The 72,089-nt window shown below is 40.4% G+C and overlaps 1 non-coding gene across 1 annotated transcript; it reads left to right on the forward strand.

The window, feature by feature from the left end:
* The first annotated feature begins 27,070 nt into the window (after positions 1-27,070).
* Positions 27,071-27,143, forward strand: TRNAG-UCC (transfer RNA glycine (anticodon UCC)). The gene has a single exon. It is a non-coding gene; the product is annotated as a tRNA-Gly (tRNA).
* Positions 27,144-72,089: the final 44,946 nt, after the last annotated feature.

Raw genomic sequence — 72,089 nt, forward strand, 5'->3', positions numbered from 1 at the left:
TCATGTGGATCACATCCTATGACTTTTGCTGGCTTCTATTGATTCAACTCATTAGAAGCAGGACACTAGGTACAGCCCACACTCAAGGAGAGTGGATTACACAAGCATGTGAACATCAGGAGGCTGGGATTATTGGGAGTCATATCAGAAGCTGCTTCCACACTGTGTATTGATGAGTATGCAGGGAAACAAGTAATAATATAATTCTATTGGGAAAATAGACTGGTACTGTCACTCTGGAGAGTAACCTGGCAGTATTTAGAAAAAACTATTGCTTATAGACAATGTTTGTGTCCCTCCAAAATCCATATGCTGAAACCCTAGCCCTCTAGATGTGATGGTATTTGGAGGTGGGGCTTTCGGGAGAAAATTAAAGTTGGATTAGGTCATGAGGATGGGGGCCTTATGATGGGATTAATGCCCTTAGAAAAAGAGGAAGACACAGGAGATAGCTGTCTCTCTCTTTGTGTGTACACACTGAGCTAGGCCATGTGAGGACATGAGCAGGAAGAGGGCCCTCACCAGAACCCAACCATGCTGGTATCCTAATCTTGGCCTTTCAGCCACCAGAACTGTGAGAAGTAAATGTTTGTTGCTTAAGCCACCAGTCTATGGTATTCTGTTCTAGCAGCTCAAACGGACTAAGGATATCTATGACCTAGAAATTCTATTCCTGAGCGTATATTACAGAAAAATATATGCAGAAGTCCATAGGGAGACATGAATGAGAATGCTCCTCATAGCAATGTTTCTGGCAGTGGAGTGGAGAGCCAACATAGATGTTCCTCAAAAGAGGAAGGAATGGACAAGTTATACTTGGGATATTCGTTCTAATGGAATATGATGCAGCGTTAGAAGCAATTAGCTAGAGATACATATAGCTACATAAGTTGAACTTAAAAGCATAAGGTAAGAAACAGAACGAGGTCTACGGCACAATGCACCATATTCACACACACACACGTTTCATAAGGCTATATGTTTCGCAAGAGTACAAACATATACGAGGGCATGATTCAAACACATCCGAGTAGGTGCCTAATTGTGGGAAGGAAATGAGTGTTGGACTCTAGGATGAAAGAAAAATAGAAAAACTGTAGGAGAAAGAACCTTGTCAAACTCAATGATGACACTATGGCCAGAGTCCAAGAATAGAATAAAAGAAAAAATAAAAGCAACCTTCATGAGTGGGCAGTTAATTCTAATCCCTGCCTTTAAGTTGCAGAGCGGGCAGAAGATAATTTAATCAAAATCAGCAGGCTTTAATGCCAGATGCTCTAGGTAGGGAGATGTTTATTCATGGGAGCTGTCTTTTTGTTAGTTTGTAAGATGATTCATATCTCCACCAATATTTAAATTCAGCCATACAGCTTTTGGAGGGATTTTAAGTAAGATATCCAAAACACTAGCTGGTAACTAAGGGTGGGAGATCTCAGAATAAACCACTGAGTAGGGGTGGCCTTGGAGAATAGCTTGGAGGAAAGGTTTGTTCTCTACCATGTGCACCACCACAACTGAACATAGGGATATGAGGAGGGTGGCAGTTCGGCTTGGGAAGACTCTTCTCTCTAACCGAGCCATCCTGGCCTCATCATCATCCCCCCCCACCCCGCCTCATCATCATCCCCCCCCACCCCGCCCCAGGTGTCAGGAATGGTTCTTTGAAATGTCTGAGCTACATCAACAGACGTGTCACAAGGGCTGCTTTGTGATGGCTAAGTCCCTCCTTAGCCACCATTGGCTAAGGGTACGGACCCTTCATCGTCCTGGGGAGCTGTATATATAGCGTGGTCAGTAGGCTCGGAGTAGACCACTGGTAGGCTTCAATACAGCTGAGGTGTGCCAAAGACTCCTAGAGCCTGATACAGACATGGATCGAAAACCCTCGAGAGCCAAACAGAGGAGGGTGGATGAGGCTCCCTATAACCTCAGACCTAGACATGGTGGCCACGTAAGATGACCCTACCCAAGCTGTTTTCTTCATGGATTCCCTCTCCCCCAAGAATCCTACCCTCTCCCTGCCTGGCACACACCCCCTCCTCAGCCCTGACCCCTTCTCATGAAGTCTCCCTTTCCATCAATAGCCCATCTTCTTCTCCCTAATCCAATGTCCTTTTGACCTCACTCTGTTGTCCTTCCAGGTGCTGAAGACAGCCAGGACCGTGACGAAACCCCGTCAAAGGAGTCTGAATAAAAAAGCCTCTAAGAAAGCTGTCAACCCCACAAAACAGCAGAAGAAAGCTACAAGACAAAGACTCTCCAGCTGTTCTCACAGGCTGGATGAGACACTAAATCAAAATCAGAATAATGCAGAGCAGAACCAAGAGGCCGAGCAGAACCAAGAGGCCGTGCAGAACCAAGTGCCGTGCGGCAACACCCCTCCAAGCGAAGAGCTGGTGAGCCAGTAAAGCTCATGGGGAGGCCAGAGACCTCAGAAATATCTGCCAAGTCTGAGGTCTGAGAAATGGCCAACTGTGTAGACACGGAATTTTACAACATCAGGGTACACGGATGCTAATTAAATAAAAATCAACTTGTGAAAATTTCTGTGTGTTTCTGCGAGTTCTCTCATGGTGGGAGCAGGGAAGGAAGGGAAGAGGCAGGTGTGTGAGGAGGGAGGGACGTTGAGTCCTGCAAGGTTGCGGGGGACACTGGCAGAATCACAGTTAACCAGACAGTGGGGATAAGGAATGGGTCAGGACTGAGTGCTGAAGATAAATTTCCTACTTAACACTTGAACCCACAGGCAAGGTGGAAAGGGGCTTGGCGTTTCTGTCTTTGGGGTAGGGGGCTGGACGAGGGGCACGACAAAGTGTACATTGCCAGAACCTATGTGGTTTGAGGTGTGTAGGTGGCAGTATCATCCCAAGAAATAGACAAGTCACTTCCAGGCCACCTACGTCATAGAAGTGTTTGCTACATCTCACCCTACGATGCCAGCGACTAAAGGTCCTCCAGAGGGCCAAAAATCTCACCCTACTAAAAGTTATTGAAAGCACCCTGAGGACTCAAATAATGGTGGATGGAAGCCACAAACTCAACACTGATCAGTCCACTTTCTAAAGAAACTTAAGGTGGAGCAGTGGCTTCCCAAGGGCAGGGAAGTAAGAGCTGTCTGCTCTCAGTACAGGCAACTGTCTACAAAGAATTCTAAAACAACATCATCTCCCCTCCAAACATCTTTTATCTCTATTCCTTCCAAAGTTGTTGTTTTTTCTCTGAAGAGACGATCCTTTTAAGTGGTTTTATTGAAGTATAATTGACATATAATAAATTGCACATGCTTAAAGTGACCGCTGAATGAGTTTGGTCATATGTGTATACTTGTTAAACCATTACCACAATTATAAGTGTGAAAATACCCATCACCCCCATAAGTCTCCCCTTACCCCCTGACAATTGCTTCCTCTTGTCCCTCTCTGCACCCCCATCCTCAGATAACCACTGATTTGCTTGCTGTCTCCATAGATTACATGTTCTGGCATTTTATATAAATGGAATCAGTATGTACTCATTTTTATCCAGCTTCTGTTACTCAGCATAGAGAGTCAATGTTCTTGTGTACATCAATATTACATTTCTTTTTAATATTATGATTGTTATTTTGTTGAGAGTTTAGTAGCATTTAAATGATGCCACAAACTTGCTTTAATTTTATTTAAAAATTAAGATCATCGTCAAGCCATGTGCAGTCATAAGAGATAGAAAGATACCTTATACCCTTAAATGTTGCATATAATGCAACATTTAATAATCTCCCACTACATAATTTTCTCTTTACATCCCATTTTAACCCCCAGTATCTACCTCATGGGTTTCACTGAAGTATATCTGTCATATACAAAGAAAGAGAGAGAGAAAGACGGAGGAAAGGAGAAAGAGGGAGAGGGAGAGGAAGGTGGGGGTCGGCGGGGGAGGGAGAGAAATTCCACTATAATGCCCTGTATGGGGTGTTTATTTTATTTTCCGATAAACATTAGAACACACTATGCACATCATTATGCAGCTCATTTACTCTTCAGATCACTCCATGGACATCCATGCCAAGATGCATATATATCACTGGATAGATACATAGATTTATGGATATAGACAGCAGATTTTAAAATTTAGCCTCTGTAAACCACAATGTCTTGTGGGAAGAGCTAGTTTTTGTAAAATGGAATCGATTTTTCAATGGGAGATTCAAATTTCTCTAACAGCATTTTATGTGTTCATTTATTTTCCTACTGTACACTTCATTAAAACTCTAGCTATGAATATATATTAAAAAACTCTAGGTAATGCCATATTTTAAAAATGCACGTATGACAGAGCCTTCATATACTCTGGTTTCTGCTATTGCCAATCTTCTTAGCAGGCTCCTTTTTTATGGTAAATCTAGAAGATTTTTGTTAAGACTTCATGTGGCAACTAACTAAAAGTTGCGCAGGTTTGCAAATACCAGTTGTGTTGACTGGAGATTTGACTTATAAAAAGTGAAAATAAAATGAAATATCCAATATTTGGGGGGAAAAAGATAAAAGCTGTGACCACTGGTGAGAATAGGAGAGTAATAATATAATAATAGCCCAATAAGATAATGAGGAATTATGATATATACATTGTAAGCAGGGGTCCTAGAATCTGGGAGACTGGATCTAAGTCTCAGCTCTGTCAGTTACATATTAGTGTGAATTTGGGCAGGTTACTGGACTTCTCTGAGATTCACTGTTCTGATCTATGAAATACTGGGTCAGTAAACATTTTCTGTAAGGGGTCAGGTAGTAAATACTTTAGGCTTTGTAGGCTATATAGGTTTCTGTTGTGTTAGCACAAAAGCAACCACAGACACTATGTAAGTAAAAGTGTACAGCTATGTTCCAACAAAGTTTTATTTGTAAAAATAAGCAGCTGTGGTCTATATTTACCCCCACATGGACACTGGTTTTCTGGCCCCTAAATCACAGTGACTATATATATATATTTGTTTTTTTCAATAACTGCCATCGAGAAAGAACTCAAGCAAGAATGTAAAATATCCCAACATATTAAATACCCATAAAAGAGATTTTAAAGTGAAGGATTACTATAAGCCACGCTAAGATAATAGGTTTGAAAAATGCAGTCTGATCGATTTCCTTAAGATTATAAAAATACCAATTTTCACATATTAAATTTCAAAAAAAGGAAAGAAAAGCAGAATAACCGACCCAACTATAAAATTATTAAATGTATTCTATAAATCTCATTTGGTCCTTATTAAAAATATAATAAAGGAGATTTCATTCTAAAGGTTGTTTATAATGGAAAGGCAAAGCTCTGACAATCTGGCCCATCAATACAACCCCCAAATGATTTAACTGTGATGCAAATAAGATAAAATGTGGAAGTACAATATTACAGAAAACATTTGATTTTTTAAAAATATATTTTAAAAATTATTTGTCAGCCCTGGATTTATATTTAGAAAGATAGATTTCTCATATCCTTAAGTTGCTTTATCAGGGGGAGAGCATATATATATATATATTTTTTTACCAGTAATAAGAAATATTAATCAGGTCATTACTGACAGTCCAGTCCTATATTGACTATTTCTTGGTACTCCACGCAAAAAGGATAATTTACTCATTAATATTTTACTATTAGAAGTTCTTCTGGGCTTGAAAAGTTAGTTCAGGTTCCAGAAAGACCTAATTGTAAATATTGAGTTAGGTAAAGATCAACATTTAAACATTTAAAAATATTCCTCCTTTGTTTTAAGGTTTTTGCTGTTTTTAAGTGGATTCTGAGGCTGCAGCAGAAAATTACGGCACCATCAATTAGCTATGCTTTCATATATGCATTATGGTGGTTGTAGAAATGTCATTTCCCTACCTATTTTTAGCATGAAAGACAGACACTAACAAAAAACTATTAAAACTTGTGAAAAATGTCATAAAAGACATGTATATAAGACAAAAGGTACTTAAAGATATCAGAGGGGGGACCTTGAAGATGGCGGAAGAGTAAGACGCGGAGATCACCTTCCTCCCCACAGATACACCAGAAATACATCTACACGTGGAACAACTCCTACAGAACACCTACTGAAGGCTGGCAGAAGACCTCAGACCTCCCAAAAGGCAAGAAACTCCCCACGTACCTGGGTAGGGCAAAAGAAAAAACAGAGACAAAAGAATAGGGAAGGCACCTGCACCAGTGGGAGGGAGCTGTGAAGGAGGAAAAGTTTCCACACACTAGGAAGCCCCTTCGCGGGCGGAGACTGCGGGGGGCGGAGGGGGGAGCTTCGAAGCCGCGGAGGAGAGCACAGCCACAGGGGTGCGGAGGGCAAAGCGGGGAGATTCCCGCACAGAGGATCGGTGCCGACCGGCACTCACCAGCCCGAGAGGCTTGTCTGCTCACCCGCCGGGGCGGGTGGGGCTGGGAGCTGAGGCTCTGAGGCTCGGGTTTCGGTTTCGGACGGAGCGCAGGGAGAGGACTGGGGTTGGCGGCTTGAACATAGCATGAAGGGCTTAGTGCACCACGGGTAGCCGGGAGGGAGTCCGGGGAAAAGTCTGCACCTGCCGAAGAGGCAAGAGACTTTTTCTTCCCTCTTTGTTTCCTGGTGCGCGAGGAGACGGGTTTAAGAGCGCTGCTTAAAGGAGCTCCAGAGACGGGCGCGAGCCGCGGCTAAAAGCGCGGACCCCAGAGACGGGCGGGAGACGCTAAGGCTGCTGCTGCCGACACCAAGGGGCCTGTGTGCGAGCACAGGTCACTATCCACATCCCGCTTGCGGGGAGCCTGTGCAGCCCGCCACCGCCAGGGTCCCATGATCCAGGGACAACTCCCCCGGGAGAACGCACGGTGCGCCTCAGGCTGGTGCAACGTCACGCCAGCCTCTGCCACCGCAGGCTCGCCCCGCACTCCGTGTCCCTCCCTCTCCCCGGCCTGACTGAGCCAGAGCCCCAGAATCAGCGGCTCATTTAACCCAGTCCTGTCGGAGCAAAGAACAGACGCCCTCCAGCGACCTACACGCAGGGGGGGGGCCAAAACCAAAGCTGAGCCCCTGGGAGCTGTGAGAACAAAGAAGAGAAAGGGAAATCTCTCCCAGCAGCCTCAGAAGCAGTGCATTAAAGCTCCACAATCAACTTGATGTACCTGCATCTGTTGAATACATGAATAGACAACGAATCATCCCAAATTAAGGAGGTGGACTTTGAGGGCAAGATTTATGATTTTTTCCCCTTTTCCTCTTTTTGTGAGTGTGTATGTGTATGCTTCTGTGTGAAATTTTGTCTGTAGAGTTTGCTTCCACCATTTGTCGGAGGGTTCTATCCGTCAGTGTTTTTTTTCTTAACAATCATATTTTTTAATAACTTTATTGTATTTTATCTTACTTTATTTTATTTTACTTTATCTTCTCTCTTTCTTTTTTTCCTTCCTTCTCTCCTTGCTTCTTCCCTCCCTCCCACTCTCCCTCCCTCCCTTTCTTTCTTTCTTTCTACTTCTGCTGATTCTTTCTTTCTACTTTTTCTCCCTTTTCTTCTGAGCCGTGTGGATGAAAGACTCTTGGTGCTGCAGCCAGGAGTTAGTGCTGTGCCTCTGAGATGGGAGAGCCAACTTCAGGACACTGGTCCACAAGAGACCTCCCAGCTCCACATAATAGCAAATGGCGAAAATCTCCCAGAGATCTCCATCTAAACACCAGCACCCAGCTTCACTCAACGACCAGCAAGCTACAGTGCTGGACATCCTATGCCAAACAACTAGCAAGACAGGAACACAACCCCACCCATTAGCAGAAAGGCTGCCTAAAATCATAATAAGTCCACAGACACCCCAAAACACACCACCAGACGTGGGCCTGCCAACCAGAAAGACAAGATCCTGCCTCATCTACCAGAACACAGGCACTAGTCCACTCCAACAGGAAGCCTACACAACCCACTGAACCAACCTTAGCCACTGGGGACAGACAACAAAAACAATGGGAACTACGAACCTGCAGCCTGCAAAAAGGAGACCCCAAACACAGTAAGATAAGCAAAATGAGAAAACAGAAAAACACACAGCAGATGAAGGAGAAGATAAAAACCCACCAGACCTAACAAATGAAGAGGAAATAGGCAGTCTACCTGAAAAAGAATTCAGAATAATGATAGTAAAGATGATCCAAAATCCTGGAAATAGAATAGAGAAAATGCAAGAAACATTAACAAGGACCTAGAAGAATTAAAGATGAAACAAACAATGATGAACAACACAATAAGTGAAATGAAAAATACTCTAGATGGGATCAATAGCAGAATAACTGAGGCAGAAGAACGGATAAGTGACCTGGAAGATAAAATAGTGGAAATAACTACTGCAGAGCAGGATAAAGAAAAAAGAATGAAAAGAACTGAGGACGGTCTCAGAGATCTCTGGGACAACATTAAACGCACCAACATTCGAACTATAGGGGTTCCAGAAGAAGAAGAGAAAAAGAAAGGGACTGAGAAAATATTTGAAGATTATAGTTGAAAACTTCCCTAATATGGGGAAGTAAATAGTTAATCAAGTCCAGGAAGCACAGAGAGTCCCATACAGGATAAATTCAAGGAAAAATATGCCAAGACACATATTAATCAAACTGTCAAAAATTAAATACAAAGAAAACATTAAAAGCAGCAAGGGAAAAACAACAAATAACACACAAGGGAATCCCCATAAGGTTAACAGCTGATCTTTCAGCAGAAACTCTGCAAGCCAGAAGGGACTGGCAGGACATATTTAAAGTGATGAAGGAGAAAAACCTGCAACCAAGATTACTCTACCCAGCAAGGATCTCATTCAGGTTTGATGGAGAAATTAAAACCTTTACAGACAAGCAAAAGCTGAGAGAGTTCAGCACCACCAAACCAGTTCTACAACAACTGCTAAAGGAACTTCTCTAGGCAAGAAACACAAGAGAAGGAAAAGACCTACAATAACAAACCCAAAACAATTAAGAAAATGGGAATAGGAATATACATATCGATAATTACCTTAAATGTAAATGGATTAAGTGATCCCACCAAAAGACACAGACTAGCTAAATGGATACAAAAACAAGAGCCATATATATCCTGTCTACAAGAGACTCACTTCAGGCCTAGAGACACATACAGACTGAAAGTAAGGGGATGGAAAAAGATATTTCATGCAAAAGGAAACCAAAAGAAAGCTGGAGTAGCAATTCTCATATCAGACAAAATAGACTTTAAAATAAAGACTATTACAAGAGACAACGAAGGACACTACATAATGATCAAGGGATCGATCCAAGAAGAAGATATAACAATTGTAAATATTTATGCACCCAACATAGGAGCACCTCAATACATAAGGCAAATACTAACAGCCATAAAAGGGGAAATCGACAGTAACACATTCATAGTAGGGACTTTAACACCCCACTTTCACCACTGGACAGATCATCCAAAATGAAAATAAATAAGGAAACACAAGCTTTAAATGATACATTAAACAAGATGGACTTAATTGATATTTATAGGTCATTCCATCCAAAAACAACAAAATACACATTTTTCTCAAGTGCTCATGGAATAATCTCCAGGATAGATCATATCTTGAGTCACAAATCAAGCCTTGGTAAATTTAAGAAAATTGAAATTGTATCAAGTATCTTTTCCGACCACATGCTATGAGACTAGATATCATTTACAGGAAAAGATCTGTAAAAAATACAAACACATGGAGGCTAAACAATACACTACTTAATAACGAAGTGATCAATGATGAAATAAAGGAGGAAATAAAAAAATACCTAGAAACAAATAACAATGGAGACACGACGACCCAAAACCTATGGGATGCAGCAAAAGCAGTTCTAAAAGGGAAGTTTATAGCAATACAATTCTACCTTAAGAAACAGGAAACATCTCGAATAAACAACCTAACCTTGCACCTAAAGCAATTAGAGAAAGAAGAACAAAAAAACCCCAAAGTTAGCAGAAGGAAAGCAATCATAAAAATCAGATCAGAAATAAATGAAAAAGAAATGAAGGAAACGATAACAAAGATCAATAAAACTAAAAGGTGGTTCTTTGAGAAGATAAACAAAATTGATAAACCATTAGCCAGACTCATCAAGAAAAAAAGGGAGGAGACTCAAATCAATAGAATTAGAAATGAAAAAGGAGAAGTAACAACAGACACTGCAGAAATACAAGAGATCATGAGAGATTACTACAAGCAACTCTATGCCAATAAAATGGACAACTTGGAAGAAATGGACAAATTCTTAGATATGCACAACCTGCCAAGACTGAATCAGGAAGAAATAGAAAATATGAACAGACCAATCACAAGCACTGAAATTGAAACTGTGATTAAAAATCTTCCAACAAACAAAAGCCCAGGGCCAGATGGCTTCACAGGCGAATTCTATCAAACATTTAGAGAAGAGCTAACACCTATCCTTCTCAAACTCTTCCAAAATATAGCAGAGGGAGGAACACTCCCAAATTCCTTCTACAAGGCCACCATCACCCTGATACCAAAACCAGACAAGGATGTCACAAAGAAAGAAAACTACAGGCCAATATCACTGATGAACATAGATGCAAAAATCCTCAACAAAATACTAGCAAACAGAATCCAACAGCACATTAAACGGATCATACACCATGATCAAGTGGAGATTATTCCAGGAATGCAAGGATTCTTCAATACATGCAAATCAATCAATGTGATACACCATATTAATAAATTGAAGGAGAAAAACCATATGATCATCTCAATAGATGCAGAGAAAGCTTTTGACAAAATTCAACACCCATTTATGATAAAAACCCTGCAGAAAGTAGGCATAGAGGGAACTTTCCTCAACATAATAAAGGCCATATATGACAAACCCACAGCCAACATCATCCTCAATGGTGAAAAACTGAAAGCATTTCCAGTAAGATCAGGAACAAGACAAGGTTGCCCACTCTCACCACTCTTGTTCAACATAGTTTTGGAAGTTTTAGCCACAGCAATCAGAGCAAAAAAGGAAATAAAAGGAATCCAAATCGGAAAAGAAGAAGTAAAGCTGTCACTATTTGCAGATGACATGACACTATACATAGAGAATCCTAAAGATCTTACCAGAAAACTACTAGAGCTAATCAATGAATTTAATAAAGTATCAGGATACAAAATTAATGCACAGAAATCTCTGACATTCTTATACACTAATGATGAAAAATCTGAAAGTGAAATCAAGAAAACACTCCCATTTACCACTCCAAGAAAAAGAATAAAATATCTAGGAATAAACCTACCTAAGGAGACAAAAGACCTGTATGCAGAAAATTATAAGACACTGATGAAAGAAATGAAAGATGATACAGATAGATGGAGAGATAGACCATGTTCTTGGATTGGAAGAATCAACATTGTGAAAATGACTCTACTACCCAAAGCAATCTACAGATTCAATGCAATCCCTATCAAATTACCAATGGCATTTTTCACATAACTAGAACAAAAAATTTTGCAATTTGTATGGAAACACAAAAGACCCCAAATAGCCAAAGCAATCTTGAGAACGAAAAATGGAGCTGGAGGAATCAGGCTCCCTGACTTCAGGCTATACTACAAAGCTACAGTAATCAAGACAGTATGGTACTGGCACAAAAACAGAAATATAGATCAATGGAACAGGATAGAAAGCCCAGAGATAAACCCACTCACATATGGTCACCTTATCTTTGATAAAGGAGGCGGGAATGTACAGTGGAGAAAGGACAGCCTCTTCAATAAGTGGTGCTGGGAAAACTGGACAGGTACATGTAAAAGTATGAGATTAGATCACTCCCTAACACCATACACAAAAATAAGCTCAAAATGGATTAAAGACTTAAATGTAAGGCCAGAAACTATCAAACTCTTAGAGGAAACCATAGGCAGGACACTCTACGACATAAATCACAGCAAGGTCCTTTTTGACCCACCTCCTAGAGAAATGGAAATAAAAACAAAAATAAATGGGACCTAATGAAACTTCAAAGCTTTTGCACAGCAAAGGAAACCATAAACAAGACCAAAAGACAACCCTCAGAATGGGAGAAAATATTTTCAAATGAAGCAACTGACAAAGGATTAATCTCCAAAATTTATAAGCAGCTCATGCAGCTTAATAACAAAAGAACAAACAATCCAATCCAAAAATGGGCAGAAGACCTAAATAGACATTTCGCCAAAGATGATAAACAGATTGCCAACAAACACATGAAAGAATGCTCAACATCACTAATCATTAGAGAAATGCAAATCAAAACTACAATGAGATATCATCTCACACCAGTCAGAATGGCCATCATCAAAAAATCTAGAAACACTAAATGCTGGAGAGGGTGTGGAGCAAAGGGAACCCTCTTGCACTGTTGGTGGGAATGTAAATTGATACAGCCACTGTGGAGAACAGTATGGAGGTTCCTTAAAAAACTACAAATAGAACTACCATATGACCCAGCAATCCCACTACTGGGCATATACCCTGAGAAAACCATAATTCAGAAAGAGTCATGTACGAAAATGTTTATTGCAGCTCTATTTACATTAGCCCGGAGATGGAAACAACCTAAGTGTCCATCGTCGGATGAATGGATAAAGAAGATGTGGCACATATATACAATGGAATATTACTCAGCCATAAAAAGAAACAAAATTGAGCTATTTGTAATGAGGTGGATAGACCTAGAGTCTGTCATACAGAGTGAAGTAAGTCAGAAAGAAAAAGACAAATACCGTATGCTAACACATATATATGGATTTAAGGGGAAAAATGTCATGAAGAACCTAGGGGTAAGACAGGAATATGGACACAGACCTACTAGAGAACGGACTTGAGGATATGGGGAGGGGGAAGGGTAAGCTGTGGCAAAGCGAGAGAGAGGCATGGACATATATACACTACCAAACGTAAGGTAGGTAGCTAGTGGGAAGCAGCCGCATAGCACAGGGAGATCAGCTCTGTGCTTTGTGACCGCCTGGAGGGGTGGGATAGGGAGGGTGGGAGGCAGGGAGATTGAAGAGGGAAGAGATATGGGAACATATGTATATACATATAACTGATTCATTTTGTTGTAAAGCGGAAACTAACACACCATTGTAAAGCAATTATACTCCAATAAAGATGTAAAAAAAAAAAGACTATGAGATGTAGATGCCGCTGAGGCCACAAAAAAGTGTTATGCACAATATCCACTTCAACTGTGATTGGGACCTACAGGAGGTAGCCATGCATTGAATAACTTACTCAACATCTTGGGGAGAAATTCTAAATACAGCCCTAACTTTCTTTGAAAAAAGTAAAAGACATTTGAGACTCAGCTAAAAGAAGATGCCCTGTGACAGGTACCTTCCCTCTCTTTCTCCATGCCCCCAGGCACCATTTTCCATTTAACAGAGAGGAAGTGATGGTGAAAAATTTGGAGTCAAAAGACTTAGGGTGGGGACTTCCCTGGTGGCGCAGTGGTTAAGAATCCGTCTGCCAATGCAGGGGACATGGGTTCAATCCCTGGTCCGGGAAGATCCCACATGCCGCAGAGCAGCTAAGCCCGTGCACCACAACCACTGAGCCTGTGCTCTAGAGCCCACAAGCCACAACTACTGAGCCCACGTGCCACAACTACTGAGCCCATGTGCCACAACTACTGAAGTCCGCACACCCTAGAGCCCATGCTCTGCAACAAGAGAAGCCACCGCAATGAGAAGCCTGCGCACAGCAACGAAGATCCAAGGCAGCCAGAAATAAATAAATAAATAAACAACCAAAAAAGAAAACTGTTATTCAATTAAAAAAAAAAGTCTTAAGGTGAATTTCGAGCTATGCCACTTACTAGTCCTTAGTGGGACATAGTGCAACTCAACCTCTGAGCCTCAGGTTTCTTAGCTGTAGAATGGGGATTACAATCGCACTACCATCATCATGGATCTTTTATGGGGGAGGGAAGTACTAAATGAGAGAATACACATACAAATACCTAATCAGTGATAATATAGTGGGTTGGCATTAAATATTAATAAAAATAAGTTTCCATATATTGGGTGCTTACTCCTTGCCAAGCATGTTGCTGAGGCTTTAGGGGTATGATTTCTTTGGATCCTCACAACAATCCTATTATAACCATTCTATTATCTTCTCCATGTTACACATGAAGAAGCAGAGTAAGGTTAAATAGTAGCTTCCCCAAGTTTAAATAACTAGCACCCGGCTGCCCTAGGATTCAATACCAAGACTGCCTGACTGCTAAGACAAATGTGTGAGTACTATTATTATGCCCATTTTACAGATGAGAAAAACCAAAAGCTTAAAGAGGGTATGTAACCTGCGAAACTAGTAGATGTCAAAGCTGGGATATAAACCCAGCTGTGATTCTAATGCTGAGGCTCTTAATCACACATGGTCCCACTGCCTCCAGCAGATCCTTGGTGAAGGAATTAGCATAGCACGAAGTGAAGGGCGGGGCCACAGAGTCCCTTTGTGAACACCTGGGTTTCAAGTACTGCTAGATATCTGGTTTCCTTGCTCCTGTTCAGACAAACTTGGCACCTTTCTCAGCAACACCTGGGGTTTCTTTGTATCACAGTCTTGTTGAGATGTTTTGTTTGAAGACAAAAAAAAAGAGTGTGGTGGTGTCTATTTAAAGTACAAGATGCAAGTGGCTAAGGAAGCAGCAATCGCATTAGTTCTTGGAGTCTCTGATTCAGCCTAGCTAAAGAAAAAATCAGATTACTGAGTTTTTCAGATTGAAACATTCCTTTCAAGTACATAGATGCAATATATCTGCTGCCACGAAAGTTCCAGACTGTGGATGTTAGGAGTATCCTGCTTTCTTTTATATGTGTTATACTCGGGAACCGTCTCTTACACTAACCCAGTAAGCATTTGTTCCCATGTCGTGCATCTTGTAAGCCTTCCTGGCATTGAGATGTTTGAAGACATTTAATGAACATAAAACAATATTTGTCAGTACTGCTTCATTAGCTGGTGTACAGAGTTAGAAAATTCTCCTCCCTTCTGCTGCACTCTCAAATACTATTACCCTGGGTACGGGACCACAGATAGAGCCCTTTCTTCTTGCTCTTCTACCAAGCTCTCAATAGTCACTCTTTACAAGTCTCTCCCAGTTATTATCTTGTCTCCTCTTTTGCATGTTTTCCCCTCTGGCCTCCTAGGGAGGCCTTTTCTCCCTAGGGTAAGATGGCCTCCCCATGGCCCCTCCCACAGCACAGTGCCATCCCATGGGCTGGCTGATTCACACCTACGTCCAGGTGTGGTACCCGGGAAACTGAAACTGAAAACCTTTCCATTAGAGTACTGCCGTGCTGACTTTCCATTAGAGTACTGCCACTGATCATCAGTGGCAGAAGCTTGTTCAATTTTGGATCGGGTCACCCATGGTCCTGCAGCCAAACAGACCCATGGGGAACACTGGCACATTACCAGAATAGAGCAACAAACACAGAGATCCAAATCCGAGGAGAAGCAGAGACCACCAGAGAGAAAATGAAGACAGGAACACCTAAAGAGGGGGGCATACAGACAAACCAAAGCGAAGCACATAGTGGTCAGGGTCAGGATGCACGGGGACCAGGCTCCTGGGGGAGTGCTTAAAAATGCACGTTCCAGAACCAGACAGCACTGAATTCACAGTCCTATTTTTCTATTTACTCTGAGACTTTGGGCAAGTCACTTCCCTTAGTTTCTACATTCAGAGAGTAGAGATTAGTACTGCTTCCCAGAGTTAATGCTGGGGAATAAAGGCAATGAAAGGGATACAAAAGTCCTGGCACATAGTATGTGCTCAAAAATTGTTTGTTGAAACAATAGAACAAACAGCCCAATCCAAAAAATGGGCAGAAGACCTAAATAGACATTTCTCTAAAGAAGATATACAGGCGACCAAAAAGCACATGAAAAGATGCTCAACATCGCAAATTATTAGAGAAATGCAAATCAAAGCTACAATGAGGTAGGATCTCACACCAGTCAGAATGGCCAACATCAAAAAGTCTACAAACTATAAATGCTGGAGAGGATGTGGAGAAAAGAGAACCCTCCTACACTATTGGTGGGAATGTAATTGGTACAATCACTATGGAGGTTCCTTAAAAAGCTAAAAATAGAACTATCATATGATCCAGCAATCCCACTCCTGGGAATATATCTGGAGAAAACTATAATTCAAAAAGATGCATGCACCCCTATGTTCATAGCAGCACTAATTACAATAGCCAAGACATGGAAACAACATCTATTTGTCCATCGATAGATGAATGGATAAAGAAGATGTGGTATGGGAATTCCCTGGCAGTCCAGTGGTTAGAACTCCTTGCTTTCATTGCCAGGGCCCAAGTTTGATTCCTGGTCAGGGAACTAAGATCCCACAAGCCACATCGCACAGCCAAAAAAGATGGACACACACACACACACACACACACACACACACACACACACACAGTGGAATACTACTGAGCCATACAAAAGAATGAAATACTGCCATTTGCAACAATATAGATGGACCTAGAGATTATCATACTAAGCAAAGTAAGTCAGAAAGAGGAAGACAAATATCATATGATATTACTTATATGTGGAATCTGAAATACGACACAAATGAACCTATCTACGAAACAGAAACAGAATCACGGACATAGAGAAGAGACTTGTGGTTGCAAAGGGGGAGGGGGTTGGGGGAGGGGTGGAGTGGGAGGTTGGTTAGGAAACGCAAGCTGTTATACACAGAATGGATAAAAAACAAGGCCCTACAGTATATAGCACAGGGAACTATATTCAATATCCTATGATAAACCAAAATGGAAAAGCATATTAAAAAAAAGAATGTATGTATATATATATATATATTTGTATAACTGAATCACTTTGCTGTATAGCTGAAATTAACACAACATTGTAAATCAACTATACTTCAATTAAGAAAATGGTTGTTTACATTTCTTTCCTTTCTGCAAGAGGCAGAATTAGGGCAGGGCAAAAGAGAAAGAACAAACGCAGGCTCATGAGGGCCAGAGGATGTCAACAACCAGGCATGGCTTTGCAGGAAGTTGCCCTCTCTGGGCTCAGCTCACTCACCGACCTGGCAAACCCAGGACTTCCGCTTCACAGTAGTACTTTACAGAGTCAATTCATATCGATTTTTAAATTTTTAACACAGCAACTAATATTTACAAATTCTTATTTCTACTGCCCTTGAGGGTACTGGAAACAACTCTCTGAAGCAAGGAAAGCTTCACCATTGAGGTTTTTTCTATTGAAATTTATGTAATGAATATTTTAACTATTTTCCTCAAGAGAACCTTTATTAATTCACACGTGATGGAGACCAAGATGGGTGAGGAGTAGGAAAACAGAGATACCAGAGAGGGTTAAAAAGAATCGTGGGGGCTTCCCTTGTGGCGCAGTGGTTGAGAGTCCGCCTGCCGATGCGGGGGACACGGGTTCGTGCCCCGGTCCGGGAAGATCCCACATGCCGCGGAGCGGCTGGGCCCGTGAGCCATGGCTATTGAGCCTGCGCGTCCGGAGCCTGTGCTCTGCAACGGGAGAGGCCACAACAGTGAGAGGCCCGCGTACCGCAAAAAAAAAAAAGAAAAGAAAAAAAGAAATAGAATCGTGGATTTGAGCATTGATTTAGCTTGAGGAGATCACCAAAATAAACCAAATGAAATACAGAAACAAGAAGTGAAGACTTTTGGGATGGTCCTTGCATTTGCTGGAGGGTAAAGCATACTTAGACCCTTTTCAACATCTCTTTCAAATTTCCATATACTTTCATGTAATACCCAAATGATATGTAATGTTTTACAATAACTGTCTCATTAAGTCTAAATTAAGTGCTTAAGATACTTAAAATGTAATCAATTTCGTGCTGTATCATGTTTCTTTCATAGCTTAAAAATCATGCAAAATGTGTTTATGGTGCATTTCTGCCCCAGTAAATCTTACAAAAAATGGTTCTTATTTATGATATCCCATGCCTGAGCCTGACGACTACATTTGTGACAAGGGAAGTCTCAAGAGGCAAACTCATGACTCAGAAGACAGATGAGTCATCCAACATATTTAAAAGGGAATTTGAATTAGACCAACCCCCCCATTAACGTGGTTAGGATTAGTTGACAGGACATAATTCAATCTACAAATGAAACTTTCTTTTCTTTTTTCCTCTTTATTCACATTAAGGTGTCCGCCACCAATGTATTCAAATTGAGACATAAGAGATTTGGGTACTTGTGTGCCTATGAGGTCATATAAAACTCATTGTATTTGTGTCTCGGGAAATCATTTCTCTTTCAGCATTAATAAAATTAAAAAACGAATGGCTTTATGGTAAGTCATTGAATCAGGCTATAGTTCCAAAAACTGACTTTTTAATTACAATATTAAAGGCACCTTTAATTGATGTGCCTGCTTAAAATGAACAATGCTATTGATAGAGCTCTAGAAACAATTAAGATAATCCTGTCAAGAGGAATAGAAGTGGCATATTCTTATTAGCCCCAATGCCTGCTGGAATCCAGGATTCTGTTCTCTTGTTTTCACTTCCCTATTCTTCTCAAAGGTCATCCACTGAAAAGTAGTCCATTCCCTTGTTTGTCACTGACTCCAGGTAGAGCTGGGCAAAGGAAGAGATCTAAAGTATAGGTCAAACTCCGGGGGTGAGGATTTGCTGCTTGTTCCTTCCCTCTAGTGCCATAGTATAGTCTAGTAGACGTAAAAGGAGATCTGGCTCTTTAGGAAGAAAGATTGTCAAAATTAAGCTAGGGATATTTTCTTAAGGATGAAGTACCATAGATTTTCAACTCAAGCCATTGAAGGCCACCCAATTCCAGTGGAAAAGTGGCACCATTTGAGATGAGTAGTGTCTTGTTGCAAGCAGCACAACATTCATGGTTCTTTTATTCTGCTCAATGTTCCTAGAGGAAGGGTATCTTAGGCAGAACATGCATTCCATCTTCTTTATTAAGCACTCATTATCTGTCAGGAACTGAGCTAAGGGCTATGCTTATATTATCTCATGTAAACTTTAAAACAATCCTGTGTGAAGGTGTGGCTGAGCCTGCCAGCTGCTTATCAAATATCCATTCTTTCTTGCTTCATAAAGAGAATTATGATTTTATTTGGCATAGCAATGCCAATAACTAAACACATTTCCTGGCCTCCCCGGCAGCTATGTGTGGTCATGCTAAGTTCTGGTCAATTACATAAAACTGGAAGTATTATGATTATGACAGACTTCAAGACATACTTTTTATTTGTTTTTAAAAAATTTTTATTGGAGGATGTTGATTTACCATGTTGTGTTAGTTTCAGATATACAACAAAGTGTATCAGCTATACATATACGTATGTCCACTCTTAGATTCTTTTCCCATATATGCCATTACAGAGTACTGAGTAGAGTTCCCTGTGCTATCCAGTAGGTCCTTATTAGTGATCTATTTTATATATAGTAGTGTGTATATATCAATCCCAATCTTCCAATTTATCCCCCTCCTACCCCCTGGTAACCATAAGTTTGTTTTCTACATCTGTAACTCTATATCTGTTTTGTAGATAAGTTCATTTGTGCCCCTTTTTTAGATTCTACATATAAGTGATATCATATTTGTCTTTCTCTGTCAAGACAGACTTTTTAAAGGGAGCTGTCTCAACACAGAAATGGACCCTTTTTGCCTTCCAACCATTCTTTCTTCCTGCTGCACGGAATATAGTCCAAACAGCTGGAGCTTCAGCAGCCATATTAGACTATGAGGTCACTTGAAGATGGAAGCCCAAGTGCTAATGTGCTGGTGCAGAAAGACATAAAGGAACTGGGTCCCTATTGATCTTGGAAATATTGTGTTAGTCCTGGACTTCCTGCTTCTAGACTTCTTTCACACGAGAGATAAACTTCATTCTTTTTAAACTACTGTTATTTTGTTTTTCTTTTTTATGAAGTCAAGCCTAATCCATCCTCCTAATGCAGAAGGACACTATTATCACCCTATTTTACAGATGGGGAAATTGAAGTTTATAGAGGTTTATTAACTCATCTAAGGCCTTAGAGCTACTAATTGGTGAAGCACAGCTTTGAGTCCAAATACGATTTGTATGCATACGGTATGTGGGATGCACGCACACACAAGCATATGCATCCACATACTGCCTCTAGGGAATATTAGTTACATTTATATTTTGTACTTTTTTGGTATACCCTCCTCTGTAAAAGAAATCATATAGTTTACCTTTATTGAGTACCTAAAATGTATCAGGCACGTTGTCAGGCACTTTTCATCCACTAAGTCATTTAACCCTTACAACAACTACAAGAAAGTACTATTATAATTTTCCATTTTTCGAGATGAGGAAAATAAGAATCAGAGAGGCTAAGTAGCTTACCCAAGGCCTCACAGCTAGGAAACAGCAGAGTCAGTACTCAAATTCAAGTCTGTCCAATATACTGTACTCTCATAGGAACTGTATTGCTCAAGGTGTCTGCCTACCACCCACATAAGAGTAGGGAATGTCAGGAATTCCCTAGCGGTCCAGTGGTTAGGACTCCACGCTTTCACCACTGGAGGCCTGGGTCCCATCCCTGGTCGAGGAACTAAGATCCCAGAAGCCACGCTGCATGGTGAAAAAAAAAAAGAAAATTGAAAGAGTGAGAAATGTCCATTTCTCATGGTCCTGGGGTCTGGTAGCCAAGAGAAGTTGGCAGTCCCACCAGTGAGGGTAATACATATAGGCATTCCAACAGAGAAACTATTTCAGATGATGTCATCCTTGTGTTGATTACCTACTAAAGGCTTCTCATTGCCTTCAGAATAAAAGCCAGACTCTTCACCAGGGACTACAAACTCCTGGATCAACTAGTGTTATTCTGCCCCTTTCTCGGTATGTCACAGCCACCCTGTCTTGCTATTTTTCATTCTAGTCCAAGCCCATTCTGGCCTCAAGACCTTGAAGTTTCTTTTCGGTAAGCCTGTAGTTTTCTTTGTCCACTATTTCCACATGGCTTTTTCCTTTTCACCATTCAGGTCACTGCTAAATGCCACTTTCTCACTGATGTATTTCCCTGAAAATCTAGTCTAAAGTAGCTACTGGCAATTCTGCCACTCGTTTTCATTATCTGATATTATCTAATTTATTCGTGAACTTGCATGTTGGTTATCTCAATTCACTCAAATGTAAGCTCCATCAAACAATTACTAGAAGGGCTGATTCTTCTCTAGCTAATCTTTTATGCAACAATAATTCACTCAGCAAACACTTACTGAGTGTCTCTTCTGTGCTGGTTCACCTGATTCCTTTGCATTTTATGACTGTTTAACTTGGGAGAGTCAGAAAAGATGATCATTATAGATACCTGTTTAGAAGCAGGAGTCCTATTCTCTGATAACGGTGTTGCTGGTAGAAACCCTGTTCAAGGAACTCTTTAATATTAAAAGAGCACAAATAAAGGCAACACTCCTGATTCTGCAAGGTTTGAAAGTTCTATTCATTCCCCTACCCTTTCTCTCTCATAATAAAAGACACACATTGACCAGATAATCGCCAAAGAAGGAGGATTCTTTGGGGTTCTGGGGAAAGGAGTTAGTGTAAATGTAAAGAAACTAAGTAAGGAATAAATTCATGACCCATGCTCTAGAGTCTAAGCAAACGAGTCACATGGTATTCATGGTTTCATAGAAGATGCTTTTAAGAAATGTGTTTCCACTTGGAATCAAGCTATTCTTTCTTACAGGTAGAGTTCTTACATGATACGCCCTCATGATCAGGGCGTTCATACCCTAGCCAATGAAAAAGTCATCATCACTATTGTTCTTAGATGTTATCATCTATAAAAATAGGATAGAGCTTTGAGGGAACAAAGGATGAGATCATTCTCATCCAGTTATTAGCCTGTTTTTATTTTATTTTATTTATTTATTTTTCTTTTTTTTTGCCGAGCTGCGCACAGCACGCAGGATCTTAGTTCCTGGACCAGGGATCGAACCCGTGCCTCCTGCAGTGGAAGAGCAGAGTCCTAACCACTGGACCACCAGGGAAGTCCCTAGCCTGTTCTTTTTAATTAAACATTTTACTCTGATATAATAACACATTCACGTGCATTTATATGAATTAGTACAAAGAGGTCATTTATACCCTTTACCCAGCTTCCACCAATAGTAATATCTTCTGGGAATTGTAACAATAATATTGTATCATCATCCAATGGGATTGGTAAAAATCAAGCATATATTGTTTTTCTCCCGGTGTTTTAGAATTAAACTACTGTCCACATAGGTCAAGATGGAAGAGCCTTGCTTGTAAGATAAGACTTGCTTTAGCCCATAATGCCAATGCTGTTTGAATTCCTAACTAACAGAATCTACACTGGAGGTGTGAGGTTAAAAACAAGCATGTCAGGGCTTCCCTGGTGGCGCAGTGGTTGCGAGTCTGCCCGCCAATGCAGGGGACACAGGTTCGTGCCCTGGTCTGGAAAGATCCCACATGCCGCGGAGCGGCTGGGCCTGTGAGCCATGGCCGCTGAGCCTGCGCATCCGGAGCCTGTGCTCCGCAACGGGAGAGGCCACAACAGTGAGAGGCCCGCGTACCGCAAAAAAACCCACAAAAAAACAAGCATGTCAGCAGTAAATAAAGCACTAGCTATTTTATCAGAGCACCACACTGGGGCCAGGACTTACAAATAATCTCTGTAGAAGAAAAAACTTTATCTAATTATCATTTCATAATAAGTTTGTCCAATTATATATATATTTTAAGTTAAACTCCCTAAATTTTAAACACACACACACACAGCAGAGTCACAAAGCTACAGTTTTATTGGACGTATTTTATTGACTATGAGCTCCATGAGGAAAGATACTGTGTCTGTCATATTCACAGTTATAGCCCTAGCATGGTGCCTGGCCCATAATATGTGATCATTACATAAATGTTAAAGGATTTTTTGGTTGAATAAATACCTCATCAGCAAGTCACAATTTTAAATATATTAAGAGACTAATAATTGCTAGAGAGAAGATATAATAAGGTCTCCTTTTCATATTTAATTGCAATAGTTTTCTTAAAAATACTTAGCACAAATTCCTGTTACAATAAGGAGACTTAGGCAATCTGTTTTAATGTAATTTAGAGCATGATGGCTCTAATTTAAAGGAAAGAAGTGCTGTTAATCAGTCTGTACTAGACTTTTAATACAACTTGAGAAACACGCTTTACATTTTACTCAGTCCATCAGGTGGGTAAAATGCTGATATGTCAACTTAGGTACACAAAAGTATCTTGAACATTCTTAAGATTTTAGCTGCTGATTCAGCCTCTCCAACTAGCAAAACAAACATCTACACAGAGACACAAGACACTGTCCCGCCTCAAAAATGAACTTTATTCTCTTGTATGAATGGCCCAAAGTTTTAAGGCACCTCCTATGATGCCTATTTATAAGCAAAACCTATATATAAATAAAACCTGAGAACGTTGAAAATAAAAAATTATCATAGCTATTTATAAGATTGTTGACTACTTTTTTCTTTTACAAAGATTTCATCTTGGGACTTCCCTGATGTCTCAGTGGTTAGGAATCCGCCTGCCAATGCAGGGGACATGGGTTCGAGCCCTGGTCCAGGAAGATCCCACATGCCGTGGAGCAACTAAGCCTGTGTGCCACAACTACTGAGCCTGCACTCTAGAGCCCATGAGCTGCAACTACTGAGACCGCAGGCCACAGCTACTGAAGCCTGCAAGCCTAGAGCCCGTGCTCTGCAACAAGAGAAGCCTCTGCAATGAAAAGCCCGCACGCCACAACGAAGAGTAGCCCCCGCTCACCACAACTAGAGAAAGCCCGTGCACAGCAATGAAGACCCAACGCAGCCAAAAATAAAAAATAAATAAAATTAATAAATTTTAAAAAAGAGCTCTGCATAAAAAAAAGATACAGTTCAATTGTGACCTCACTCTTTTAATGGGCGTATATCCATTTTTTTATTCTCCACTATTTCCAGGTATACTGTTTCTTAAGTCAGAGGGGTGGAATTCACTGGAGGACTCAGAAATCTTTTAGTTTTTTATGAGCAGAGGCTATAGCAATGAGCTGTCTTAGAATTTGTAAAGTGTTTCAGGAAATCAGCCATCCCATATTATTTTTTTCTCATAGTTCAGGAATAAAACCTCTGGACAGACCAAAAGAAAAAATTCCAGAAAAAAAAGTAATGATTCATTTCTGCTATTGTTGCCCTGACATAAGTCACTGAGACACTGGTTATACTGCCAGATTCATCTTGATACATTTCCAAGAGTCCTTTTGGAATCTACTAAATAGGTTCCATCCCCATCCTCAAGTAACTTAGGCTCATGAAACCAAGACCCACTAAGAGACAGCTCCAGTGAAAAATCCGTCAATATTAAGGTCATCTTGTTATTAAAATAAACCAGATTTGACTCCAATAATTTTTCGCCTATCACATTTGCAAGTATTCAAAAGAAGACTAATACCCAATTTGGTGAGGCATGGTGAAACAAGCACTTATGTATATACTACTAATGAGACCATTCATTGGCATTATCTTTCTGGGGGGAAATTTTGTAAGATATATTCAAGCCTTAAAAATCGCCAAATTCTTTTACCCAGTTATTTCCTTTCTGGCAATTTATCTTAAGAAAATTACCATGAATTTCCACAAAGACTTACATATAATGACATGCATCACAGCATTGTTTATACTAGCAGAATAACAGAAACAGTTGAAATACATACAATAGTGAACTGTCAAATCATGGTATACCCGTATAATAATATTCTATGTACCTATGTAGTGAGGATAGGATAGGTTATTCTACCACAACAAATTAACCTAGAAATCCCAGTGGCTTACCAAAATAAAGACCAATTTCTCACTTGTGCTGCCTGTCCAACATGAAGTGGCAGGGGTCTCCACACAGCCATTGTGAGACAAAGGCTGATAGAAAATCCAGCACACAATGTCACCCATCACTTAGCAGAAAAAGAAATAAACTGGTGGATGGCACATACCAGCTCTTCCACACTTTGGCCCAGAAGTTTATTCCTCATTTTTGTCCTTTATGCTTATGCCCATTGGCCAGAATTAGTCACATAGTCCTATCTAACTACAGAGGGGATGAGAAATGCAGAGGACCAAATGGAATGCTTGGTAACTCCCAATAACTCTATGGGAGCAGTTCAAAAAAACATTCTGTAGAGATATAAAAGAATGAAATGCTCATGATATGTAAGTAGAAAACTAAGCATAAATACTCTGTCTTGAATATAATTGCAGATTTGTAAAAAATATTGTATTCTTTTTAACTTAGTGCATTTTGAAAATGTTCTTCAATTAAATTGGTGACTTCTATAATAAAATTATTTTTGAAAAGTATCATTTGGCTTTGGATAGTTAATTTAAACTTCTTTTTCTCTTTATTGGTACCTAACTCAGTCAGATACTGAGTACTAGGCACTGAGGATACAGAGATGGACCTGACAGTCCTTAGCCTCAAGAAGTTCACAGTCAAATAGGGGAGAAAAATACATAAACTCAATGGTGAGGCGGCATTGGTACTGTGATGTGATAGTAGAGGTGCATACAAAGTCTATGGGGGAGCAGAGACAGGAGGAAGGCAAAGAGAAGGAGGGTTAGAGAATGCTACCAATGAGAAGATATTTGTTTTAAACTTTAAAGGGGGTGCAAGAACTTGCAACATAGGTCCCCAAAAGGTCTTGTCCTTGTTTTTGAAACCTACATTCTTTTGCTTTATTGCCTTACCTCTACCCTGGTTAGATATTGACTCATTGCCCCAAGTAACTGGCAACAAGAGTAGTTATGTGCCCTAAAGTTAGGATCTAAGATGCCTAGGATAGAGACACAAATACCAATATAGTCTTTACCCTATGCCCCACATTACATGCCTAGTCTCTAATGATATCTGCTTAACTTCATCACAAGAAAAATTTGGAGCCATAGCTTACAAGGCTTCGGCTCTTAGAAGAAGGCGCCTTTCCCCTTCCCTTGGTCCTCACTAACCAATCACCAACTTAGTTGCTGCTCCACAACTTTCTACCCTTCCCCCGCCAGGTTAACCATGACACAGTAACCTGCCAGACTACCAGTATCTCCTTTGCCCAGGTGCCTGCTACCTTGTCACTTCCACCAGAATGTGTGTACCTCAGATATCAATATCAGCCCCAAATTAACACAAATTCACTGCATTCTCTTTGGAAACAGTGATTTGAACTGCCTTTGGAGGTGATGGGTAGATAATGTCAATTCCTTTGGAGGACCTCACCACTTGAAAACCCAGCATACTCCTGGGTCAAAGATATTTTGGTGATGCCAGAGTTCTCAACTGTTCCTTACTAGACTAGAGGCCTGACTTCTGACTGGTGTCCCATTAATATTTGTCATCTTCACCAAGCACATTTACAGCCATTTCAGTGTGATGGCTTATTAAACTGGCACAATAATGATTTTTGAACACAGATTGTGTTCATAAGAAATGTGAAATTGTTTGTATCTATAATATGTGATTATCTTTAGATTGCTCATTTAGAGAAAAACATTTTGTGCTTAGCACAATGAGAGATTACCCTCTAACTCCTTACTGTGTCTAATGGTTAATGATGCAAACTAACAGTGCCCCAGAATGTCATTCATCATTTAAAGATGGATGGCATAACTGAAAAAATGTTGCCAACTTAGTAAAACACATATAAAATATTAGTTTAGGCAGCTATTGTGAAAACCAACAAAAAAGAAATTCAGTTAGATTAACAGGGACTGACTACACAGAATTTTTTGTGTGTTGATAGAGTATACATACTAAGAAAAAGTAACACCATTGCCACAACTATTGAGTTGAGAGGTTAGTATTTCAAAAGTATTTAACAGCATACTAGCACACGGGACCTGCTTACATTGTCCAAATGGCAGTGCAGTAAAGATTTCAAGACCAAAAAACATACAAACAGTGTGTGTGCGTGTGTGTGTGTGCGTACGCACGTGTGCACACGTGTGCGCACATGTGTGTGTATAGAACAGCTATCCAGGGAATTCCCTGATGGTCCAGTGGTTAGGACTCTGCGCTTCCCCCGCAGGGGGCCCAGGTTCAATCCCTGGTCAGGGAACTAAGATCCGGCATGCTGTGCAGTGTAGCCAAAAAATAAATAAATAAACTTAAAATAAATAAATATAGAACAGTTATCCAATAGACAACTAACAGTAATAAGCATTCATGGGCAATAATTTTCTACAATAACATAGAACATTAGGTTTCAATTTTTAAAAGACAATTTGCTTATGGAATTTTTATGGATTAAAAGTAAAGCTAAGGTTTTATTCGGTTCAGGTTTAAATATAAAGAAAGGCATTATTGTAGTCTCAGGAATATGCTTCAGGTTCTTTTTTAAATCTTTCTTTTAACATCAGCAAATTATACTCTAAAGCAGAGGTCTGCAAACCACAGCCTACAGGCCAAATCTGTCCTACCACTTACTTTGACCAATAAGGTTTTAGGAGAATACAGCCATGCCCATTCTTTTATGTATTGTCTATGTGTTTTGTTTTGTTTTTCCACTTTACAATGGCAGAGTTGAGTGCTTGTGACAAAGTCCATATGGCCCACAAAGCCAAAAACATTTACTATTTGGCCCTTTACAGAAAAAGTTTGCTGGCTGGTCCCTACTTTAGAGCTGCATTGTCTAATACAGTAGCCACTAGCCACACATGACTATTTAAATTTAAATTAATGAAAATGGGGAATTCCCTGGTGGTCCAGTGGTTAGGACTCTGAGCTTCCACTGCAGGGGGTTCAATCCCTGGTTGGGGAACTAAGATCCTGCATGCCTGCCGCGTGGTGCAGCCAAAAAAGAAAATGAAATAAAATTAAAAATTCAGTTTCTTAGTCACACTAGCCACATTTCAAGTGCTCAGTAGCCACATGTGGCTAATGGCTACCATGGTGGGCAGTGCATCATTTCCATCTTGGCAGAAAGTTTCATTGGATAGCAAGGCTCAGTGATAGCCTCGCTACTCAAAGTGTGATCCATGTACCAGCAGCATCGTCATTACTGGGGAACTTGTTAGAAATGCAGAATGTGGGCCCCTACTAAATCAGAAACTACTGTTTAACAAGATCCCCAGGTGATTCTTATGAACATTAATGATTGAGAAGCCAGGTCTGGGGGGGATGAGGAAGAGGGTCAATAGATGGGGAACAGATGATTTAGTAATGAGAGGAAAATACCATCACCAGGGGGAATAAAATACAGAGAAGTCCCCCACAACAGAGACTCTGCTAGCTGTGAGACCACCCTTCCCTCAGCACCTCCCATGTGCAGACCCCAGAAACTCGCACTGTATTTAAGGGCAGCATTCAGGCCAATGATGTCCAGAAAGGCACAGTCCTTTCAATTTTGTATTGTTGCTGTTGTTACCATTACCATTAATATAAGGCTTCTGGTGATGTCATGATCTGAGGACGGAGACACAAAATGGAAGCCTGGGAAGCCCTGAGCCTCTCTCTAGAAGAGATGCCACTTGAGACATCCCTGTGCTGAGGACTGTCTGCATACATGTGAGTTGAAAGCGGACCTTCTGGTTCCAACCAGTCTGGGATCTAGTGCTTGTGGTCAGCATGTAGTTACCATCCTCCATCTGGGTGGGGGACTTAGTTTCTGTAGAATAATTCAAAGATATGAATCAGACTGTTATCTACATCCCTTCAGGAGGAACTAGGAATCCTGTGATTCTATCATCCAACTAACTGCTGGGTCTACTCTTTGGAACTCAGGGAAGGCCTAGGAGACTAAAGCCTTTTTTTCTACAAACAAGAAACAGGTGACACAGAGGGGCTTTCATACCCGGGAGGACCCTGCAGAGTCCTGTCTGGTTTCAATCCCCCCTTTTCTTTGTTACTCCTCAATCTTGAGGGGAACAGGGGTGGTACAAGACAGAGAATAGAGTTTTGGAGAGGTTAATCCTAAACTCGGCGGAGGAACTCGGTTTTAGGGGGATTCAGTTTCATTATGAGGAAGCAGACGTTGGTACCCATAAAGGTGGCCTGCCTGTCATAGTGGAAGGCCAGAGGAACTGTTGACCCTACAGGTGTGCTAGTGGAGGCCTCCTTTGGAGCAATGCTTTTCAACCAAGTGAACAAACCAGAATCATTGCGGGTGGGAGTGAGGATGGATAAGGGAGCAATTTGTGTGGTCTAGGAAAGCAAATTATGAAGTGATCTTCACCTATGTATTTAGAAATTTTAAATCACAATCAAGAAAATTGTTATATCTTTCTATTTATTAAAACATGGTATGGATTATAAAACGTTAAAAGTCTCTTTTAGGTAGAGGTGGAAATGGTTCCATGGGGTTGTCTTCATGACCTTGTGCATTTAGTCTGTTCCAAGGTCTAACACTTGGCATTGAAGACTCAGAAACCTGAATGAGTCACACATGGAGAGGAGAGGTGAATCCACTCACTGCTTCAGAGTGCACTCGTGTGAATCAAGATCACAGGAATAATGTATAAAACCCAAATGCTAACTTATTAATGTACAAAGTGTGTCACAAGAATCAAATAGTTGGCACAACTAGTTCATTTTCTCCCTTTTCTCCCTATCTCTACCTGTAATTCAAAGTGTTGAATATAATATAATATAATATAATATAATATAATATAATATGATATAATATGAATGTTGATTTGTTAACATGCCGGGAGACTTACCACTGTCACAGGAACTAGATCATTTTAAGGACAGCATATTCTTTCTCTCCTTTGCAAACATATATTTGAATCCAAACCTTAAATGATTACTTTGTGATGGTTTATGGACTCAACTAAAGATAACCTTTTGTATTATTTTTATGGTAGGAATTGCTTGCCAAAGAAATAGGAAAACTTGCTTCTGTCATTCCTTTCACTTATTCATTCATTTCCCCAGTCATCCATCTATTCATTCATTTACTCTTTCATTCAGTGGACAAAAATGTCTTCCACATGCTAGGCTCTCCCTAATAGGCATTAGGAATACAGACATGAACAAAACAGGCAAAAGCAAACAAACAAACTACATATTCACATGGGGTTAATATTTTAGGTGGACAAAAACATAAAGGGAGACAATTAAAGCGAGGAAGGGAGATAGAGATTGAGAGTGAGGAGTGAAAATTTTAAACCAGTGATCAGAAAGGGCTCAAATACAAGTTTTCCCCAGAGTTTCCTTAGCTAACCAGACCCTCTCCCCTTATGAATGACACATTCCTTTTTTTGGCCACATCTCGCAGCATGCGGGCATACGGGATCCTACTTCCCTGACCAGGGATCGAACCCACGCCCCCCCCCTGCATTGGGAGCATGGAGTCTTAACCACTGGACCACCCTGACACATTCTTTCTTTAGCAGCGTTCAGTGATGTGAGTGAAATCCTGAAACCTTAAAACCTACTCTGTCTCTTTAAGGCAATGATTTGAAACCATGACAGCAGATTAGAATCACTTGGTCCAATTAAGTAAGAATCTCTTGTGGCATCAATAGTTTTTAAAAGCTCCCCAGGTGACTCTAATATGCAGCCAACGCTGAGAATCACCGTTTCAAGGTGACATTGCTTTAATCTAATATACACTGAGCTTAAAGTTTAATTCTTCAAAGGCCACCTTATTTCCTATTTTGGGGGCAACATACCTTGCTCCTCCAAATTCCTCTGTAAGAAAATAAAATGTATTCTCTTTAAACTGTTACATGCAGAGCAAAGAATTTTGATGGATATGATTCAATACCCTTTAGCACTTCTAAAACAGGATCAGGAAATAAGTAACAAACAATCCTTTTTAAAAATGAATTTGAGGGCTTCCCTGGTGGCGCAGTGGTTGAGAGTCCGCCTGCCGATGCAGCGGAAACGGGTTTGTGCCCCGGTCCGGGAGGATCCCACATGCCGCGGAGCGGCTGGGCCCGTGAGCCATGGCCGCTGGGCCTGTGCGTCCGGAGCCTGTGCTCTGCAACGGAAGAGGCCACAACAGTGAGAGGCCCGTGTACCTCAGGAAAAAAAAAAAAAGTTGCACCTCTTTCCTTCTTGGAGAATAGAAGATTGAGTTAGTAATCTAGCTGCAGTCAGTTTAGCTATTAATTTGTTTCAGTTTCAAGACAGGTGCTGTGCTGAAAATTACAGAACTTTGTTGCTAAGTACTGAGGAGATTTCCACAGACCTCCTTTCCGGGAGACTGTTCACAGGAAATTCACAAACTTGGAATGCAAACCACTGGTGGCTAATGAGGTAATTAACATGTAATAGACCAGATCTGTATATTACAAGTGCAATACATAAGGTCAGTGTGACTCAGAACTTCAGAAAAGAGATGTTGTTGATTACACATACAAAGGCAGTGGGAAATGGGGTTGTGGAATTGGCTGAAAAGCTTGTCACATGCAACTTGGCTGGTCTGAAAATTGCCAGCAATGATATTGGCTAGGAGACCCCATATTTGATTCACTCCAAAGCTAACATCTGTCCAGATTTGCTCATGAGCAAGTTGAAATTTGATACCTGTCTCACTTTCTCTTGAGATATACATAGGTTTCATAGTAAAGGAAAAAGCTGTCCTTCAGGGGTACAACAGAAAGCCATGGCCCACAGGAATATCACAGACAATATTAATCCGTTCCCGAGGCAGGCACACCAGCAGCAGAGAGGAGAGAATGAGCTTTGAGTACAGCATTGTACTATGAGGCTTTCCTCGCCTATGGCTTATTTCTTTTCATTCATCTGTTCCTTCACTTGAAAGGAACTTTTGCTCCAAAATGTACAGAGGAAAAAAGAACTGGTTTAGCTCCAGGACACATGTCATGAAAGCATCATCTTCTGTGTGTCCTAGTCCAGGAGATGCTCCTCTTTCAAAATGGGCAAGATTCTCTTGGAGATTCCTGGAACAGTCTCCCACTCTATTCTGGGCCCTGAGTCGCTTGAGTTAAAGGGGAAAAGTGGGTAGAGGAAAAGTGTGTTAGGTGCTCACAATGTGTCAGACATTTTACCTAGATTGGTGCAACCTGTGGTGGACTGAATAGTGTCTGCCCCCCAACCCCAATTCATGTCCACCCAGAACCTCAGAATGTGACCTGAGTTGGAAATAAGGTCTTTGCAGATGTCATCAGTTAAGGATCTTGAGCTGATTTGATACTGGAATTAGGGTGATCTCTTGATTCAGTGACTATTGTCCTTGTAAGAAGAGAAGAGGACACACAGAGAGGAAGGCCATGTGAAGACAGAGGCAGAGGTTGCATGATGCAACTACAGCCAAGGAACACCTGGGACCACCAGAAGCTGGAAGAGGCGAGGGATGCTTCTCCCCTCGAGCCCTCAGAGGGGTCATGGCCTGGCGGACACGTTGATTTTGGACTTCTAGACTCCAGATCTGTGAGAGAGTACATTTCTGTTGTTTGAAGCCATCAAACTGGTGGTAATTTGTTAGGGCAGCACTAGGAACCTAATAGGCCATCCAGTTCAAAACAAATTTATGAGGAACACATGCTTATCCTCGCTTTCTAGATGAGGAAGCTGAAGGCACTCAGCAGTGAATGCAGAATTTTAAATTCATACCTGTCTGACCCTAAGGCTGCTCCCTTTCTAGTAACCCACACTGCTTGTCTGATAAGAGAAAGCCCTCATGGATTGCCTTCTGAGCCCAAGCCTGTCTAGGTTTAATGGGCATGTGAATCACCAAGGGCTCTTATTAAAATGCAGCTGCTGAGTCCATAGGTCTGGAAGGTGCCCGAGATTCTGCATTTCTAATATGGTCCGGGGATCAGCACTTGGGTAGAACTCTAGGTAGCAAGGACCTATATCAGTGGTCAGAAAAGTGTTTCTGCAAAGGGTCAGATAGTACATACTTCTGGCCTTATGGACCATATACTGTAATCTCTGTTGTAGCTACTCAGCCCTGCCATGTAGCATGAAAGCAGCCATGGACAATATAAAAATGAGCGGGCATGGCTGTGTCATTAAACCTATTTATAGACATGAAAATTCGAATTTCATATAATTTTCCTGTGCTATGAAATATTATTCTTTTGATTTTTTAACGAATAAAAAGTGTAAAAAAAATTCTTAGCTTGCTATTGATGCCAAAAAAGATGGCAGGCTGATTTTGGCCCACAGCCCACGGTTTGCAGACCCCTGGTCTAAATTACTAACATCTGGTTGGTGCGTGGTACAGAAGAGAGGATCTTATTTTTTAAGAAGGCAGCATATTTGAAAAACATCCTTGTGGTATGGAAAGAGCATTAAAGTGGGGATGAGAAAATCTAGGTTTCAAACCCGACCTGTGCTCTTTATTAGCAAATGACTTCTCTGAGCTGCATCCTTTTTCATGTCTTCACTGGAGCTGATGATAAAAACTGCCCTCCTTTTCTTCCTGGGTTGTTTGGAGGTTAAATGGTAAAAGATATTCTCCTAGTTCCCCTTTCTTCCGGTTCCTTCTACCCTCTTCTTTGTTCACTTTTGCAAATGAGTTTACTCCCCGCAGGTAAATTAGTTGAGATGAGAACATTAAGTGGACTGTGTCAGCATCAATCTTAAAAATAACGGTGCCAGTGTGTTCTGAAGGCCTGTATATCATCAAGCTAAAAACACTGGAAATAGATACGTGTACACCCGCAACAAACAAACCCCAATGCCAGATAGGCATCTGAGAGGATATGGCGAATGGTGGCTAGGTGGCAGGGGAAGAAGGGATAGTGAGGGCTGGGGGGCAGAAGCATGCAAAGGAAAGAGAGGGGCTAAGGAAAAGAAGCCAGGAACAAGCATTGAGGTTGAGGATGTCATCCCTTTGTTAATCAGCATTGGGACTCACATCATTGTGGAGATGATTATACCATTATGTATAAAACATACATATTTGCACCCAACATTCTCATTTCAAAGTCATTTTTAGGTGCTAGGGTAGGCTTAACTCTGAGTGACACTGGTTTCCTATGCTGTTCATCTTGGATTAAAATCCTCCCCACTGGTGAGCCACAGAAATGACCCAGGAAATATTGGACCCACATTAATTGCTTAAAGATAAACTTCTATTTGGAAATCTACCTTTTAATCTGCCAGTTGGAAGTAAACAAGGCAGGGCAGAGGGGTCAAAGAAAAGCAGCTAATAATGTAAGTCCCCTACATACGAACCTTCAAGTTGCGAACTTTCAAAGATGCAAACGTGTGTTCGCATGTCCAATCACATAAGTTCACATGTCTGGTGTACATTGTCACATGTGTGCATCCTCTACAAGTGGTTGTGCTTTTGTGTACTTTACTGTACAGTACTGTATAGAGTACAGTAGTACAGTATCTTTATTTCAAGCCCAGAATGTCCAGAAACAAGCATAAAAGCAGTGGTATATAGCCGATTGTGTCAGTGGGGTACTTAGGCTAAATTTGTTGGACTTACGAACAAATTGGACTTACGAACGTGCTCTCGGAACGGAACTCGTTCGTATTTAGAGGACTTACTGTACTCAAGTTTCTACTAGTAAGAGAAATTTGACCCTAAAAATAATGTTGAATTACCATTCCTGTAACATGCCTTCCATTCAGTTCAGCAAGCATTTCTGGAGCACTTACCAGGCCTTAGGCACTGCACAGCACCCCAGCTCCACCAGTGGGTTCAAAAGGAGAAGGACCTGGCCCATGCCCGTAAGAAGCTTGTGGTCTAGAATGAGAGACAGGCATGCCAATAAATAGCCAATAAATAGAACGTGGAACGCACGTTCCATTAAGACAGAAGTGTAGACAAGGTTCAGCAGCAAGGATGGGGAAGGAGTGCTTTATTCTAGCTGAGGCCAAGGGAGCAAGGGTAATGGCACGTAGACTGGGCAGAGAACACCCAAGTAAGGTTCTGAAGAAGAGCAATATCCCATACATATAGTGTGCTTATTACATGCCGGACATTAGGCCACATTAACCCATTTGATCTTCACAACAACCCATTCTTTCTCTTTCCCTAGAAGTTGGGATTGGGATTGAGGGACACTAGTCAGTCTGTGCCAGTGGCCTGGGCTGAAGACACATAAGTGCAAGAGGCATGAATTAGCCATGTCAACCTATGTGCACACTCAAGCCCTCCAAACTGGCCTATAGGGAACGGCAGAGACAAATGGCAAATGAGAATGAATGAGGTGGTGTGCAAATAGAAACAAAGATAAGAAATGGGGTGAGCAAGCAAGAGAAAAGAAGGACTGCCTGCTTAAGTGGGCGTTGACAAGTTTCAAACTAATTTATCACCATATCTTATAGATGCGTTTGAGAATAATGATTCAATAACAAGTTATGTATATTCCTCGATGAAATCAACTGGTGAGGAACCATGCTCCTCCCCTGTATCAAGCAACCCTTTCTGTGTTAGTCTAGTTGTGAGGGCTGACTCCAAAATATTCCATTTGGATGCAACAGGTCGTTCAGCTGAATTGGAAGGCAAGTTATAGCACAGGGCTCTTTGATTCTCAAAGAAGAGGATAAAGGAAGAGAATGCCACAGATGTGCCAACCTTCCCATCACACCTATTTGTACTCAACTGTGTTAGCACAAAAGGTACCCAGCAGAGTGGGTGAGTGGAAAAGGAAATCCAGCCATAGCTCTGTCCACCAAGCCTGGCACAATGGCCAGGACCTACTTCCTCCTGGAGGGAGAAATTTTCTGCCAGTTTGCTCAAGGGCATTGTACAGTCACCAAGCCCTGTGTTGCTGGAGCTGTATAAGCCCGGGAGGGGTAGCTTTTATTGATTTAAGGTACCCTTGAAAAGGCACCCTATTGATTAATGGCTCCCCTCTTCTTTCGAAAGCACATTTTTTTAAAGGCACATCTTAATCCCAGAATAAAAGCAACTCCTGCTCAAGGAGAAACAAACAAACACAAACACCTGTCTGTATAGTCCATACCTGTCTGGTGTCCCCAAAATAAAATTTATAATACAAGTGACTGATTTTTGGAGCCAGCAAAATCACAGAAACCTAATTGCAGAGACAAAGGCAGTCCTTTGCTTCTGATCACCCCGTAAGGAGCTACTCAACATGGGCCTGGATCGGAGGGGACAGATCCTCTGAGATTATGGCCTGCCCCAATTTGTGCAAGGCTCAGTGAGACAGCTCTTGATCCTACCCTTGTAGCATATCATGGAACTCTGGCCCTGGCCTTTGCTTAGGAATCTTGATTTTTGTGGGGCAGAGAAAGGCAGAAAGAAACCTTGAGGAAATAGAGGCAGCACTCCAGATCCAGATTTTCTAGAGGGGACAGCAAAGTATCAGTTTTCAGCATGGTGTTGGTCTTTCATGATCAGATCTTATCTCCCCTAGTAATAGCTTTAATAGATATTTGCTTGTGATTGACTATAAAACTATATAAATAAAGGTGATTCTCATCCATTATTACGTATTGCATATTTGGATCTCCCCAAATTTTATACGTTTAAATCCTAATGTCTGATGTGATGGTATTAGGAGGTGAGGCCTTTGGGAGATAATTAGGTCATGAGGGTGAAGCCCTCATGATAGGATCAGTGCCCTTATAAGAAGACAGCTTGCTTCCTCTCTCTGTTCTCCACCATGTGAGGATATAACAAGAAAATAGCCATCTGCAAACCGGGATGCACGACTTCGCTAGACACTGGATCCACCAGCACCGTGATCTTGGACTTCCCAGCCTCCAGAAACATGAAAAATAAAAGTTTGTTATTTAAGACACCCACTCTACTGTAATTTGTTATAGCAGCTGGAATTGAGACATCCATATGCTAATATACTTTATGTTAGAGAGAATGTATAACTGGGGTGTTGAGTATTACACATAACTGCAATAGGGCCATGGGAATGTGGCACTTAGGTGGTATGCAGGAAAGATTTAACATAGCAGGCTTGAGATTGCTATCCTTAGACAGGCTTGCTTGCAGACTTGGCCATTGGTTGGAGTCTGGAAACTTGGATTTGGGGAGGGTTCCCACCATTCTCTAACTGAAAACAGTGGCTCGCTCTGCTTAAACTGTTTGTACAAACAGTATATCAATAATTTATGCTGAATGCCTGCTTTCCTTTTGGGAGTCTGGAATTCTGGTACATGCTAGGCAAAGAGTGCCTACAATACTAGCCTATTGAAAATCTTGAACACTGAGACTCTAATGATCTTCCTTGGTAGACAACACTTTGCCTGTGTTGTCACAGTTTAATGCTGGAGGAATTAAGTTCATCCCTTGTGACTCCACTGGGAGAGAACTCTTGCAAAAGTGTGTCAGGTTTCCTCCAGACTTGATCCCCATGTTACTTTTCTCTTTGCTGGTTTTGCTTTGTATCTTTTTGCTGTAATAAGTCATAGCTGTGAGTGAGACCATATGCTGAGTTCTGTGAGTAATCCTACCAAATCATTGAACCTGGGGGTGGTCTTGGGAACCCTCAACATAGGTGAACACCAAGAGTCATGGGAGTAACAGAAGGAAACAGACAAATAAAAAGGTGAGATCTGCTGACAAACAGCCAGCCTCTCAGAAAAAATACCTTACTCTTAGTTGCGGCATGCATGTGGGATCTAGTTCCCTGACCAGGGATCAAACCTGGGCCCCCTGCATTGGGAGCGTGGAGTCTTAGCCACTGGACCTCCAGGGAAGTCCCTAAAACCCCACATCTTTATCACCTCACAGTTTCGGACGGTTCAGCAGTCTGAACCGGATCTTCTGCTCAGGGTCTCATAAGGCTGCAATCACATGTGTCTGCTAGGCCATGTGCTAATTTGGAGTTTGGGGTCCTCTTCCAAACCCATTTAGGTTGTTGGCAGAGTTCAGTTTCTTGCTGCAGTAGGACAGAGGACCTTGGCTCCTAGCGGTTTCCCCTTTCCATAGGTGGTTCGCAACCTATTGCTTGGTTTCTTCAAGGCCAGCAAGATAGCATCTCTGCTGCTTTGAGACTCTGACTCTAGGGAAGGCCTAGGTCCTGGTTATAAAATGCCTCACCTGATTAGGTCAGGCCCGCCCAGTATACTCTTTCTTCTGACTGTCTCAAAATCAACAGATTAGGGATTCTGCTTACATCAGAAAAGTTCTTTCACCTTTGCCATGTAATGTAACATAATTACAGGAGTGATATCACATCATATTCACAGGCCCTACCCACAGTCAAAGAGAAAGGGTTATACAGGGTGTGTATATCAGGGGCAGGAACTTGGGGACCATTTTGGAATTCAGTATATTAGAGACCCCTTGATTTTACTTTGGGGACTACACTTCTCCCCCACCGCAGTCCATGAGATTTGGATGAGGCTGACCCCAATCTCCACCATTCTCTAACTGATTTTTATAGAAAATCCATTAATGAGCTGTTCTTTGTCAAATACAAGGCAGATTATGTCTAGCTGCTCTATAGGGAACCCAGGAGACCACCTGGTACAGGCAAAAGTATACTGATCTTTGTGTCAGACAAACCTGGATTGGAGTGTCCTACTTTACCATTTATTCTCTGTGTGACCTTTGGCAAGTCTTTTTTTTTTTTTTTTTTTTTGCGGTACGCGGACCTCTCACTGTTGTGGCCTCTCCCTCTGCGGAGCACAGGCTCCGGACGCACAAGCTCAGCGGCCATGGCTCACGGGCCCAGCCGCTCCGCGGCATGTGGGATCTTCCTGGACCGGGGCGTGAACCCCCGTCCCCCGCATCGGCAGGCGGACTCTCAACCACTGCGCCACAAGGGAAGCCCCTGGCAAGTCTTATAATCTCTCTGAACCCCAGTTTCATATGTGCAAAAGTGTTGTTGTGAAGAATTAAAACAATGATGGAGAAAATAAATATTGAGCAGCATAATCCCAGCCCTTCATATGTTTGCAATAAAACTAAAATAAAAGAAATGTGATAAATGTACACATCTTACTAGAGCTTTGTTTTTATAAATTCTCTAGTGAAAATCTAGAACAGTGCCACAGTGCATTATTCTGGCCAACATGTTTATCAGTGACTTTCATAAGATAAAATCTCTGAACACATAAAGCTTTGAAGAAGGGAAACCCATTTGCTCTGGAATTCCAAAACATCCAGACCACCAGGCAATGCAAGATGGTCGTGTTTTCCCCTGAGGTCCTAAGTTAGCTGCTGCCTGGATTTATTAGCTCTGCTGGACCAAAGACTTGGGCACCCTCCATTGTTTGAGCTACAGATCTCGATGATCAGTGCTCTGGTACAGGAATCTCCTAACTTTCTAGAAGCAGCACTTACATACTCAGCTGGGCCAAAGCCATATCTAATGACTGTATACTGCATGTGCGTGCACACACACACACTCACACACAACAATACTCTTACTTCAACAAAATGGATGCTACTGTCATTCATTTTTATTAATAGTATAACTTATTTATATGACCACAGGAGATTCCTCCTCTCAAAGACAGAGAGGGGGGAGAGAGAGAGAGAAGTGACACAAAACCTCTTTTTCTTCTAATCTTCCTTATCTTAGTAAATAACATCACCTAGTTACCTAATTGCACAAGCCCAGGACTCGGGAATTACTGCATCCTCTCCTCCATATCCAATGCACTTCCAAGTCTTGTTGACTCTACCACTAAAATACATATACCAAATCATTTCTTTCCATCTCCACTGCTACCAGTCTAGCTCAAGCCACCATCATCTCTTGTCTAAATAATTACAATAGTCACCTAATTTGTCCTTTGACTTTCACTCTTGCTGCTTGCCCTATAGCCCAATTTCCATGCAGCAGCCAAAATTATCTTTCTGAAGTTTAATCATATCATGCCATTCCCCTGCTTAAAATCTTAAACTGTCTTATATCTTAGTCCAAAATACTTGATGTGACTAGAAAATCTCAACACGATCTGGCTCCTACTTCAGTCTCCAACCTCATCTTATCCTACTCTCTCCCACATTCACCAACCACTCTAGCTACATTGGCCTGTTTATTAACATGTTAAGCTTATTTCCTCCTCAGAGCCTGTGCCCTGGTTGTTCCCTCTATTTGGGGCATTCTTCTCCTTGAACTTTGCACCCACAACCAGCTCCTTCATGCCATTCAGGTCTTAGCTCAAATGCCACCTGCTCAGTAATAACTTTTTAAGTTGCCCAATCTAAATTACATCTAATTCCCAGTCCATCACTATCAAGTCGCCTTGTTTATAGTCTTCATAATAATTTGTGTTATTTTATTCCCTATAATATTTGTTTTTATGTTTATAACCTCAGTCCCTACTAGAATGTAAGCACCGTGAAATCAAGGACCTTATAGATCTTGTTCAATTTTATGTCTTCTGAACTTAGATAACTGTTTGGTATATATTAGGGGATATTTGTATCCAAATATATATGTATTTGATATATATTAGGGGACAAATGTTAAATGGGTTTTCTCCATCTTCAGATGAGGAGAGGAGCTTGAAGAACTTATAGAACTGTTTTTGGGTTATACAGCTGGTAAACATCTTTGAAGCCAAGAATATCTCTGCAAAACAAAGTATAATAATAGTAACCACTTCTGTAATAATTTGTGCCAGGCATGGTCCTTACTTAATCTTCAAAACCTCTCTAAAGTGTAGAGTATCTAGTGGGGTGTTGGGGGAGGGTTAACAAATAATGATTGATTTATTGCACATCTCACAGTTCAGTGCAGTCAGCCAGACACGTCTCTTCCATCACGTGGCTCTGCCAGCTCCTTGGGCCTCAGAATCTGGATTCTTTGTAAATGCATTGCAAATGAGGGAAGAGACAATGTCAAAGATCACCTGGTATTTTCTAAGAACAAGGTCGTTCTCTTTCAGCACAGCAATACAAGGGAACAAGTAGAATATGTTGCCTAATTTTGAAACAAAGTAAACCCTCAGCGCACAAACACGCCGGGCTGGGGGAAGACACGGGCAAACGGAAATGGTTCCTATTCCTCCACATTTCATTGGCCAGGACTCAACCACGTGACCCAATCAGAGCCCAGAATGGGGCGGGGATAGTTAGTGCTTCCTGTGAGCCCGGAGAAACAGGATGCGACGTAGGGGCGGTTAATCCTTCTGACGACACCGTTTTTTCTCTTCACGAGACCATTTGTCCTGGGAGCTCTAGCGGTGCCGGACATGAAGGGGAAGAAGTTTGTCTCAGGTAAGCCAAAAAGATGAGGAGGAGGGAAGCTGTTTTCTTCATAAGCCTATATACTTTACAAGTAAATGCTGTTCCTTTGTCTTTACCGTTTTTTTGTTTGTTCGTTTGTTTTTTGGGGTTTTTTTTGTTCCCTTACTCTACTTGTCCTTCAAAATAGGGCTCTGCCACCGTCTGGAACTCACTACCTGATTTCTCTAGCAACCCTGACGATTCTATTTTTCCCTATCTTTTTTTTTTTACATCTTTATTGGAGTATAATTGCTTTACAATGGTGTGTTAGTTTCTGCTTTATAACAAAGTGACTCAGTTATACATATACATATGCTCCCATATCTCTTCCCTCTTGCGTCTCCCTCCCTCCCACCCTCCCTATCCCATGCCTCTAGGTGCTCACAAAGCACCTAGCTGATCTCCCTGTGCTATGCGGCTGCTTCCCACTAGCTATCTATTTTACGTTTGGTAGTGTATATGTGTCCATGCCACTCTCTCAGTTTGTCACAGCTTACCCTTCCCCCTCCCCATATCCTCAAGTCCATTTTCTGTGAGTAGGCCTGTGTCTTTATTCCTGTCTTACCCCTAGGTTCTACATGATCTTTTTCTTTTCCTTAGATTCCATATATATGTGTTAGCATACGGTATTTTTCTCTTTCTGACTTACTTCACTCTGTATGACAGACTCTAGGTCCATCCACCTCACTACAAATAACTCAATTTCGTTTCTTATTATGGCTGAGTAATATTCCATTGTATATATGTGCCACATCTTTTCCCTATCCTCTTTAGTCAGGTCTCTTTGCATCTCAAAAGTGAAGCTCTTCAAGGACAGGGGCTTTGCTGTTAGAAGTGTGAACCATGTAATTCCTAAATTTCAAAGGTTTCCCTAAGATTAGTCGTTTTCAACTTTGTGTTCATATTGTGGAATATTGGCTTAAATAACCAAAGTTCAATCTCATAGAAAAGAGCAAATTTGAAAGAAATGGAAAGGAATTATTTATAAATAGTTAGACAGAGTCTAAAAACAGGCATTTGAACAAGGTGTGCAACATGGTATAAGAAAAAGAAAACATAGCCAGGAAAGATTCATATAAAGGTAAATAGAAAAGCTGAAAATCTTGAGATATTTTTTTCTTTCATATCACAGATATTAATTTTAAAGGAGGAAATGCCTTGCTATAGAGGTGGTTTCGTTTTTTACTCAAACTTTTTCTTTGGAAACAATTTCAAACTTTAAAAATGTTCCGAGATATGAACAGTATGAGCAAACCAGATACCCTTTACCCAGAGTTCACTTTTGTATTTTATAGTTTACTCCATGTGCTTCATCATTTACTCTCAATCTTTCTGAACCACTTGAGAGTCACTTGTGTGCCTCATGGCCCCTTCTGCTAAATATAAAAGTGTGTATTTCCTAAAAATAAGGATATTCCTGGGGATTTCCCTGGCGGTCCAGAGGTTATGACTCAGCACTTCCACTGCAGGGGGCGCAGGTTCGATCCCTGGTAGGGACTAAGATCTCACATGCCCCAGCATGGCCAAAAACCCCCAAAACTAAGGATATTCCTATGGAGATTGTATCTATTTAGTACCAGGGCATCTAGAAGAGCTGGAAGCCACAGCAGTTAACTGTTGTTGCAACTGTTGTAGCTGTTGTTGCAAACCTCACTGTATTGTATGCTGATTGTTTCTTTCTTTTCAGGCGGCCAGACTTGCTGCTATTGAGGGCAAGGATCACAGCTGATTATCTCTGAATCCCTGTGCCTGGCACATGGTAGGTGCCTGTGATTTTTTTTTTTTTAGTTATATTGGCTAATGGTGGAAGGATTGCAAATATCAATTTTCTTTGCTTGACAAAAATGAATGAATTTTGTTTTTATTAGTAATTTCTAGTTTAACTGCTTTATGATTGGTGAGGGTTGTTTGTAATATTGCTCCTTTGTGAAATTTATTGATGTTTTCTTGTAACTTAATGTCTGATCAGTTTTTGTGAATATGCCATGGGCTATTGAAAAGGTGTGTTCTCTATGATCAGAGTGAAAAGTTGTACATATGTTCATAAATTCTACCTTGTTGATTATGTTGTTTAGGTCTTCTCTCTCCTTACTGAATTTTTGTCCACTCAATCTGTTTTGTCCTGAGAGTGGAGTACTAAAGTCTCCTATTCTTACTGTATTGCTGTTTCTGACTCCTTGCAATTTCCATAGTTTTTATTTCATTAAGTTTGTTGCTTACTATTTGGTAATATTCTTAAATGTATCATCATTCTGCATTGTGGCCTTTCGTATAAAAAATTGTCCCTCTTTTGTTATGTCATTTTGCTTTGGGACTTGAATTTACTGCTCTTTTTCTGTTTCCATACTTCTGTTTCCATTTGTCTGGTATACCTTTGTCCCTCTCTTTATAGGCTTTTTGAATCAGCTTGAGGTGTGTTTCTTGAGAGTTGTGTTTTGCTCTGTGAGTGAAATTGAAAATTGTCCTTTTTTACTGATTAGGTAAAGCCCGTTTAATTTTATGAAGTATCTGTTTATTCTCAATTTTGTCACAATCTTTTATAATTGTGTGTATTTTATTATATTTGCTATGTTTCTCTATAAAATGTGTATCCTTTGTTCTTTAATTTAACACACACATATTTTAGGGGTTTAGAAAAGTTTGCATTTTTTCTGGTGGTTATCTTTGTGTTTGTACCTTTTTAAATATACATAGTTTCTTGTTTTCTTATTTACCCTATTGATGTCTGGTTTATCACTTTTTATTTGTATCATACTTTCTGTCTATTGGCTATTCTATTTTCATCTCTGCTTTCCTTTATCCCATTTATTGGTTGAATTGCTTTTACTTTGTCAAAACATATAACATTTATATATGAGTCTTTCACTCTCATTTCTCCCAAATTTGTTTTGGTCTGTAAATCTGTATCATCCATCCATCCCTCAATCCACTTACCTAGCTACCTACCAAAATGCTTTACTATCAGTCCTTTTGCTGAATTCTTCCAAATATCTTTTAGTTGAGAGAAGCTTATCTTCTAGTGCAGAAGTTGGCACTTTTTCTCTGACAGGCCAGATAGTAGATATATTAAGCTTTGCAGGCCATACGGTCTCTGTCACAACTGCTGAGCTCTGCTTTTGTAGCACAAAAACTACTGTAGACAATAAACAAATGAATGTAGCTGTATTCCCATAAACCTTTATCTATAGACACTGAAATTTAACTTGCATATCATTTTCACAGGTCACAAAATATTGTTATTTTTAAAATTTTCTTTCACCAGTTAAAAAATGTAAAAACCATTCTTATCTCAGTCCCCATACAAAAATAGGACAGGCTAGAAGTAATTGATGGTTGTAGTTTGCCAATATTTGTTCTAGTAGATTTCTCAAAAGGAGTTCATGGGTGCAGAATTCCCTAAGGTTTTGTATGTTGAAAAACTGTGTGTGTGTGTGTGTGTGTGTGTGTGTGTGTGTGCTTAAAAGCCTTGATACTTATTGGGCAATTTTGTTGGATATAAAAGCCCTAGTTCATAATTAATTTCATTGAGTATTTGTAAAATGCTGGTCCATTTTTGCTTTGCTTTATAATACTGTTTTTGAATGTCTGGTGTCAGTTGAATGCTTTTGCCTTTGTATGGTACTTGATCTTTTTGCCTGTAGGCCTTGAAGATTTTATCTTCATCTTTGAAATCTTGTAGTTGAAGTAGGCTATATCTTGGAGTTGACTTGTGTATTTTCAATGTGTAGGTAGACATAGGTCTTTTTTATTTCTGGAAAGTTTTCTTGGATTATAATTTTAAGTAACAGTTTTGTTCTATTGCTTATCTTTTTACCAGGACGGCAATAATATGTTATTCCTTCTTTGCTTGTCTTCTATTTCCTTTACTTTCTGTGCTACCCTTTTTACTTTCCTGATCTCATTTTCATTCTATTGGTTGTTTTCTTGATCCTAAATATTCTTCAGTGCATTTTATTAACTTTTACTAAGGTCCATTCTCACTTGAGAACCTTGTAATTTATTCTTCATTTATAAAATGTCTTATTTTTGTTCCATTTTTTTCCTGAGTTCAGTCAATTCTTTTAATTTCTTCCTGTGTTTTGCCCATTTCTGTTTTTAGCTTTTGAATTTCTGATTCAAGGTAATTTAAAAAAAAGTCACCAAAGTTTTATTTGTGTCCATTTAATTTCATTTGGAGTATTATCCTACATTAACTTTTTTTTTTTTTTTTTTTTTGCTTCATGATTGCTTCTCTGGGGTTAGGCTACCTCAGTTGTTATGTACTGAATTTAATTTTCTAGTTTTTCCTAGAACCCTATGTGAACCATTAATTTTCTTCTTATTCATTTTTGTGGTGTTGTGTGTTTTACAGGGTTCCTAGTTTAATGACACACCCTTCTGTCAGAATAGCAAAGTCCAGATACTTCAGTGGATTTGTTTGTTTTGGTTGGTGGGGAGTGATTGTGTGTTCTCTGATTTTATGGATCTCTTGTCTTGCGTGACCCCTAAAATTTTCTCTTTTGCTCCTTTTCAACTTCACCATCCAACTGCCAATGGATGCTTTTCTCTTCCTCTTACCACTTTTCTCTCCAAGAAACTATGAGTTTTGAAGACTGCACCTTCAAATTGCATGTAGTTTTAAAGTCCTCTGTTATCTATGTTCAGACACTTGTTTTTAGTATTTTCACACTGAGGATGGGTTTACACTTTCTCACAGTTTTTAGACCCACATTGGGTCCTGTTGCTATTTCCTCTCTTTTGTCTTGGTTTTTGTGTAGGCTTATTTTTTCCTTCCTGTTTTTCTTTTATTGTTTTGGAGGAAACATTGGGAGATGGAGACCTAGGTGGCCTTAGTTGTCTTCAGATGCTTTAGAAGTCCCTAAAAATGGATACACATTGAAAATAAGGCTTCTTTTATGCTATGAGAGAAGGAAAATTATTAAAACACAATTTGTATTTTTTTGCAAAGACCACCACTAAAATGCAGCCAAGGTCAAAGAGACCTTAATTATTTCAGTTTACAGTAAGACACACTATATCTGAGAAGCCCATAATAGATATTTGTCACACCACTATATCTGAGAAGCCCATAATAGATATTTGATGACTTCATGGAATCTTTTGAAACTCGAGCTATTTGTCCACATTTTCCTCAGTCTTTTTAATACTGCCAGAAACTTTAAGGTAATGACAGTATGAGTAATTCATGCTGTTGAGTCACGTTCAATTAATGTAATTATAAAAGTTAGACTGAGAGATTTTTTTAAACTCCTGGTAATGTCAAATGATAAACAACTCACCTGAATTGTTAATCATTTGAGAAAAGTTCCTTCAACTATTTTAGTCATACTGGGAATATTAAAGATAAAAAAATGCCTATACTTTATATAGGTGGAATGAAATGTCATCAATTAAAATGTTTACTATTCTTATATATAGCAAATAACATGTTACTAGCATCAAATACCAAACCAAATAAATAATAATTCCCTGATTGTGACTTTAATGGTTCAATGATGATGTTTACTAAATGATCTGCTTAAACTCTCGTAGCTCATTGGGAGTAGATTGAACCCTCACTAAATCAATTAGATTAGAAATTCCAAGAAAGCAGTACAGTTAATGTGCAATTTGTAATTTACATTCTATTATACTTTAAAGGAGTATTCTGAGCTACCTTTTGCAAAAGTAAAACATAGCTGACAATTATATGTCTTTGAAAGTTCTATATATGATAGATCCTTAAAACAAGAATAAAGAAATTAAGTCAAGATTTGCTCCTGCACAAATTACTTACTAAGAATTTGCTCTTTAAGAGGTTACATTCACTCTTTCTTGCCTAAGTGATGATTTATGCAACTCTTGTCTTTTATTTCATTATTTTTTCTTCTAGTTTTATTGGGATATAATTGCCATACAGCACTGTATAAGTTTGAGGTGTACAGCATAAAGATTTGACTTACATGCATAATGAAACGATTAATACAATAATTTTAGTGAATATCCATCATCTCATATAGATACAAAATAAAAGAAAAAGTTATTTTTCCTTGTGGTGAGAACTCTTAGGATGTACTCTCTTAACTTTTTTAAAAAATTTATTTATTTTATTTATTTTACTGTTGGCTGCATTGAGTCTTCGTTGCTGCGCACAGGCTCTCTCTAGGTGTGGCGAGCGGGGGCTACTCTTCATTGCGGTGCTCAGGCTTCTCATTGCAGTGGCTTCTCTTGGTGTGGAACATGGGCTCTAGGAGCGCTGGCTTCAGTAGTTGAGGCACGCAGGCTCAGTAGTTGTGGCTCGCGGGCTCAGTAGTTGTGGCTCACGGGCTCTAGAGCACAGGCTCAGTAGTTGTGGCACACGGGCTTAGCTGCTCCACGGCGTGTGGGATCTTCACAGACCAGGGATTGAACCTGTGTCCCCTGCATTGGCAGGTGGATTCTTAACCACTGCGCCACTAGGGAAGTCCCTCTCTTAACTTTCATGCATAACATATAGCAATGTTAATTATATTAATCATGTTGTACATTACATCCCTAGTACTAATTTGTCTTATAACTGGAAGTTTGTACCTTTTGACCACCTTCATGCAATTCCCCCTCCCACCACCACCCCCGCCTCTGGTAACCACAAATCTGATCTCTTTTTCTAGGAGTTTCTTTGTTTTTTGAAGTATAATTGACCTAAAGCACTATGTTAGTTCCTGATGCACAATGTAGTGACTCGATATTTCTATACATTACAAAATGATCACTATGATAAGTAAGTCCACTAACTACTTGTCACCATACAAAGATACTATAGTATTATTGACTATATTCCCCATGCTGTACGTTTCACTCCAGTGACTCATTTATTTTGTAACTGGAAGTTTGTACCTCTTAATCTCCCTTACCTATTTCACTCGTCCTCTCACTCCCCTGCCTCTGGCAACCACCTGTGTTCTCTGTATCTGTGACTCTCTGTTTTGTTATAGTTGCTCATTTGTTTGTTTGTTTTAGTTTCCACATATAAGTGGTACCATACAGTATTTGTCTTTTTCTGTCTGACTTATTTCACTTGGCATAATACCCTATAGGTCCATCCATGTTGTCGCAAATGGCAAGATTTCATTCTTTTTTATGATGGGTAGTAGTGCATTGTGTATATTTACCACATTTTCTTTATCCATTCTTCTTTCAGTGGGCACTTAGGTTACTCCTATATCTTGGCTATTGTAAATAATGCTGCAATGAATATAGGTGTGCATATATCTTTTCTTCTTTTTTTAACATCTTTATTGGAGTGTAATTGCTTTACAATGTTGTGTTAGTTTCTGCTGTATAACAAATATTTTTTCAAATTAGTGTTTTTGTTTTGGAAAAATACCCAGAAGTGGAATTGCTAGATTGTATGATAGTTCTATTTTTGAGGAACCTCCATACTGTTTTACATAGTGACTGTACCAATTTACATTCCCACCAACAGTGCATGAGGGTTCCCTTTTCTCCACATCCTTGCAAACACTTGTTATTTGTTCTCTTTTTGATAAATAGCCATTCTGACAGGTGTGAAGTGATATCTCATTGTGGTTTTGGTTTGCATTTCCCTGATGATTAGTGATGTTGATCACCTTTTACATATGTCTGTTGGCTATCTGTATGTCTTCTTTGGAAAAATGTCTCTTCAGCTGTCCACAGGGGGGCAGGGCCACGTCCCAGGTTAGCTGGCTGTAGGATCTGAGGGTTCCAGGGCTGGCACCGGCCCACTGGTGAGCAGGGCCAGTGGCCAGGGCCACTGGTTGTGGGTCTGGGGCTGGGTCCAAGGTTGGCTGGCTGCAGGGCCTGGGAGTCCTGGGGCTGGTGCCACATGCTGATGAGTTGGGCCGGTTCCCAGGGCAGCTGGGTGCAGGGTCTTTGGGATCCCGGGGCTGCCCCCTGCCCACTGGTGGGCAGTGCCATGTCCTGGGGTGTCTTGCTGGGGGACCTGGCTGAACCTGGGGCTGGTGTTGGCCTTCCGGTGGGCAGCTCTGGGTCCCCATGCAGCTGGCTGCTCAGCCTATGGAGGTCCTGGGACTGGTGCAGACCAGCTGGTGGGTCCCCATCACTAATAGGCTAGAGGGAGGACTCCAGAATGGTGCTTGCCAGTACTAGTGTCATCGTGGTAGAATGAGCTCCTGAAAAATGGCTTCTGCTAGTGTTTGTGTCTCCAGGGGGAGTTGCAGTTGCCTCCTGCCTCTCGGGGAGGCTCTCCAAGATCAGCAAGTGGGTCTGACCCAGGCTCCTTTCAAATTACTGCCTCTGTGCTGGATCTTGGAGCATGCGAGATTTTGTATGCACCCTTTAAGAGCAGAGTCTCTGTTTCTTACAGCCCTCCAGCTTTCCGCTGGCCTTCAAAGCCAGACATTCAGGGGTCGTCTGCCTGGTGCAGGACCTCCAGGCTGAGGAGCCTGATGTGGGGCTTGGACCCCTTGCTCTTCAGGAAGAACTTCTGCAGTTGTGATTATCCTCCCATTGGTGGGTTGTCTACCTGGGTGTATGGATTTTGAATATATCACGTCTACATCCCTCTTGCCCATCTTGTTATGGTTCCTTCTTTATATCTTTAGTTGTGAAAATTTTTTTCTGCTAGTCTTTAGGTTGTGCGCATCCATAGTTGCTTCATAAATAGTTGTAATTTTGGTTTGCCTGTGGGAGGAGGTGAGTTCAGGGTTCTATTCCACCATCTTCAATGCTCTTGTCTTTTAAAAATTTATCTAGTGTACTCAAATTACAACACCTTCAACTTCAAGAAGCTTTATCTCTACTACACTTCAGTTATGCATAAGCAATCTCACGCCTTAAATATCATTATCACTTTGAAATGCTCCATTTTCAAGTTCTCAAACTGAAGTCCAGACATTCTGTTTTCTCAAATCTCCTGCTGTCTCACTTGCACTGAGTATCCACAAGGCCTTGGCCTCCCAGTGATGTCCAGCCCCTTTCCTATTCTCTCCAGACCATTACTTAGTTCAGATTCATTTGTCACCTAGAGCAGCCTGGACCCCTGCATAGGCTCTTTCAGTAGTGTCCCTGCTGCTATTCCAGGATCCCTTGCCTCTTTGACCTGTAATTGTAACCGTACCCTTTTCCACTGTGGTCAGCCCCAGATAGGTCCTAGCCTGACATTCAGACCCCTACACTGGCTTCACTGTTGACTCCATTGTCTAACATCAGCTGAGCCCTCTTTTGTGTCGTTTATTTATTGGCTCCCTCTTTTGTTCCACCACACTTTCTCTTCTACTTCTCCACTATTTTCAAGCCTCCTAACCTACTTTTTTACAACGTCATATCTCACTATTCTTTTATTATACTTCTGCTTCAATCAAACTGTGCTGTTCGCCAATTCTGAAATAATCCATAGGCTTTCCCATCTCCATGCTTTCCCTCTTGTTCTTTCCTTAGCCTGCATTAGTCACCCTTATCATCACTGTCAAAAGGCTATAAATCCTTCAAGGTCTGGCTAAAGTGTTCCCTTATTCATAATGTCTTCCCTGGACTCCTCACTCAAAAAAACTTTGCATTTCTATAAAACTTTGTTTATACTTCTCATATGGTATTTTTGTTATTGGACCTTACAGCTGATGATTTTGTTTGCCATAGGTATCATTCAACACTGCTATGAGCCTCTTGAGGGCAAAGATGATAATCTGGTTTTTCTTTGTATCCTTAGCACATAATTTAAGGTATGACACACGCGAGATATTTATTAATAAAGAGAAAAAATAGCAAATCATGATCATTTTAAAGCCTACTGCATTAGTGTAGCTAACAAATAATGGTGACGTGGACAAGGGGAGTAGTGGTCGGTATCTGCTCCATTCTGATAATTCTAAAAATATGTCTACATGTTGAGGAACACAAATTGTCCAGCTAAATTATAGAAAAATACTAGTTAACGTGATCTACAAAGAGCCAGTACCCTGTGTGCTAAATCTTTTGTATCTCATCCTCTAGCATGCTTTCCCTTGTTGTCTCCCATATAGCTATATTGGCTTGCTTGTAGGCATTCATGCATGAATATACTCATTCATTTGTTCATTCAGTATTTATTGAGCACCTACTCTGTTCCAAGCATTTTAAGTATTGGGGCTATATTTGTCAAATGGCACATATAAAGCCTTTGCTCTAATGCTAGCTTCCACTTTAGTTTGGAGAGACACAAAATAAAAGAAAATAGTAATAAGTTATTAAGTAAATAAATCAATAAATATTTTTCAAGTATTAGTGCTATGAAGAAAATGAAGCTTTGGCATGTGTTAGAAAGTGATGGTGTGGGAAGGCAATGTTAGATAGGGTTGTCAGGAAAGGTATCTTTGTGGAGATGACATTGTAGCTGAGACCTGTGTGACAGAAAAGAACCAGCTCTGAGGAGGTGGGAGGAAGTGTTTTTCAGACAAAGAGATGACTGTGTGCAAAGGCCGTGAGGCTAAAACAGGTCTGAAGTGGTCAAGTAACTCCTGTGTGCTAAATACTGTTTTTAGGACCTCAGGACATTGTGATAAAGAAGGCAGGTCTACTCTCAAAAGGTGTGATGTGAAGACTGGGCAATAGGCAAATAACAGGAGCATGAATGAGTGAACCAGTTTATTTCAGATAAAGATAATGCTGTAAATAAAATGGGTGATGTGAAATAGGATGCAAAGGATAAATATTAGTATTCACTTTCCACAAATGAGAAAACTGAGACTAAGAAAAGTTAAAATTGCATGGGTCGTATTTTAGAGGTGTCAGAGTCTTTAGAGCCAGGTCTGAGTTAATGCTCTGTGGGCTTTCCATGGCAGCACTGGCCTTTCTGATCTTAGTCTTCTTTTGAGGAGCTCCCCTCACATTGATCTATATCCTTCCTGTAGCTCTTCCACTTTTTTCCAGTTACCTTTTAATTCCATAAGTAGTACATTCTCCTTGTTAATAAATAAGTAAATAAGTATTATAAATAAATATAAATAAATATTTAATATTAATCTTTCTAGAACATTTCTTATGTACTGAAATACTCTGAAAATGTAGCAGTTTTGTATGTGTTATTTTCACATAAATGGTATTGTAGTCTACATACGTTATGGAACCTGTTTTTTCATTCAATGCGTCTGGAGGATATATGCATATTTATCCATTCCTCTATTGGTGAACTTTTTTTTTAACATCTTTATTGGCGTATAATTGTTTTACAATGGTGTGTTAGGTTCTGCTTTACAACAAAATGAATGAGTTATATATATACATATGTTCCCATATCTCTTCCCTCTTGCGTCTCCCTCCCTCCCACCCTCCCGATCCCACCCCTCCAGGCGGTCACAAAGCACAGAGCTGATCTCCTTGTGCTATGCGGCTGCTTCCCACTAGCTATCTACCTTACGTTTGGTAGTGTATATATGTCCATGCTTCTCTCTCGCTTTGTCACAGCTTACCCTTCCCCCTCCCCATATCCTCAAGTCCATTCTCTAGTAGGTCTGTGTCTTTATTCCTGCTTTACCCCTAGGTCCTTCATGACATTTTTTTTCTTAAATTCCATATATCTGTTTTAGCATACGGTATTTGTCTCTCTCTTTCTGACTTATTTGACTCTGTATGACAGACTCTAGGTCTATCCACCTCCTTACAGATACCTCAATTTCGTTTCTTTTTATGGCTGAGTAATATTCCATTGTATATAAGTGCCACATCTTCTTTATCCATTCATCCGATGATGGACACTTAGGTTGTTTCCATCTCCGGGCTATTGTAAATAGAGCTGCAATGAACATTTTGGTACATGACTCTTTTTGAATTTTGGTTTTCTCAGGGTATATGCCCAGTAGTGGGATTGCTGGGTCATATGGTAGTTCTATTTGTAGTTTTTCAAGGAACCTCTATACTGTTCTCCACAGTGGCTGTATCAATTTACATTCCCACCAACAGTGCAAGAGGGTTCCCTTTTCTCCACACCCTCTCCAGCATTTATTGTTTCTAGATTTTTTTTTTTTTTTTTTTTTTTTTATTTTTTTTTAACATCTTTATTGGGGTATAATTGCTTTACAATGGTGTGTTAGTTTCTGCTTTATAACAAAGTGAATCAGTCATACATAAACATATGTTCCCATATGTCTTCCCTCTTGCGTCTCCCTCCCTCCCACCCTCCCCATCCCACCCCTCCAGGCTGTCACAAAGCACCGAGCCAATATCCCTGTGCCATGCAGCTGCTTCCCACTAGCTATCTACCTTACTGCATTTGTTACTGTGTATATGCCCATGACTCTCTCTCGCCCTGTCACAGCTCACCCTTCCCCCTCCCCATAACCTCAAGTCCGTTCTCTAAGAGGTCTGCATCTTTATTCCTGCTTTACCCCTAGGTTCTTCATGACATTTTTTTCTTAAATTCCATATATATGTGTTAGCATACGGTATTTGTCTTTCTCTTTCTGACTTACTTCACTCTGTATGACAGACTCTAGGTCTATCCACCTCATTACAAATAGCTCAATTTCGTTTCTTTTTATGGCTGAGTAATATTCCATTGTATATATGTGCCACATCTTCTTTATCCATTCATCCGATGACGGGCACTTAGGTTGTTTCCATCTCCGGGCTATTGTAAATAGAGCTGCAATGAACATTTTGGTACATGACTCTTTTTGAATTTTGGTTTTCTCAGGGTATATGCCCAGTAGTGGATTGCTGGGTCATATGGTAGTTCTATTTGTAGTTTTTTAAGGAACCTCCATACTGTTCTCCATAGTGGCTGAACCAATTCACATTCCCACCAGCAGTGCAAGAGTGTTCCCTTTTCTCCACACCCTCTCCAGCATTTATTGTTTCTAGATTTTTTGATGATGGCCATTCTGACTGGTGTGAGATGATATCTCATTGTAGTTTTGATTTGCATTTCTCTAATGATTAATGATGTTGAGCATTCTTTCATGTGTTTGTTGGCAGTCTGTATATCTTCTTTGGAGAAATGTCTATTTAGGTCTTCTGCCCATTTTTGGATTGGGTTGTTTGTTTTCTTGTTATTGAGCTGCATGAGCTGCTTGTAAATTTTGGAGATTAATCCTTTGTCGGTTGCTTCATTTGCAAATATTTTCTCCCATTCTGAGGGTTGTCTTTTGGTCTTGTTTATGGTTTCCTTTGCTGTGCAAAAGCTTTGAAGTTTCATTAGGTCCCATTTGTTTATTTTTGTTTTTATTTCCATTACTCTAGGAGGTGGGTCAGAAAGGATCTTGCTTTGATTTATGTCATAGAGTGTTCTGCCTATGTTTTCCTCTAAGAGTTTGATAGTTTCTGGCCTTACATTTAGGTCTTTAATCCATTTTGAGCTTATTTTTGTGTATGGTGTTAGGGAGTGATCTAATCTCATACTTTTACATGTACCTGTCCAGTTTTCCCAGCACCACTTATTGAAGAGGCTGTCCTTTCTCCATTGTACATTACTGCCACCTTTATCAAAGATAAGGTGTCCATATGTGCATGGGTTTATCTCTGGGCTTTCTATCCTGTTCCATTGATCTATCTTTCTGTTTTTGTGCCAGTACCATACCGTCTTGATGACTGTAGCTTTGTAGTATAGTCTGAAGTCAGGGAGCCTGATTCCTCCAGTTCCTTCTTTCGTTCTCAAGATTGCTTTGGCTATTCGGGGTCTTTTGTGTTTCCATACAAATTGTGAAATTTTTTGTTCTAGTTCTGTGAAAAATGCCAGTGGTAGTTTGATAGGGATTGCATTGAATCTATAGATTGCTTTGGGTAGTAGAGTCATTTTCACAATGTTGATTCTTCCAATCCAAGAACATGGTATATCTCTCCATCTATTTATATCATCTTTAATTTCTTTCATCAGTGTCTTATAATTTTCTGCATACAGGTCTTTTGTCTCCTTAGGTAGGTTTATTCCTAGATATTTTATTCTTTTTGTTGCAATGGTAAATGGGAGTGTTTTCTTGATTTCACTTTCAGATTTTTCATCATTAGTATATAGGAATGCCAGAGATTTCTGTGCATTAATTTTGTATCCTGCCACTTTACCAAATTCATTGATTAGCTCTAGTAGTTTTCTGGTAGCATCTTTAGGGTTCTCTATGTATAGGATCATGTCATCTGCAAACAGTGACAGCTTTACTTCTTCTTTTCCAATTTGGATTCCTTTTATTTCCCTTTCTTCTCTGATTGCTGTGGCTAAAACTTCCAAAACAATGTTGAATAATAGTGGTGAGAGTGGGCAACCTTGTCTTGTTCCTGATCTTAGTGGAAATGCTTTCAGTTTTTCACCATTGAGGATGATGTTTGCTGTGGGCTTGTCATATATGGCCTTTATTATGTCGAGGAAAGTTCCCTCTATGCCTACTTTCTGCAGGGTTTTTATCATAAATGGGTGTTGAATTTTGTCGAAAGCTTTCTCTGCATCTATTGAGATGATCATATGGTTTTTCTCCTTCAATTTGTTAATATGGTTTATCACATTGATAGATTTGCGTATATTGAAGAATCCTTGCATTCCTGGAATAAACCCCACTTGATCATGGTGTATGATCCTTTTAATGTGCTGTTGGATTCTGTTTGCTAGTATTTTGTTGAGGATTTTTGCATCTATGTTCATCAGTGATATTGGCCTGTAGTTTTCTTTCTTTGTGACATCCTTGTCTGGTTTTGGTATCAAGGTGATGGTGGCCTCGTAGAAGGAGTTAGGGAGTGGTCCTCCCTCTGCTATATTCTGGAAGAGTTTGAGAAGGATAGGTGTTAGCTCTTCTCTAAATGTTTGATAGAATTCGCCTGTGAAGCCATCTGGTCCTGGGCTTTTCTTTGTTGGAAGATTTTTAATCACAGTTTCAATTTCAGTGCTTGTGATTGGTCTGTTCATATTTTCTATTTCTTCCTGATTCAGTCTTGGCAGGTTGTGCATTTCTAAGAATTTGTCCATTTCTTCCAGATTGTCCATTTTATTGGCATAGAGTTGCTTGTAGTAATCTCTCATGATCTCTTTTATCTCTGCAGTGTCAGTTGTTACCTCTCCTTTTTCATTTCTAATTCTATTGATTTGAGTCTTCTCCCTTTTTTTCTTGATGAGTCTGGCTAGTGGTTTATCTATTTTGTTTATCTTCTCAAAGAACCAGCTTTTAGTTTTATTGATCTTTGCTATTGTTTCCTTCATTTCTTTTTCATTTATTTCTGATCTGATTTTTATGATTTCTTTCCTTCTGCTAGCTTTGGGGTTTTTTTGTTCTTCTTTCTCTAATTGCTTGAGGTGCAAGGTTAGGTTGTTTATTCGAGATGTTTCCTGCTTCTTAAGGTGGGCTTGTATTGCTATAAACTTCCCCCTTAGAACTGCTTTTGCTGCATCCCACAGGTTTTGGGTCGTTGTGTCTCCATTATCATTTGTTTCTAGGTATTTTTTGATTTCCTCTTTGATTTCTTCAGTGATCTCTTCATTATTAAGTAGTGTATTGTTTAGCCTCCATGTGTTTGTATTTTTTACAGATCTTTTCCTGTAATTGATATCTAGTCTCATAGCGTTGTGGTCAGAAAAGATACTTGATACAATTTCAATTTTCTTAAATTTACCAAGGCTTGATTTGTGACCTAGGATATGATCTATCCTGGAGAATGTTCCATGAGCACTTGAGAAAAATGTGTATTCTGTTGTTTTTGGATGGAGTGTCCTATAAATATCAATTAAGTCCATCTTGTTTAATGTATCATTTAAAGCTTGTGTTTCCTTATTTATTTTCATTTTGGATGATCTGTCCATGGGTGAAAGTGGGGTGTTTAAGTCCCCTACTATGAATGTGTTACTGTCGATTTCCCCTTTTATGGCTGTTAGTATTTGCCTTATGTATTGAGGTGCTCCTATGTTGGGTGCATAAATATTTACAATTGTTATATCTTCTTCTTGGATCGATCCCTTGATCATTATGTAGTGTCCTTCTTTGTCTCTTTTAATAGTCCTTATTTTAAAGTCTATTTTGTCTGATATGAGAATTGCTACTCCAGCTTTCTTTTGGCTTCCATTTGCATGGAATATCTTTTTCCATCCCCTTACTTTCAGTCTGTATGTGTCTCTAGGTCTGAAGTGGGTCTCTTGTAGACAGCATATATAAGGGTCTTGTTTTTGTATCCATTCAGCTAATCTGTGTCTTTTGGTGGGAGCATTTAGTCCATTTACATTTAAGGTAATTATCGATATGTATGTTCCTATTCCCATTTTCTAAATTGTTTTGGGTTCGTTATTATAGGTCTTTTCCTTCTCTTGTGTTTCTTGCCTAGAGAAGATCCTTTAGCATTTGTTGTAAAGCTGGTTTGGTGGTGCTGAACTCTCTCAGCTTTTGCTTGTCTGTAAAGGTTTTAATTTCTCCATCAAATCTGAATGAGATCCTTGCTGGGTAGAGTAGTCTTGGTTGCAGGTTTTTCTCCTTCATCACTTTCAGTATGTCCTGCCACTCCCTTCTGGCTTGTAGGGTTTCTGCTGAGAGATCAGCTGTTAACCTTATGGGGATTCCCTTATGTGTTATTTGTTGTTTTTCCCTTGCTGCTTTTAATATGCTTTCTTTGTATTTAATTTTTGACAGTTTGATTAATATGTGTCTTGGCGTATTTCTCCTTGTATTTATCTTGTATGGGACTCTCTGTGCTTCCTGGACTTGATTAACTATTTCCTTTCCCATATTAGGGAAGTTTTCAACTATAATCTCTTCAAATATTTTCTCAGTCCCTTTCTTTTTCTCTTCTTCTTCTGGAACCCCTATAATTCGAATGTTGGTGCGTTTAATGTTGTCCCAGAGGTCTCTGAGACTGTCCTCAGTTCTTTTCATTCTTTTTTCTTTATTCTGCTCTGCAGTAGTTATTTCCACTATTTTATCTTCCAGGTCACTTATCCGTTCTTCTGCCTCAGTTATTCTGCTATTGATCCCATCTAGAGTACTTTTAATTTCATTTATTGTGTTGTTCATCGTTGCTTGTTTCATCTTTAGTTCTTCTAGGTCCTTGTTAACTGATTCTTGCATTTTGTCCAATCTATTGTCCATTCTATCTCCAAGATTTCGGATCAACCTTACTATCATTATTCTGAATTCTCTTTCAGGTAGACTGCCTATTTCCTCTTCATTTGTTAGGTCTGGTGCATTTTTATCTTGCTCCTTTATCTGCTGTGTGTTTTTCTGTCTTCTCATTTTGCTTATCTTACTGTGTTTGGGGTCTCCTTTTTGCAGGCTGCAGGTTTGTAGTTCCTCCTGTTTTTGATGTCTGTCTCCAGTGGCTAAGGTTGGTTCAGTGGGTTGTGTAGGCTTCCTGGTGGAGGGGGCTAGTGCCTGTGTTCTGGTGGATGAGGCTGGATCTTGTCTCTCTAGTGGGCAGGTTCACGTCTGGTGGTGTGTTTGGGGGTGTCTGTGGCCTTATTATGATTTTAGGCAGCCTCTCTGCTAATGGGTGGGGTTGTGTTCCTGTTTTGCTAGTTGTTTGGCATAGGTTTTCCAGCACTGTGGCTTGCTGGTCGTTGAGTGAAGCTGGGTGCTGGTGTTAAGATGGAGGTCTCTGGGAGATTTTCACCGTTTGATATTATGTGGAGCTGGGAGGTCTCTTGTTGATCAGTGTCCTGAAGTTGGCTGTCCTACCTCAGAGGCAGAGCCCTGCCTCCTGGCTGGAGCACCAAAAGCTTTTCATCCACAGGCTCAGGATAAAAGGGAGAAAAAGTAGAGAGAATTAGTAGAAGTATGAGGAAAGAAAGAAGGAAAGGAGGGTAGGAAGGAAGGAAGAAAGAAAGAAAGAAGCAAAGAAGGAAAGAAGGCAAGAAGGAAAGAAAGGAGGGAGGGAGGGAGGGAGGAAGGAAGGAAGGAGGGAAAGAAGGAAAAAAGAAAGAAAGAAGATACAGTAAAAATAAAATAAAGTATAATAAAGTTATTGAATTAAAAACTTCTTATTTAGAAAAAAAAAAAAAGGGACGGAAAGAACCTTAGGACAAATGTTGGAAGCAAAGCTATACAGACAAAATCTTACACAGAAGCATACACATACACCCTCACTAAAAGAGGTAAATGGGGAAAAATCCTAAATCTTGCTGTCAGAGACCACCTCCTCAATTTGGGATGATTTGTTGTCTAAAGGGGGGAAGGAAGGACGGAAAGAAAGAAAGAAAGAATGAAGGTAAAGTATAATAAGGTTATTAAAATTAATTATTAAGAAAAAAAATTAAAAAAAAACATGGACGGATAGAACCCTAGGACAAATGGTGGAAGCAAGACTATACAGACAAGATCTCACACAGAAGCATACACATACACATTCACAAAAAGAGGAAAGGGGAAAATATCATAGATCTTGCTCCTAAAGTCCACTTCCTTAATTTGGGATGATTGGTTGTCTATTCAGGTATTCCACAGATGCAGGGTACATCAAGTTGATTGTGGAGCTTTAATCCGCTGCTTCTGAGGCTGCTGGGAGAGATTTCCCTTTCTCTTCTTTGTTCTCACAGCTCCCAGGGCTAAGCTTTGGATTTGGCCCTGCCACTGCGTGTAGATCGCTGGAGGGCGTCTGTTTTTTGCTCACACAGGACGGGGTTAAAAGAGCCGCTGATTGGGGGCTCTGGCGCACTCAGGCCGGCGGGGACGGAGGGGCACAGAGTGCGGGGCGGGCCTGCGGTGGCAAAGGCCGGCGTGACTTTGCACCAGCCTGAGGCGCGCTGTGCGCTCTCCCGGGGAAGTTGTCCCTGGATCCCGGGAACCCGGCAGTGGCGGGCTGCACAGGCTCCGCGGAGGAGGGGTGTGGAGAGTGAGCTGTGCTCGCACACAGGCCCCTCGGTGGCAGCAGCAACAGCCTTAACGTCTCCCGCCCGCCTCTGGGGTCCGCGCTTTTAGCCGCGGCTTGCGCCCGTCTCTGGATTCCGCGCTTTCAGCCGCGGCTCGCGCCCGTCTCTGGGGTTCGCGCTTTTAGCCGCGGCTCGCGCCCGTCTCTGGAGTTCCTTTAAGCAGCAGCGTTCTTAAACCCCTCTCCTCACGCCCCAGGAAACAAAGAGGGAAGGAAAAGTCTCCTGCCTCTTCTGCAGGTGCAGGCTTTTCCCCGGACTCCCTCCCGGCTAGCTGTGGTGCACTAACCCCTTCAGGCTATGTTCAAGCCGCCAACCCCAGTCCTCTCCCTGCGCTCCGGCCTCAGCTCGCAGCCCCGCCCGCCCCGGCGGGTGAGCAGACAAGCCTCTCGGGCTGGTGAGTGCCGGTCGGCACCGATCCTCTGTGCGGGAATCTCCCCGCTTTGCCCTCCGCACCCGTTGCTGTGCACTCCTCCGCAGCTTCGAAGCTCCCCCCTCCGCCTCCCGCAGTCTCCGCCCGCGAAGGGGCTTCCTACAGTGTGGAAACTTTTCCTCCTTCACAGCTCCCTCCCACTAGTGCAGGTGCCGTCCCTATTCTTTTGTCTCTGTTTTTTCTTTTGCCCTACCCAGGTACTGGGGAGTTTCTTGCCTTTTGGGAGGTCTGAGGTCTTCTGCCAGCCTTCAGTAGGTGTTCTGTAGGAGTTGTTCCACGTGTAGATGTATTTCTGGTGTATCTGTGGGGAGGAAGGTGATCTCCGCGTCTTACTCTTCCGCCATCTTCCCTCCGGATCCAGTTTCTAGATTTTTTGATGATGGCCATTCTGACTGGTGTGAGATGATATCTCATTGTAGTTTTGATTTGCATTTCTCTAATGATTAGTGATGTTGAGCATTCTTTCATGTGTTTGTTGGCAGTCTGTATATCTTCTTTGGAGAAATGTCTATTTAGGTCTTCTGCCCATTTTTGGATTGGGTTGTTTGTTCTTTTGTTATTAAGCTGCATGAGCTGCTTATAAATTTTGGAGATTAATCCTTTGTCAGTTGCTTCATTTGCAAATATTTTCTCCCATTCTGAGGGTTGTCTTTTGGTCTTGTTTATGGTTTCCTTTGCTGTGCAAAAGCTTTGAAGTTTCATTAGGTCCCATTTGTTTATTTTTGTTTTTATTTCCATTTCTCTAGGAGGAGGGTCAAAAAGGATCTTGCTGTGATTTATGTCATAGAGTGTCCTGCCTATGTTTTCCTCGAAGAGTTTGATAGTTTCTGGCCTTACATTTAGGTCTTTAATCCATTTTGAGCTTATTTTTGTGTATGTGGCGAACATTTAAGTTATTGACAATTTTTAGCTAATACACAGATGCTGTATATTTCTGTCATGCAAGTGTGCTAGAATTTCTCTAGGTTAGAGACTAAGAGGTACAATTTCCCCCCCCAGGGAAAACTCCTATATCCTGGCTCCTCAGAGCTATCTGAGAGGCTGTCTCCCAGGCTCTAGTAAGGTCCCTGAATAAAACATAACTTGCAACTTTTAGGTTGTGCATTTTTCTTGTCAACAGAAGAAAGTCCTAGAATTATATGTATTCAGATCAGTCCCTTTGGAAGCTTTCTTTTATGAGCAAGCTTTCCTTGTATACACATGGATCTACTTACAGCCTTGAGCAAAGCCAGAAACTGGAGCCCTCCTTTCTCTCTCACTAGTCTCTCTACCTTTTATCCCCTTTATCTTCCTTCTTCCTTATTCTGTCTCTTCCTTTTCTGTCCTCCTACACCTAATCCTTATCTCCTCTAGCCCAACTCTGCATTCCCTGCTTGCTTTATTCCTGGGCTGAGAGTTGCTGAAACTGAACAACTGAATCTTAATCAAAATATTCATGCATTTGACAGATACACCTTTAGAAATTTGCATGATATCACAACAATACACGTGGTCTTATTTTTATATCGCCCTAAGATTTCAAGATAGACTTGGATCATTTCCATCACACATGCCAATTTGTCCCCCCTCTCTTACGCTCACATTCTATGAAGATCACTCATTCCATTTATTGCCTTCATCACAGGGACATGAGTCATAAAAATAATGAGACAGATGACTAGGGAACAACATATTAGCAATAATAATGACACTAATTCCACTCTAGAGAAAGTACAATCCAAGAAAGAATTTTCCCTGCCCACATATGTTGTTTATAGGCTAAAGAGTTTAACTGTCTGAATAACAAGGAAAATAGGTAACTAGAATTACATAGTAGTGCTTTTCATCCAAGTTGTCCAAAAGCTTTATAAACCTGGATTTACCTAATGCCATAGAGCAGGGGTAGGCAAACTATGGCGCACAGGCCAAATCTACCCCATTGCCCAGTTTTGTAAATAAAATTCTATTGGAAGACCAACACCATTTGTTTTTGGTATTAATTATGGCTGCTTTCTTGCTACAATGGCAAGGTTGAGTAGTTGGAACGGAGATTGCCTTATGGCTCCCAAAGCCTAAACTATATACTGTTTAGGCTTATATAAACTGTATATGAATTTATATAAACTCTATATAAACTATCTGGCCCTTTACAGATGCAGTTTGCTGACCCCTGCCTGCCCTACAGAAAGAGCAGAATGCAGTGATAATTCAGTAACTGTTCCAAGAAGGCATGGATCTAGAGTCCCTTTTATCTAGCATAACTGAGCCACACAGCTGTTTAGCTAGTCCCTCTTTCTTTCCCCTATCTCCTGCCTCTAATCCTTCATCCATTTTACAATGCCAGAATCATCTCAGGAAAATATTGGTTTTGTTGGTTCATTTTTGCCAGAACTCCTCTGTATCACTTTTAAGACCCTCTGTTATTGCGCTTTTATTCAAACTGACTCCTTCTGATTCCCCAACACAGTCTCCTTGTTCAGGTAGGTTAGTAATCTGACCGTACCCTACAGAGACTGTGGTGAGGTCCTGCTTCTATGCATCTGCCCAAGTTGCCTTCCCTCTTGGAATGTCCTTCTTGCTCTCTTATGTAAATTATACCCATTCTCTAAGATCCAACTCCAAATCCCACTTCTGTATGACTCTTAGCAACCCAGCCTACAGAAATTGGTCAATTCTGAGGACCATTCTTGCAACATACGGCTTCTAGTAGCCTTATAGATGCCAATTGATATTGTTTTTAGAGTCTCCTGTTCTGTTCTCCTTTACATCTATGTTTTAACTTGATAGAAATATCTATCATTCTATCTCCTTTGCTATCACTGCTCTAAACAAATGAAAGCTAAGGGTCTATTTTCACTTGGAGATATTTTAGTGACAATAACTAGGTAGTATTTTTCTAGAAAAGCAGAACATACTGTGAGAAAAAAAAGTCTTTCTTGTCAGCCTAGCAACTTCCTCCTGCCTCTCTAAAAATTCATTTCCCCAGTCCATACTTAAGTCAGAATTGCTAAGAAGAAAAATGCCACTAAAATGAGAAGGAAATCGAATGAACCATGCGCATTAACATTTTCAGAATTAGATGGATAGTAAAGAACATCAATCCAATTGAGTACATTTTTAGGAAATCATGATTTCCTAGGTCTAAATATGACCAGAATATCTTGAAACACAAATTGGTACATAAATGTGCTGTCAGTAAGATTCTATTTTTTCCTCACTTCCACAGTACTGTTTCTTAAGCCCAAGTTGAATATTTCACTATGGCAACATGAAGTAAATTACCCAGCATCAGATTGAAATGGAAAAATTCTAACATATATATGGTACAGTAAGCCAGGCTATCACTGTAAGTGCTCAAGAGCAAGATCTTTTGTTGACTGTTTCTGGTTTCTGTGAAAAAATAATCGCTCAGCTCAAGGCTTGCCCTGCCTATTCATCTCCTCTGCTATCTCATTAACTACATGCCACCTCTACTCTGACCTTTCTTTATGTCCACGTATTGCCGACTAAAGTTTTATTTGTTATTATTCAGAAACTCAGATTAACTGAGGGTCTTGTATTTTATTCAGCAACCCTACCCTAAAGCGCTCATTTCGCCAGGTTCCTGTCACTGAGAGTGAGTAACATAGTACAAGGCTCCTCCTCTCCAGCCAGGCACCCAAGCCAGAAACTGGGAAGACATACTAGATATTAGACTCTAACCTCTCAGTATCCTCTCCATCACTAAGTCACATCCATACAATGAACTTGCTATCACTAAACATTAGTCCCTCTCCATTCTTAATGTCACTGCCCTAGATTCAGCCCTCGTCAACTTCTGCCTGGATCTTTGTAGTAACTTCCTGAGTGGTCTTCATGCTTCTCCTCTTGTCTTTTTTATATTCATCTCTATCTGCTCCCTGCCTGTCTCGCCAACCTTTTCCCTTACCCATCCTCCCGTACCTTCCTTGAATGTTGTTTTCCAGCCATGCTTGTTGTTGGAACGTGCCATCTTATTTCTCCTCTCTGCCTTGATTCCAGTGATCTAGAATCAGCACTCTCCCCCATGCCTGCCTAAACTCTGCCCCACCTGCTGACCACTTACCTTTTAAGACTCAAAGGTCTCTACAACTAAAAGCTTTCTTTCTTTCTTTCTTAACATCTTTATTGGAGTATAATTGCTTTGCAATGGTGTGTTAGTTTCTGCTTTATAACAAAGTGAATCAGTTATACATATATATATGCTCCCATATCTCTTCCCTCTTGCGTCTCCCTCCCTCCCACCCTCCCTATCCCACCCCTCTGGGTGGTCACAAAGCACCAAGCTGATCTCCCTGTGCTATGCGGCTGCTTCCCACTAGCTATCTACCTTACGTTTGGTAGTGTATATATGTCCATGCCACTCTCTCACTTCGTCACAGCTTACCCTTCCCCCTCCCCATATCCTCAAGTCCATTCTCTAGTAGGTCTGCATCTTTATTCCCGTCTTGCCCCTAGGTTCTTCATGACCATTCTTTTTTTTTTTTTGATTCCATATATATGTGTTAGCATACAGCATTTGTTTTTCTCTTTCTCACTTACTTCACTCTGTATGACAGACTCTGGGTCCATCCACCTCACTACAAATAACTCAACTTCGTTTCTTTTTATGGCTGAGTAATATTCCGTTGTATGTATGTGCCACATCTTCTTTATCCATTCATCTGTCGATGGACACTTAGGTTGCTTCCATGTCCTGGCTGTTGTAAATAGAGCTGCAGTGGACATTGTGGTACATGACTCTTTTTGAATTATGGTTTTCTCAGGGTATATGCCCAGTAGTGGGATTGCTGGGTCATATGGTAGTTCTATTTGTAGTTTTTTAAGGAACCTCCATACTATTCTCCACAGTGGCTGCACCAATTTACATTCCCACCAACAGTGCAAGAGGGTTCCCTTTTCTCCACACCCTCTCCATAAAAGCTGTTTCTTATTACTGTGCACTTCTTCAGTTAATGGATGAGGCTTCACTGCACATCTTCTCCCCTACACTGAGCCTTTCTAAAAACACAGTGAAGTGGGTTAGTGTTAATTTGTCAGGGGAAACAGCAGTGGTAGATGGCTTTATAGGGAACATGCTGCTTTGTCCATGTAACAAAGTCATCGCTGCCAAAGACAGAGTGCCTTTTTGCCAGGGCTTAGTTCAGGAGTTAGGGAATCAGCTTATGGTCTCAGGGCCAGGCTAGGCTAATTCAGGAGAAGGGACGGGATAGGAAATTGGGGGGAAAATTCCTCTTGTTCACATTTACTTTGGTTTTTATCATGTCTTGTTTTATATTAATTAATTAAGACATTTATTTATCTACTTACTTGGGAACTGGAAACCTAGACCACTATTTGAGGAAAGCTGAAAAATTATGAGAAATTGAGGTAGCTACCCAACCCTGTGTTAATAAAATAGCTGCTAATGTGAATAGCATGGAAGAGAAATCCATCATTTTTGTAGAGTGTATGGTTACAAAATTCTGTAGACAGTTACATAAGAAAGAAGTAGGCCAATTTACAGAGGTCAGAGGAAAGTCACCCCTATGATTTTAAAAGCAGCTACCTTTAGTTGGAAACATGGCTTACTTAAAAAAAAATTAACCCTTAAAAAAACTTACTGCTATTTTGTATGTCCTTTACTAAGCACCTTTAAATGTTGGTTTCCGCTGACAACCTTTTAAGAATTAAGTCATAGGTGTATGCTCTATTCCCTAATAAGGCTTTTGGATAACATTTAAAACAATGGTTCTCAATCTTGGCTGCACATTAGAATCACAAGGGGAGTGTTTAAAAAGCACTATTACCTTGGACCCACCCCCAGAAATTCTAATTTAATTGGTCTGGTGTGAGACCCCTGGCAATGGCATTTTTTCAAGACCCCCAAGGTGATTTATGTGCAGCCAGGTAGAGAAGCACTGATGAAATTTAATAATTGACCTCTTTTACTGAGGTTTCACCTTTTACTTTATATAAAATGTACCTATTCCAAGAACAGTCTGAGCTGGATGCAAGGCTGCCGGCTGGTTGCATGTAGGAGCAGCACATGCTTCTCCCGTGGCTGCTTCTCTTCAGTCAAGCGTCTGGGCACTCAGAGTCCAGAGCCCACAACCCAGATAGCTGAAAGTTCTGTGTCACACACATGGAACACACTGCCCATACATCTTCAGCCTCATAAGGGGCTGGAAGTCTTGACCTTATACATGGTACTAAAAGGTGGTTGCTCTTTTAAATCCTGAGAAGGATGCTTTAAGGAACAAATAGACTTGGAATTCAGCCATGCTGCTCTTACTCAGGAATGTAATACATTTCCAAAGGATGAATGGATTCCAAAGTTATTCAATAATTACACTTGCATAGAGCCACAATTTATAGAATTTTATAAAATGTTTCTCTCATCCTACCATTTCACATAAAATAGTGCCAGTCTGAAACAGGAATTTGATCTCTTAGGATTAGGTCCAGTAACTGAAAGCCCCAGGGCATCCTGCATAGGGGTGCTGTGGAAAGAATGTCTTCATCTTTAGTAAAAGTTATGAAGGAATTATGGGAGTTACTACTGATATTAAACATCATATGTAGGAGGTGTAGTACATTTTATGATTTATAAATTGACCTATAAATAGCAGTAGGAAAAACAGTCTAGCAGCAAACATAAAACTGATAAGATAAATAAAAGCATCAGTATTTTCAAAACACAGGAGCTTCTTTTTATAGCTGCAAGAGATGATTGCTTTCATTATTATCTCAATTCTTACCTATTTTTTCTATAGTTTAGCAGATCCAGGCCCCACATCCTATTGTGTTTTCCTGAAACTATGCTTTCTGAGAGTGGGAAAGAGCATGCATTCAGTGGGCTCCTTCCCTTACTCTTTTTTTTTCTTTGTGTGGATGTATGTATTTATTTGTAAAATAATTGTTACTTCTGGGAAAAGATACTGGCAATTTAGAAACAAAATTACAAAGACAGAAAGAACCTCAATACAAACTTTTTAAAAATTACAATAAAAAACACCCAAGATCAAATCTATTTATGTTTACCCATGGCCCGGTTTTGCTTTTTCTTTTTTTTTTTTTAACATCTTTATTGGAGTATAATTGCTTTACAAAGAATCATGTACCAAAATGTTCACTGCAGCTCTATTTACAATAGCCAGGACATGGAAGCAACCTAAGTGTCCATCAACAGATGAATGGATAAAGAAGATGTGGCACATACATACAATGGAATATTACTCAGCCATAAAAAGAAACGAAGTTGAGTTATTTGTAGTGAGGTAGATGGACCTAGGGTCTGTCATACAGAGTGAAGTAAGTCAGAAAGAGAAAAACAAATACCGTATGCTAACACATATATATGGAATCTAAGATAAAAATTTAAAAAAAGGTCATGAAGAGCCTAGGAGTAAGACGGGAATAAAGACACAGACCTACTAGAGAATGGACTTGAGGATATGGGGAGGGGGAAGGGTAAGCTGTGACAAAGTGAGAGAGTGGCATGGACATATATACACTACCAAATGTAAAATAGATAGCTAGTGGGAAGTAGCCGCATGGCACAGGGAGATCAGCTCTGTGCTTTGTGACCACCTGGAGGGGTGGGATAGGGAGGGAGACGCAAGAGGGAAGAGATATGGGAACATATGTATATGTGTGACTGATTCACTTTGTTATAAAGCAGAAACTTCCCTTACTCTTGAGGCGCTAAACAGTATAAATCTCCCACCAAAATGATATACTGCGGGCATCCCTCTAAATTCTGAAGCTCTCATCTATTCCCATAATGACTCCTTCATTGCCATGGGTGTGTATAGGAAGCTCGGGTGTTGGCAACATTGTGTCAGAGATTCCCTATTTCTACCCCTCCTATTGGTAAATGGGCTTACCTGTGTGGACAGCAAGTCATGGCTTCAGCTTTCTAATGGAATGGATTTGCTATAGGAAACTACTCTGGAGTAGGAGAGAGGAGTTGGAAGACTGGACAGATAGATCTTTTGTGGGGGGCTCTTCAGTTAAACGTGGCCCCAGTAGTCATTTGAAGTTACTTTATGGCCAGTAACAAAAGGCAATAGAGAGATAAATGGAGAGGGGAGAGAGAGAGAGAGAAGGGAGGGAGTGAGGGAGGGAGGGAAGGAGGATGCTCTATATCACAAAGTAGGACAGGGCTTTGCATGTAATCTGTTGCTTTGATTGCAGGGAAGAAATACTGTTAAACTCAACCAGCATAATCTATGGCTAGGGGGGTTTCTGGTTGGCTGGGAGCAGAATTGAGGGACTGGGATGGAAGGCTTTCACTCTTTTTTAGTATCCTAAGCATGATTACCATATTCAGAAGGGCAGTACTTGGCACTACCAGGAGAGGAAAATTAGGGTTCATCACCTTCTCTTATCAGCCAGTGAGAGAATGTTGAATTTGGTGTTTGGTTGATTAGATTTGTTAATATAATTCTGTGTCTGCAATACTTTCAAGATATGTGCTGAGGGTAAAATCACCATCTGGGATAGTGTGATAGATACTCTCAAATAGCACACCTACAAAACAGAGCAGGATACTCTTTGAATTTTTAATCTAGTTCATCTGAACCGGAACCAGAAACAGGAGTTTCTGTTGAGATGATGGTTGCTATTTCTATATTATTTCCCAAAAATGATCTGACACTGAGACACCACACATACATACCCACAAAATAGTCACAGATTTATGTATTCTTCCAGCATGGGCCCATGGGATTACTACTGGATTCATCAGGGATCTGTGGGTTCTTCCTTCAAGATATCTTGGGTCTTCTTTTCTTTCTTTCATGTTGTGTACTACTGCAATAGCCTTTAAAAATTTTTTCATTGAAATATAATGCAGCTATAATTTTATCAGGCAAGTTGTTGGGATTGGTTACAGAAGAAGGATCAAAGATGAATTTTTTAAACATGACTTGGTTCATTTTGGATAAAAGTAAAAAAATAAAAATGTGTCTCCTGAGCTTGCTGAAATTTCTATAAAATCTCCTCTTCCATTTCCATTGGTATACCTCAGTGAGACTCATTTCTGTACTGTTTTTTGTATATTTTTAAATTTTAAAAATTGTGGTAAAATATACCTTTACCATTTTAAGCATTTTTAAGTGTACAGTTCAGTGGCATTAAGTACATTCATGTTGTTGTTCAGTCATCAATATCATCCATGTCCAGAACTTTCTTCATCTTGCAAAAACTCTGTAGCCGTTAAACACTAACTCCCCATTCCTCCTTCCCCCCAGCTCCTGGCAGCCACCATTCTATTTTCTGTCACAGTGAATCTGACTACACTAGGTACCTTATGTAAGTAGACTCATACAGTATTTATCCTTTTGTGACTAGCTTATTTCACTTAGCATAAAGTCCTTAAGATTCCTTCATGTTGTACCTTGTATCAGAATTTCTATCCTTTTAAAGGAATATTCCATTGTATGTGTATATACCACATGGTTTTTATCCATTCACCAGTCAGTGGACATTTAGGGTGCTTCTGCATTCTGGCTATTGTGAATGATGCTGCTATGAACATGGGTGTGCAAATATCTGTTCAAGTTCCTGCTTTCAGTTGTTTTGGGCATATACTCAGAAGTACAATGGTTGGATCATATGGTAATTCTGTATTTAATTTTTTGAGGAACAACCACTTTGTTTTCTGTGGAGGCTGTACCATTTTACATTCCCACCAGCAGTGCACAAGGGTTCCAGTTTCTACGCATCCTCACCGACACCTGTTATCTCCTATCTTTTTTTTTTATTTAATTTTTTGTAATTTTTTAAAAAACTGAAATACAGTTGATATACAATATTATATCTTACAGGTGTACAACATAGTGATTCACAATTTTTAAAGGTTATATTACATTTATAGTTATTATAAAACATTGGCTATGTTCCCCGTGTTGTACAATATATCCTTGTAGCTTATTTTACACATAATATATAGTTTATACCTCTTACTCCTGTACCCCCGTATTGGCCCTCCCCGCTTCCCTCTCCCAACTGGTAAGCACTAGTTTGTTCTTTATATCTGTGAGTCCACTTCTTTTTTTGTTATATTCACTAGTTTGTACTTTTTAGATTCCACATATAAGTGATACCACACAGTATTTGTCTTTCTCTTTCTCTAATTTGACTTATTTCACTTAGTATAATGCTCTCCAAGTCCATCCATGTTGGCAAAGTTTCGGGGTTTTTTTATGGCTGAGTAGTATTCCATTGTGTGTATGTATGTATGTATATATATATTATATGCATATACACACACTACATTCTCTTTATCCATTCATCTGTTGATGGACACTTAGGTTGTTCCCTGTCTTTTTTTGACGATAGCCACCCTAATGAGTGTTAAGTGGTATCTCATAGTGGTTTTGATTTGCCTTTCCTTAATAAGTGATGTTGAGCATATTTTCATGTACTTATTGGACATTTGTTTATATCCTCTTTGGAGAAATGTTTATTCTTTTGCCCATTTTTGAATTGGGCTCTTTTTTTGACATTGAGTTGTAGGAATCCTTTATGTACTCTGAATATTAACCCCTTATCAGGTATATGACTTGCAAATATTTTCCCCATTCGGTGGGTTGCGTTTTCACTCTGTTGACAGCATCCTTTGATGCACAACTACAATAGCTTTTAATGTTTCCGGCTAAACCCAGTCTCTGCTTCTCTCCGTCCCTCCCCCTCTCCCTCACATCTCCCCCTTCCTCTCCTCTCCCCTCCCTCCTCTTCCTCTTTCTCAACTCCCCTCCCTACCACCTTCTTTCCACCATCTCTGCCCCTTCCCCAAATGTGTAATCTCTCCTCTGCAAATTCCTTCTCTTCCCTCAGGGTTCACTTCCTTCACAGTTTTTAATTTTCATTTGAAGGCTTTAAGTAGACATAGTAATAGATGTTGGGATCAATCCCTGAGCTTTGATAGTTTGCACAACTACCATATTTGCATAGCTGTCATTTTTTTCAGTGATGAGCCATACAACTTGTTGGGCTGAGTCAATTCACTGAGTGAAGGAGGATGTAGTAGATGGGCTTTCCAGCATTACATGGACTCCAGGTCTTGTACACAGTGCTTCCAGAAGATAACATTTTGCTACCCTGGAGGATCTGAGAAGGTGGCTCAAAGGAGGCAGAAGAGTCTCAGTGCTCTGGTTGTTCTGGAAGTATCTTTGAGAATAATATAATGGAACAAACCCTGAAAGTGTAGTGGGCCAGGGAACTCCACTGAATTTCCCCCAGAGACAAATATGTGGAGAAGAGTTCTGGGTTATTTGCTTCCTGTGCAAATTGGCTGTTATGGACCACATAACAAGTAAAAAAACTGAAGAAGAACCTGTGCTTACTATGAAATGGTGCATGTTAATAAAACAGGCAACAGAACTACTTTGGGGACACAAAACATGTAAGGAAAACCTTTAAAAAACTTCTAGAAGGCATAACAACTAATAAACATAAGTATCCTGTATTCTGATAGTAACTTTATTGTAAAGTACATACACAACAAAAAATACTTTTACTAAAAGGGCAAAAAAAAAAAAACACGCAGAGGGGCCTTATGAATAAATTATTATCCATTTGTCCATGTCTTTCACAGCATTACTATTTAATTTGCACAAATCCTATGAAGTGGACAGTTTTTCACTCCAGAATGAGTTTTATTTATTTTCTTGAATTATTAATGATACACTTTATTAGCCATATGTCAACATCACAGACACATTTTTCAACGAAGGGACAGTGGCTTTGGTGTGAAAGAGAAAGCAGCTGTGACCTCTCCTGGCAG

Source organism: Tursiops truncatus, chromosome X, assembly GCF_011762595.2.
Source record: "Tursiops truncatus isolate mTurTru1 chromosome X, mTurTru1.mat.Y, whole genome shotgun sequence".
Taxonomy (NCBI): domain Eukaryota; kingdom Metazoa; phylum Chordata; class Mammalia; order Artiodactyla; family Delphinidae; genus Tursiops; species Tursiops truncatus.